Source organism: Eumetopias jubatus, unplaced genomic scaffold (genome assembly GCF_037043125.1).
Source record: "Eumetopias jubatus isolate StellerSeaLion01/CBP00866 unplaced genomic scaffold, mEumJub1_p1.0 scaffold_4, whole genome shotgun sequence".
In the NCBI taxonomy this organism is placed as follows: Eukaryota; Metazoa; Chordata; class Mammalia; order Carnivora; family Otariidae; genus Eumetopias; species Eumetopias jubatus.
This window is the reverse complement of record NW_028274810.1, coordinates 11,048,928-11,121,016: the sequence shown is the minus strand read 5'-3', so window position 1 is coordinate 11,121,016 and position 72,089 is coordinate 11,048,928. Positions and strand designations below refer to the sequence as shown.

Genomic DNA, 72,089 nt, shown 5'->3' with positions numbered 1-72,089 from the left:
TATGATAATTAGATTTGAATATTAAAAAGCCTGGGATAGGGGCACCCAGGTGGCTCAGTGGGTTAAGCATCTGCCTCTTGATTTTGGCTCAGGTCATGATCTCAGGGTCCTGAGATCGAGCCCCACGTCAGGCTCTGTGCTGATCGTGGAGCCTGCTGAAGATTCTCTCTCTACCTCTCCCTCTCCCCCTCCCCCCCAAAAATGCCTGGGATAGTGTATACCAAAATATTAATAACAATATTTTAATCATGATCGTGATTTTTTATTTCCTTCTTTGCAATTATCTTTATTTCTTACTTTTTCTATAATTTACATTTATTATTTTTTCAATCAGAATATAGAAATGAAGGCACTATAAAAACAAAGGAGCTCAGTTTCAAGGCTCTCAGAAACAGCTTCAGACCTCACATTCTGACTATTCTTTCCATAGACTTCAGAATACCAAGGCAAGAATTACAATTTTTCTACCGTAGTTTGGCCATGGGAAATTCCTGTCCAAGTTTAGGTCCAAATTTTAGTCGTTCTCTCCTGTTTCCCTCACACAGTACAGGAGAATGTAATTATTAGGCCCATTTAACAGATAAGGAGATAGAGGCCCAGGTGGGGCTGAACTCAGGTGGTCTCACACTGTAGTCCTCATTCATGCCAATACACTGCTCCAGGGAAGCCTGGAGGCAGGGCTTAGACTTAGCCTTCCCAACATCCACCCTCTTTTGGTGCTTGGATTTTTTATCTTTTGGAAGCTGCCATATTCTGGGGATTTAGCAATAGACAAGACCAACAGAGTCCTTTCTCCATGGAACTTAAATTCTAACAAAAGAGATAGACATTAAGCAATACAACAATTAAATTCTTCATTATAATTGTACAGAATGCTACAAGAGAGAAGTATAGGCTTCAAGAATGCGTATGACGGGGAGCAGGCTTGGGTTGGTGGATCCAGGCTTCTCTGGAGCAGTGATATTTAAGCTGAAATCAGGTCATTATCACCACCTGTGCTAGACCCAGAAAGTCTTGCATGCTAAGCAGTTTCGAATAACACCACTTGAGATCTCATGGCGCAGAAGAGGAAGGAGAAGTGCTTGTTTGGGTCTCAGTTTTAGCACTGGCTAGCATCCATGACCATGGACAAGGTATTTGCATCTCCGAATCCCTGTTTTTTCATCAGTAAAAAGAAGTTATATTAGCCAATGACTTGGAATCTTTTGTTTTGTTTTGTTTTGTTTTGTTTTGTTTTTTTAAGTAGGCTCAACGCCCAGCGTGGGACCCAAAGTAGGGCTTGAACTCACCACCCTGAGATCAAGACCTGAGCTGAGATCGAGAGTCGGATGCTTAACCAACTGAGCACCCAGGCGTGCCCCCACCCCCTTTTTTTAAATGCAGAATCTGAAACACATAGCTGGGCTGTTATAAAGCCTCGTGTGCTTGCTCTGCCCCTCCCCCATCTCCCTCCTTGATCACTGTAGCAGTCCCTAATGTCCCACCAGGAACCCCAAGGATCTGCAAACCAGAGCTTGAAAACTTCTGCTCTAGGTGAGTCCTGAGATCCCTTGCAGATGTAGATTTGGATGATATCAACTTGGAGTATAAGGACCTCACACCCTTTTTCTATCACACATGTGTATGGAGGGCAGTAGAATTAAGAAAATGCCGTTGGCAGTAACAATACCATTCAGCAACCACTCCAACCTCCTTGTAAGGTGCCTTCCTGAACCAAAGAGGCTGAAAAGGTAAAAACTACATTTTGCAGATTCTTTGCAGCTAGTGTTCCACATGTGACCTAGGTCCACCAAGCCAGGACATCCACAGGAGACCTGGAAGGCAAAGGGGGCATTATGGGTCAGTCATCATGATCTGGGAGGTTGGATCTTCCAGTGAGGGTGGGGGCAGAGGGATTTGGCTTTTCTGGAGCAGCAGGGATGATGGTTCCTGTCCCTAGCATCAAAGGTTCTGGGTGGCCAGCAAGGGCAGCAGTAGGTTTCTGAGAGCAGTCCAGAGTTCTGTTTGGTTATTTCCCCTGGCAGCAGGATTTATAAATTTTGTAGCATCTAAGCATGACATGAGCCCCTTCTGGGAATTCTACAAGCTAAGTAATACCCTGTAGCCCACCCCTTTCTGCTTAAACTAGCGAAGGTAGAGTGGGCTGCCCAAATACAGTGGCCAAGAAACACCAGAGCAGACTCTAAGACGGCCCTTATCAACGTGCCTGGCCCTTATCCTTCTTGGCTGCCTCCCCTCCCCACTGCCTCTGTACACTTCACCTTCAAAGCCTCCAGATGGGACTCCCAGAGTCTCACTACACCCGTCACACTAGTTAACACCTTTGCAGGCACAGACTACAGACTCAGATGCTCTGGATTGCCCTGAGTTTAATTTCAGCTCTGCCACTTAGGACAGTACAAACTTAGGCAAATTCCTTCATCTTTTCATTGCAGGTTCAATATTTGCAAAGTGAAGATAATGATACTACCAACCACAGACAGTTGTAGCGATAATCAGGTGAGACAATGCAAGCAAGAGAAGCTCCTGGTTAAGTGCTGGCGCACGAGAGGGACTCGATCACTGTAGCTGATGTTATTATTATCTTTAGCCTCAGCAACCCTCCTGGGGCTCACTCATTCAATTACGGTCGGAGGCATCTGTCTGTAATTTTACACATGACACAGAACAGGAATAAGAGCTGTCTTGGTTCCAAGTGACCAGGCTGAAAGACTAGGCCTCACCTCTGTACCAGTCAAATTCTTGGTTACAAGTCACAGAGATCTTTCGATCTCGGTTGAGAAGGACATTTACTGGAAAGATACAGGAGGCTTTAGGAAGCCAATGGTGATTAGAGAACTGGGCTTTAAAAATGAGAAGAAATTAAGCTCATCCAGACAGCCAAGACAAGCATCCTTTATCAGCCACTCTCTGCTGCTACTGGAAGTGAGCTTTAGCTGCCCCTTCCTCTTAAGATTCAAGGTGCCACATTCTGCGTGGAGCACTGGGTGTTATGAACAAACAATGAATCATGGAACACTACACCAAAACAAATGATGTAATATATGGTGATTAACATAACAATAAAAAATTAAAAAAAAAAGATTCAAGGTGCCAGGCAGTGGCATCTGATGGGGCCGAGGCAGGTCCTATGCCTGTACTTGCAGCCAAGGTGTGGGGAGAGACACCACCAGACCCTTGGTTTTCTGTAGCAGAAAATGGGGCATTGCTTCCCACCAAGACGATACTCACTGGGTATGATGGTTAATTTTATGTGTCAACCTGGTTGGATCACAAGATGCCCAGATATTTGGCTAAACATTATTTCTGGGTGTGTCTCTGAGGATGTTTCCAGATGAAATTAATATTAAAATCAGTGGACACAGTTAAGCAATTTGCCCTCCCCAGTGTGGGTGGGCATCACTGAGGGCCTGAATAGGATAAAAAAAGGGAGGAAGGAAGATTTCAGCCTCTCCTGCCTGATTGCTTGAGGTAGGACCTCAGTCTTCTGCTCTCGGTCCTCCTGGCTCTCACTCAGGCCTTCAGACCTGGACTGGAATCTACACCATCAGCAGCCCTGGTTTAGCCTTCAGAGTCAGACTGAATTACACCATCAGCTCTCCCAGGTCTCCAGCTTGCAGACAGCAGATCTTGGGACTTCTCAACCCCTGTAACTGCGGAAGCCAATTCCTCATAATAAATCTCTTCCTGTATATATATATATATTATATATATATATTATATATATAATATATATATATATACTATTGGTTCTGTTTCTCTGAAAGACTCTGACTACTACACTGGAAGCTCCCAAAACCAGAGAGGAGACCTGGATGATGGATGGTGTATCAGTTGCAGTTCTTCAGAGAAGCAGAACCAACAGCATGTGTATGTACATATATGTAGAGAAAGAGATTCACTATAAGGAACTGGCTCATGCAATTAGGGAGGCTGGGAAGTTCCAAGACCTACGGAGTGAGTCGGCGAGTTGGCAATCTAGGAAAGCCAATAGTGTAAGTTCCAATCTGAAGGCCACAGGCTCAAGACCCGGGAAGAGGGGACGTTTCCATTCGAGGCCAAAGGCAAGAAAAAGTTAATATCCCACTTTGAAGACAGTCAGGCAGGAAGAATTCTTTCTTGCTCAACAGAGGGTCAGGCATTAGGTCTATGCAGTCCTTCCGCTGACTGGGTGAGGTCCACCAACTTTAGGGAGGACAATCTGCTTTATTCATTCTACCAATTCAGATGTTAACCTTATCCAAAACCACCCCGACAGACACACCTAGAATAATGTCTGACCAAACATCTGTGGCTCAGTCAAGTTGACACTCAAAATTAATCAACACAGACAGTAATCCCAATGTCTGTTAAGATTCTTCAAGAGAACAGAAGTGTCTCATCGAAGCTACTGACAGGTCTGGGGCTCCTTGCGTGGGACACCAACCAGGCATTCTAGGCAACACAGAGCCCAGAGTCCTTGATGTCTGCAGTGACCTCATGGCTGAGGGGAGGCTGAGTCATGGGAGAAGCTTTGGTCTACACAGCAGACCCCAGACTGACAAAATTTTGAGAATTTTGGCTTATGAGAAAAACGTACAAATTCTTTTCCACAGCAAACTCCTCCTTGGGCCAGCTTCCCTTCCTCAGTATGATGTGGAAAGGACTAGAAACATTTTCTGTCCTCACCAGTCTGACATCCTGATCAGGATTTGTAATAACCCTATTTATTGTGGAGTGCCTGTCCCAGACTATTTATATTATTAACACCCATTTGTCCCCATTAGGATGCATTTCTGCTTGGGAGTCTTGCCATCAGAAGACCAATCTCTTTATATGATATGCTGAGCCTTGTCATTCTCCAGACAATTGGTGTTGATGTCGCCTGAAAATACCAATGTGTTAACACACCTCCTCCCTCTCACAATAAACCTTGGATACAGTGCACCAAAAAGGTCTTCAAAATTCTGTATTTCCCATCTCATCAAGCTTTTCAAGGGTGAACCAGCCTCAATTTGGAGCAATTTCTGGAAGAACATACCACCTGAACCTCCTCAAATTAACCAATTACTGCAAACAATGCATTCTCTCTGGCGGATATTGTCGTATATACTTCCCTGTTTTTAGTTAACAAAAATTAAAAATGACAACTTCCAGAGGAAAATTTGCCAAATTGCGTAAGACCTGTTCAATCATTTGGTCAAATTAAGTAGAAAAATCTTATCCTCTAACTGGGACTGTAACAGCCAGTTTCATGGATTAAACTGTTTTCAGCAAAAGAAGTTTTCTCCCTGGAGAATGAATAAACTCAGTTGGGTGTGAGGTTTTTAAAGACTCCTTGAAATTTTAAAGAGAGTTATTTTTGCTACATATATGCAATTTTATTTTTTTTAAAGATTTTATTTATTTATTTGACAGAGAGAGACACAGCGAGAGAGGGAACACAAGCAGGGGGAGTGGGAGAGGGAGAAGCGGGCTTCCCGCGGAGCAGGGAGCCCGATGCGGGACTCGATCCCAGGACCCTGGGATCAAGACCTGAGCTGAAGGCAGACACTTAAATGACTGAGCCACCCGGGCAACCCCATATATGCAATTTTAATTCTCTAAAATGAAACGTATAATTTTTAAAAATTTGAACTACCAAACCATGCCTTCTTTCTTAAATACCATGGCAGGACCCTCGTTGAAGTGCACCATGGTTTTCAAAACAAAGATTTTGAATAACTGTTCCAAAGGGCTACTCCTGATCTAGTGAGTAGACTGACTAGGTTTAACACTTATTCAAACTCTTTCTACCAGTGAAGCTCAGCTCTTTTGGATCACAGCCATATCTATAGTTTTCTATAATGATGTCATTTGTGGGCATATGTCCCCCTCACAGGCACCTGAACACAAGGAAATGGGTAACAATAAATGAAAGTAATTGGTGATGAAATAATCTTCCGACTCACCGAAGCCCAGGAGCTCTCCCTCCCCCTCTCCACACAGGGTCCCATGCCACATTTTGCCTATCTCCGGGTTGGCCCCCTACATTGGTGGCAATTCTTGTCATTCCTAGTGGGCGCAGCCTGGTCACCCCTGCGCATCATCAAAGTCCACATCCAGGGCTACCTGGATGACTCAGTCGGTTAAGCGTCCAACTCTTGGTTTCTGCTCAGGTCATGGTCTAAGGGTCGTGGGGTCAAGCCCCACGTCGGGCTCTGAGCTAAGTGTGGAGCCTGCTTGAGAGGCTCTCTCCCTCTGTCTCTGCCCCTCCCACCACCCCACTCACGCATGTGTATGTGCTCTCTCTCTCGCTCTCTCAAAAAAAGAAAAAAAAAATTCCACATCCATCCTCTGTACCCTGGCCACATCTCCAGGCTCATTGTCACTACACCGAGGTGGGGGGAGGTTTCTCCCTCTAAACCAGGGCCACGATTCTAATTTTTTTAGACCCCATCTTAGGAGATCCCACACTCTAATATTCTTACAACACCCCACTGTTTTCAACCTTTTTGTGTGATTTGCACTTCCAAAGTAATAAGGTTGAAAATATTGATAATCATCATCAGCATGTAATAAACCCTTTTAAGAAGCCCAGACGCTTAAACACTTTACATGGATTATCTCATTTGGGCCTTAGGATGGCTTGCTACATTCTTGCCTGCTAAAGTTGTGGCTAGGAACAGGCACTTTAGAATCAAGCTCTGTGGTTTCCAATTCCAGCCCTAAGACCTTAGAGGAGTTACAAAGCCTCTCTAAGCCTTTCTTTCCCGGACCATAAACCCAGGATAATAGCCTCTGCCTTGAAGTGCTGCCATCAAATGAAATGCTGTGTGTGAAGCACCTAGCAGAATGCTCTGGCACACAGTAGGTGTTCAACAAATGGTAACTGACTCAGATCTCCCCCAGGGGTATCCCCACCTGTGTGATCTACAGATCCTCCAGACTCAGCAGTCTCCTGGTCTAGGGACCACTGTGGCCCTCAGTCTTCTCCCCTGCCCTCCCACCAACACTCCTCCAATTCCCAGGCCTGAGCTGTAACACTTTAAGTTCCTCCAACTTCAGAATGAATGTCCTTCTTACCTGTAAAGATAGAAAAGCAGTCTTTGCCTCGCTGCTCTGCTTCCCTCTAGATTCACTGGCTGATGAATCCCCTGGTGATAATCCTGCCAAGATCAAAGCCCTGGGCCAGACTGGCAGAATATGACCCTCTTCTTCTGTGGTCTGAAATTACCCAAAGTCCTTATGAGATTCTTTTCAAAATAAGGTACTTGACTTCACTTGCTACCTTCTTTCTTCTTGGTGGAATGGAATTATTTCTTTGCATTCTTGGTTTGGAAAGAGCCAACTCACCCTGTGCAGGGCCCTGTTCTCAACCTGGAAGCTGCCAGCCCTGGGAGGCCTCAGGGTTATGGACCATTTGAGCACCAAGCTGCCTAGAGACTGAAACTATGGATATACTATGCATTTTGGATGCTGTTGTGATTAACACAATGCAATGTACTTTATAAGTGTTATTGAATTCCCGGTAGACCTTTATCATTACCGCATATACATTTTGTAATCAGTAGATACTAAAAGCACAGCTTTGATCATGTGAGAATGTTCAACATATTTGACATTAAAAATGGAGCCTTTTTACTTTAGAAACCTGGAAACTCCTCGTGTCGTGGAAAGAATGCTGTGACAATGTGATCTTGCACAAATCACGTTCCTCCTTCCGCCCCTCCCAGACCCCAGGATCCTCATCTGTAACCTGACGGAGGTTGGAAGAGATGGCCTCTAAGCCCCGGCACTAAAATTTTATGAGTTTAAAATCACTCTTCTCTAGCTACATGAAGATGAATATTTATAGGAATGGCTGATACTTTTAAAGGAAGGAAACTATACAGATGTGCTCGATACTCACATAAAACAAATGGCAGGTTGGGGTCTATCACCTTTATTTTTGCTACTTGTATCCTGCCTCTGAGATCTTCACTTTTCCCATCATCACTGGCTGTTCTGAGAGAGTCCCCTCCTTCATCTTCAGCATCTCCTCGCTGTCTTTCACCATTTATTAATGTGGGTATTTTCTCAGCGATTATAAGGTGGCTTTATTGCCTCTCTCCATTTATTTATCCATTTCACTTGCTTGGTTTTATTTTTGTGTTCCATGCCCTCCAAGACCTCCCCTGGAGCAGATTGCTTTCTATCACCAGAGTCTCCACATTCTGTTCTGAGTCAATGTCCTCTGTCACCCTCTTACCATCTTCAATTCATCAGTGGAAGTTGGAATTGCAAACACTCCAACTGTTGCTTGAATATTTGCCCCTTTCCTACAACAATTTATTTCAAAAAGAATGAGATTCTCACAGCTGAGTAATCTGTTTATTTTTTTTTTAAGATTTTATTTATTTGAAAGAAAGAGACACAGCGAGAGAGGGAACACAAGCAGGGGGGTGGGAGAGGGAGAAGCAGACTCTCCGCCAAGCAGGGAGCCCAAGGCAGGGCTCGATCCCAGGACCCCGGGATCATGACCTGAGCCGAAGGCAGACACTTAACGACTGAGCCACCCAGGCGCCCCGAGTAATGTGTTTATGTGTTGGCCACGGGGCTGTGCCTCTGTGCAGTCATCTGGGAAGAGGAAGGTTTCCTCACCTCTGCATCTTGCGCCCCGGCCCCCTTCCCTGCGCCATCCACTTCTGCACTGACCAGCCCGAATGGCTCTTTCTGTCTGGACAACCAATCAGAATATGTCCTCATTTCAAGCATTTACTAAGCTCTTGGTGGGGGGTGGGTGGGCAGGAAGCCCCTCTCATAAAAGAAAACACGGAAGCTTCAAGATTTCAGCTCAGGAAAAGGACTCTGTGGGCGGGGAGCCCTGTGTACCGTGAATTTTATCTTCTCTTTGGTGAAGGCAGAGAGCAAAATCTTAAGCCCTCCAAGGTGATAGAGCATTTACAATTCTTCTGTTTGGAAAAGATTATTGCTGTCATCACTGGGAGGAACATGGCTACCCATTTAATACTCCAGCTCAATCATGGATCCAAGCTGTTTCTCATGGAATCCTTTAGAACGGCTAGGGCAGGTTGGAATTTTCCATTAGACTGTGTTAAATACTAAGGGATAATAGAAAGGAAATGCACAAAGAAAATACCAGAAAATTTTTTTCAAATCGAGAGTGCAAAAAAAAAAAAAAAAAAGAATGCTTATCCTTTTGTTGCTGTTCTAAAGCGCCTGGCCCATTCCCTATTCTCTCTGAAGTGGTTATTCTCCAACTCCCAGAGAAGACCAACGCTAAATGCCCCTTGTGTGAATGTCTTGCTTCCCACCTTCCACACTGCCTCACCTCTTCTAGACAAGGCAGCCTCAGGAAGGTAGCAGCGTCTTAACCTGCTAGCTCACAACCATCACTCATTCAGCACACACTTCCGCCCCCTCATTTCTGTGCTTGCACAGAGATGTAAGTGCAGCGTGACACCACTCCTACCCTCCAGGTTTGTATTCACCAGTGGGGGAGGCACACCAGCACACCACCATCTCCACTGCAGGATTGTAGTCATGTAGCACAGAGAAGTGCCATCTACGTCAGCCTCAGAGGTCCAGGAAGAATGTCTGGAGTCCCTTGGGCTTGAGAGGAGATGTGAAAGATGAGTATGAGTCGCCGGATTTTGCAAAGAGAGAGGAAGAAGGTCGTGACACATACAGAGGCAAGGAGGTGTACAAGAGCCAAGTGCCCCTGCTTCGTTGGAGGGTATGAGGAAGAATCTCAGGAAAAGAGGCTGGAAAGGGGAGTTGGACAGCAGGATCAGGAAAGGATTTGTGTACTAAGTGAAAGAGTATAAACATTATCCCTTCAGGTCTAGGGAGCCACTGAAGAATTTTAAGCAGGAGGCTGACATGGTCAGCTTTGTGATTTCAAAATCCCAGCAGCAATGTTCGGAAAAAGAAAAAAACAAGGGGGAAAGGACAGGATTCAGTGTGGAGCCTGGAACCATCATCCAAGTGAGGAATGAGGAGGGGTTAAGCTAAGAGGGATCCTATAGAGTTCTGTGACTACTGAAATATGGGAGTGGGAGGAAAAAAGGGAAGGGTCTAGAACACCTCCTAGTTTTGTGGCTGAAAGGATCAGCTAAATAATAACAGCTAACTTAACTGAGTACCTACTACACCATGTTAAATGTTTTGCATACTTGTATTCTTTCATTTTACACTTTTTTCAAGAGCCGACAATGGGCGAGGCACAATTTTTGAACACTGGGGATACAGCAGTGGAAGGGGGGAAAGGACAAAAATCTCTGCCCATCGACACTGTGTAGGAGAATGATAAGTAACGGGAAAGAAACATGAATCAGGGAAAGGTGAAGGGAACATCGGGAGTGGAGAAAGTTTGGAGTTTTAGGTAAGGTGGCCAGGGAATGCCTCACTGAGAAAGTGACTGAGAAGTACTAAGAAGCGAGGCACACGGCCATCTGGAGGACAAGCATGCGGAGCAGAAGAGGCCCTGAGGTGGAGGAAACCCAGCATGTTCATCACCCCTGAAACAATGCAGCTGAGTGCCGTGATGAGGGGGTGTGTAGAAAAAGATGATGTCAGAGAGGTGGAAGGGGATAAAGATCATCTGGGGTCATGCAGGCCCTCGTACCGACTCTAGCTTTTACCCTAAAGGAAATGGGAAGTCATTGCAAGGTTTTAAGCAAAGTAATCATGTGATCTGACTTGCATTTTGACAGGATCACCGTGGCGCCGTGTTGGAGACAGACTGAAGGGGAGCAAACCTAGAAGCACAAAACCAGCCAGGAGGCGACTCCAACAGCACAGGGGACAGATGAGGAAGTCTTAGACCAGGATGATGGCAGTGGACACTGCAAGAAGTCGTCAATTCTGGATATATTTTTGAAGGGTTGGCTAATGTTTTAGATGTGGGTGTAAGGAAGAGAAGAGATAAGGATGACACCAGGAATTTTAGCCATGGAGGAACAGGTTAGGGGAGAGAAACTAGAAGGGCTCATTTGCGACAAGTTAACTTTGAGATGCCTTGTTAGGCACCCAAGCAGAAGTTTGAAAGAAGCAATGAATATATGAGTCTGGAGTTCAGGAGGGAGGCCTGAACTGAAGCTATAAATCTGCATCATCGGCATGGAGATGACACTTCAAGCCATGAGCTTGCATGAGGTCATTAGTAACTGTAGATAGGACAGAGAAAGGATCTATGGTAGGAGTGGGTCCTAAGAGAAATCAACAGCCCCTTGCAAGTCCTCATGTTGGGAGAGACAAGGGGAGACCAAACTCCTCTGAGGGGGGAGAAAGGAGTGCTTCTGCTGACGGAAGAGGCTTGGCAGAATTTAGAGTTGGAAGTCCTCATCAGTAATTGCCCATATGTCCCCATTCCAATGTTCAGGATCCCTCTTCTTCCCAGTCATGCCCTAAATTTAGCATGAAACTCTGTAAAAGTTGCAATTTATTTTTGGGGGGGAACCCACATACTGTAAAATTCATCCATTTAAAATATACAATTCGATGGTTTTTAGTACATTTACAGATATAAATTCTGTTTGCATTGTAATTCAGCCATCTGCAAGATTAGACTTTGGGTTTGGACTCCAGAAATCTTGGCTCCCCACCTACAGAAGATAGGGGTTTCTTTCAGGGAGGTCATGGAAGCTTTCTGGTTGTTCACTTGGACCTTGATCTGGCCATGTAGAACACCGAGTTCACCATTTTTGTTTTTTTACTGAATCTCTCCAGAGTACTCAGAACCGGTCAAGTCCTTTGTGATTTTTATTTGTACTAAAATCTTACATGGCAGTAACCACTTGGTACTCTATGCCTTGCTTTCTCTAAGAGCATGACTGCAGATGACTGACTACAGGTGGTCATTTAAGTAAGTTTGTACTTTACTTAAATGCCATAGATGACCGGTGTCCAATTTACCATTAGCAACAGTCTTTAATGCCTTTAAACCTGGTCAGATAAACGAACCAATTCCATATTCCCATCCTTAAGGTTCTGTTCCCCTGGAACCGCTCTTGTTAGCAATAACTGTATCGGTCACCCAATTTCAACAGGGGAGCGGTTACCATAGGTGTTATGGGATGAGAGACTTATAGGAGTAAGACCTGTCACAACTGTGGGAGGGGCTGGGGAAGTAAAGGTCTAGAAGTGGTACTGGATGATCAGAGGAGGAGTCCCTCAATCAGTCTGTGAAGCCAGACACATCCACCCACCTATGAAGGGAGAAACTAGTGGATATGTCTATGGGAAGCTTTGGCCTTGGTGCAGCTAGTACTTCTATGGTCCAGTCAAATGTCTGATGGTGGGCCTGGAGCCACTATTGGTCAGCAGGGCTAGCAGCTGGGGAGAAGAGCTGGACCTGGAGGGGAGGAGGGCAAGGGCACGCAGGAAACTGCTGGGCACCTATGCACCTGTACTTTTTACTCTGGACTACAGTGATCTCTACAGTAATAGCTGCTCGTGCATTTCCACCTTGATAAACATCTGAATTGGTTCAAGGTTTTAGCTATTATGAATCGTGCTGTTACGAATAATCATGTATGTATCTTAGGGTAGATGGATGTTTTTGTTTTTCTTGGGCAGAATCCCAAAAGCATAATTTCTGGGGTCTGTGGGGTAAGTTTGTGTTTAACTTTTACAAAACTGCCAAACTATATCCAAGGTGGCTACACCATTTTTATATTCCCACCAGCACCAAACTTGGTATCATCAATTGTTTTGATTATAGCTATTCTAGAGGGTAGTTAGTGGTATCTCATTGTAGCTTAATTTGCATTTTCCTGACGACTAATGGTGTTGAGCATGTGTTTGTGTACTTATTGGCCATTCATATATCTCCTTTAATGAAATTCATGTTCAAATCTTTTGTCTATTTTAAAATTGGATTGTTTATCCTTTTCTTATTGAGTTTTGAGTTTTATATGTTCTGCATATATGTCCTTTATCAGATATATTATTTGCAAATATTTTCTCCTAGCCTGTGGCTCCTCTTTTCATTTTCTTAATCATGTTTTTGAAGTGTAAAAAGTTTTTAATATTGATGGATTCCAGTTTATCTATTTTTTTCTTTTATGGATCATGATGTTTGTTTGTTTGTCTGTCTGTCATATATAAGAACTCTTTGCCCATCCCAAGGCTTTAAGATTTTCTCCTGTATGTTCTTCTTAGAAGTGTTATAAACTTAGGTTTTCACGGTTATATCTATAATCTATTTTAGTTAATTTTTATGTGCTTCTCAAACCTTAATGTACAAATCACCTAGAGATCTTGTTAAATCCATATTCTTAAAAAAATGCACATTCTGGTTCAGTAGGTCTACTGTCATACCTCACAGTGTAAATTTTTAAAACCTCCATTTCCGGGTGCCTGGGTGGCTCAGTCGGTTAAGCGACTGCCTTCAGCTCAGGTCACGATCCTGGAGTCCCGGGATCGAGTCCCACATCGGGCTCCCTGCTCAGCAAGGAGCCCGCTTCTCCCTCTGACCCTCCCCCCTCTCATGTACTCTCTCTCTCTCTCATTCTCACTCTCTCAAAATAAATAAATAAATCTTAAAAAAAAAATAAAACCTCCATTTCCCCCCCAACAACTACCCCTGAGGTACTTACAGAAATCCCACTCAGGCAAGGTCTCTTCCCTCTCATCTTTGGTAGCTCTTTATCATGTAGATCCACTCAGCTATTCTGATTTCTCTCTATCTTCTTCTTGCTTCATTGCTCTGCTTCATTGCTCCTATTCTGCACGGCATGGAAGAGAAGAAAAATCCTTCCCCTATAAAAAGGGGGAAGAAAGGCTAAGATGGTGGTGATATAATTTCTCATTAGAGGGTGAATTAAGGGAAGAGTCTGTGGATATTCCCTTGTTAGTATTTCTGCTCCTGTCCCATAGTACAGTAATTGGGGATAAGAATAGGTAATGGGGTGACAGGAATTTTGAGTGGGGGGATTTGAGCACACTTACATACTGAAGGAGCAGGGCCAATGGAGTGGAACAGCATGAGATGCAATGAAGAAATCTGGGATGATTGATGGAACGAGGTCACTGAAATGATGGGCGGTATGGGAGGGTGACGTCTATGGCAGAGGTGTGGGGTGGGTCCATCTCATAGGTAGGAGAAATTTAAGAAGGACAAAAAGCTCCATCTTCCCCTGAGAAGGTAAGGAAGAGGGAAAAGTATGGTACAGGCTGAAATCTCTGGGCAGAGAAGGGGCCCAAGGAAGCCGCTGAATGAAATCCTCAGTTCCCCCTACAGAACCAGGGAGGCAAGGAGGGAACAGAGAAAGGGTGGAAGGGTAGATTTAAGGAGAGAGGGGGAAATATGAACTAGTTGCTAAGGGGATAGAAAAAGGACTAGGACACATGGAAGGATTTCTGGCAGCACCGACCCTGCGTGGTTGGAAAGCATGAATTTGCATGGTTATGAGATTTTCTTTAGTGGCACTCATCGGCCTGAGTGCAAGTGGCTGAATTGATCCATGGGTGGAGTGTTTTGGAGTGGATGGACAGAGAGGCAGTGGGTAAGACGGCCAAGGGAAATGGCGAGAGAACAAGAGAAGTGATAGACCATGGTAGGCAAAGAAGTCAGGCCAAAGAAAGCAAAAAGTTGGGGGCTGAATGAGCAGTTTTGAATGGGATGTTGCTATCAGAAAGAAATCTGGATGTTGAGCTTCGGAATTGGAGCAGTCGTAGATGTTAGGTCCAGGCCATGGAAATGAAGGAGAGCAAAGGTGAGAGTCATAAAATAATGGGGGAACATTGGAGGGGTTTGTTCTATTACAGCATCTGTCTGCCTTTTGTGCTTTATACTACACACTGGGTTAGAAAGCTGTGGTCACTGTCCTAAAGGAACAATCACAAACCCAAGGGGAAGACAAAGGAAAGGTAGATCTCTGGGTAAGGAAACTCTTAGGCAGGTACATCTAAGGGTGTGGCGTGTAGCTGGCTGGAGAGTTAAGTAAAGGACAGTCATGGAATTTTCACATTTGCATGGGGTTGGTCCGGGAGGAATGAATTTTCTGCCCACTGGCACTTACTCATCATGAAAAAGGTGGGATGGCAAAAGGCGAAGGAAGGAACCCACATTTCCTGAGGGTCTGATATGTGCCCAGCACTGCGCAAAGTGCTCTGTATACGAATCCATTTTCTCATTTCTCTTCAAATGATTCAACTTACAGATGAGGGACTTGACTAAGTGACAGGATAAGAACTTACCCAAGGACATACAACCCTGATACCAGGCAACCCAAATCCTGGTCTTTTGCATTTTTCCATTTTGACAAAGAGCAGAAGCAGTGGGTCTGAGTTGCTCAGAGAGATCCAGATCCAGATCCAGACACGGCCTTTGCAAAGTGTTCTGTCCTACATTAAGTCACGGGGCCATGTCTCAGAGGGAGCTTGGAATCAGAGAAATGGTCTGGCAGCTAAGAAGAAATTCCTGAAACTACTCAAGCCCTTGACTTGCATTTCTCAAGCATCACAAAGGGAATTTACGGCTCTGGACACACTTCCTAAAAATCCTTCTTTCCTCTCTTATCTGTCCTCCCAACTTCTTGAAAAAAATGGCCTCCTCAACTTCTTCCCCAGGTCAGACCCTTGCTTTCCTTCCTGCAGAGGAAGAAATTTGGGCTACACCACCTCTTTACTGGGCAGAGGAAGAGGAGAGTCTGAACATATGCATGCATTAATAGTTGATGCCTTGTCACAAGAACTATTCTCCCTGCTTTCTGGAAGAAACTGAGGCATACCACAGGTAACCTGCCCACGATCATGCAGCTGGTTTGAGGGAAATCATCACTGAATCCCACCTTGAACTTCTAGAGCACTGCCCTGAACTTCTGAAACTGACACCATGTAATTCACTCTTTCAGTTCGGTCTGCCCTGTGTTATTCTTGTTTTGTTCTTGACTTTTGTGTTCAGTTGGAGTAGCTGTCCTTAGCCTTGGGTTTCTAGTGTAGTTACTCCACTACCATCTCCTTAATTATGTGGCTGTTTTCCTTCAACTTTTGTTTTCATAAATCTGTATCATTTATTCTGAGCTTCTTCCCATCATTTTGGGGAAAGAAATGAAATCTAAAATGTAAGTAAATGAAAGATCAGTTTCACTTGTATTAACGTGACATCCGCAACCAGATTATGAGTACCTTGAAGACACAATTGTGTTTTAGACTTCCCTCCATCACAGCCCCCAATACCTAGAAAGGTACCTGGGAGATGTTCCACAGACCTTTATTTCACAAATACTTCTAATTGATTAAGGAGGGTGAGAATATGTATTCCCTGTCAAATACTCTACAAATAGTATCACATTTCATCCACACCAGAAATGAGTTGTTATTGTTCCGTTTTAGTAGGGTGACCAACTCACCCTGGTTCGCTTGGGACCTTCTTGGTTTTAACACTAAAAGTCCTGTATCCCAGGCACACCCAGGGCGGTAACCCTATACTCTGGGGATGAGGCTGCTGAGTCTTGGGGAGATTAGTTACCTACACCAGCCTGTCTTACAGATTCAAATTCAGGCCTGTCTAGGGCATGGAACTAGTGTATTAAGAGGGCAGACTACAGCATGGGAAAAAAGGGAAGTGGGGTTGTCCAGGGCACCCTGGTAAAGGCTCTGACATACCCCCAGTAAGTGGCGGCCGGTACAATTACCAGGGCATGAGAAATAGCTGTAAAGTCCTACGCAGGCTGGGAGCTGGGTTGAGGGGTAGCTACAGGGGAGGACAGTGCTGAAGGGCAAGAGGGCAGCCTCAGCTGGATTCTTCTCACGCCAAACAGGCCGCCTTGAACATTTTGTGGCTTGTCGGAGAGGGTCTGTCCCCTGCTGACCGGTGTCAGACCCGATTCTAGCTGACTGCATCCGCCGACACTACATTTGCCACTTAGAGAGTAACAAATGAGTAGTTCGGACCTGATCATTATACCCTGCTTGCTACTCACGTGCCAAATATTTATAGAAGCGAATAGAGCACTTAGTTTACAGCTGATAATAGGGAGCCCATTAGCTCCCTCTAGCCGTCCTTCTTCCCTCCGGCAGGCGAAGGATCGCTCAACCTTGAAGGAGACAAGCTCAAGACTTTTCCCGCTGTGTGTGACAAGGCTCGGGATCGCTTTTCTTTCCGGCAGCGAAGTAGCCCTCTAGGGATCTTTCCTGGGTTCTACAGTTTTGTCAATTTAGGCTCTCCGCTTCCAGATCTTTACTTCACTTCAAGTCCCCCCAAAAGGAGGCCCTGGTGGTAGTAAAGATCCCAAACCTGCAAATTCCACAACTGTCCCTAGCACGGTTTCTGCTATTTCCTGGCTAATGGGATGGCCCAATCAATTGCTTCCCTCAGGCTCAGAGAGGAGCAAGGGCGGCTGAACGTGGTGGGTCCCCTAATTTGTGTGAACTCGCCTTTTCAGAGCCCCTCCTCTGCTCCCCGCACAGAGCCCAGGGCTGGGTGCACAAGGTGGAAAGGCATGGTCCTGTCCCCAAGGAGCTCACGGGTTATTAAGGTATTCACAGCCTTGGGACATTTGTAAAGAAAAAGAAAATATGTCATCACGGTTTATGTTACTGATGTGATTAAAAAGCAATGTTAATGGGTTAGCCTGGTGATGGGTATCAAAGAGGGCACATTCTGCGTGGAGCACTGGGTGTTATGCACAAACAATGAATCATGGAACGCTACATCAAAAACTAATGATGTAATGTATGGTGATTAACATAACAATAAAAAATTATTTTAAAAAAGCAATGTTATGTCCTTTGAAAGGTTCAGAGTGATAATAAAATGCAGCAACGCAAGGACATGATAACCAGCCATCAATTCGGAAAAATAAACTCAGAACAGCGGAATGGTAGAAAACATTTATTACAGCCTTGTGTGGATGACACCAGTGAATTCAACCCCTTACCCTGGCTTGAATTTTTTCAGATGCCTTTTTTAATTTATATACAACTTTATCCAAACAAAACAAATTTAAAGTTATATGATTTATATACTCTAAGACTTATTAGCTGGATAATCCTATGATTTTTCCATCTCAAGTTATATCTGCCACTAATTCTTAGGGTCTATGATTTCTCTGACAGATTTTCATAAATCAGAGTTATATATAGTCATATAATTCAGATTACATTTATACTCCCACTGTAAGTAAAATTAATATCGAGTGAAAGCTTTCAATTTTTAAAGCACTGGGCTCACCTGATTCAGGAAAAATGAACTCTCATTCCAGATTGGTTTTATTTGCAACTCCTTCAGCAATCAGAACTCTAAAAGTCAATTTATGGGTCTGCATTTGAGAGTGTGTTACCTTTAATTAGGCATATAAATCCCTCTACTTCATTTTCTGTTACAGCTACATGTGTGTCCAACCTTGCTCTATTGAACAACATAGTTTATTACGTATTTGACTAGTAGTAAATCTGCCCTTGGAGACTTAGCAAATGGCCATGATCTATCAAGGCTGGTCAAGAGCAGCATTTCAAACACTCTTTAATGTGGATAAAAGAAACTTGGCTAATAATTTCTTCATTTTAAGTTAGATTTGCTTTGGGAAACATGGCACAATAATGGGCTTCTAAAAAGGTTTTTTTTTATTATTATTATTTTAAATGCCCTGGAGAGAGAGAAAAGTACACCTAAGAAAAGATACTAAGGATAGTAGAGGGGTAAAAAGAAGAAGATAGCATTATTCCTTAGCCTACAAACCAGCTCTGAGTTCTCCCCGGCCTCTCTAAACATGGTGTCTTTGGTTTGCTTCATTGAGGCCAGAAAATGATGTTTAAAGTTTTAGTCTCTGAGGACAACATCTTCAAGAAGTTAGGGGTCACCAGGACCATGTAGGACTTTTACAAAATAAGCCGTTGACCTGCTACATGAACTTCTACAAGGACATCGGACTACACGACGATATTTGCAGCAGTCCCACGCTGAAATACAACGTACACAAAAGACAAGCTTCCTTCTGAGAAAACTGATGGGTTTTGTGCTTACGGAAAAGAAAAAAGTCACAAGAACTTTACCCTCCTAACTAATCTTGTGTTTGCTCCCTGGAATTCAGCGGGGAGTGGGGAGAGCGGAAGACAGTTTGATCCTTACTCATTCCCATCCTCTCAAACAGCCTGCCATCTCTCCCCAGGTGGCCACACCTCTTTCAAGGTTATGAGAAGTTCCCAGCGCAAGAAGCAATTCCTAGGAACTGAGCCTCAGCAACTCTGAGGTTTAGAGGGACAGTTAATAGTCGTGTAAAATGCACAGGTAATGTATTTTACACGACTATGTGCAATGCCTGGCACAGTGCCTGGAATATAGTAGGTCTCTTTTTTTTTTTAAGATTTTGTTTATTTATTTATTTATTTGACAGAGACAGATAATGAGACCAACTTTAGACCAATAGTACGTGATTCTCAACCTGTCTGTCTTGCTCATGGCTGAATCCCCAGAGCCTAGCACAGGGCCTCACGTGGAGTAGGTGCTCAATAATTCTTGAAGGAACGCACATTTTAAGCCCATTCCCCTTCACAAAAACAAAACTCCACATTTTGGTATGTGATTTTGAAATAGTTAAATATCGTAATAAAACAGTTAATACAATGGAAATTTTGAATAAGGTTTTTCAATTACACATACCTTACTCGTTGGCATCCTCCCTAAGGGGACACGCCTCACTGGCAGAAAATTACTGCCTTGAAGTAGCCAAGTCTGTTTTAAAAATGAGAGGAAGATCATAAAATAATCATAGAGGTATACAATATATGTACAGATCCATCCATTGTGAGGTATTTATGCAGCCAAAAATTAGAAACAATGACTGGAGATTACTATAACAAATTATGTGATATTTGTACAATAGAATATTCTACAACCACTAAAATCAAGATCTTAAGGATCTTTAATGACATGGGAAAATTCTACATAATTTTAAGAAAAAAGCAAGATGCAAAACTGTGTTTTTTCACTGTTCTAACGCATATACATTAACACAGGAAAACTCTGGATGGAAATATACCAAAATGTTAGTTGTGATTATTTCTGGGTGGTAAAATTATTAGTGATGTTTAATTTTTCTTCAGACCTGTCAGTATTTTCCATTATTTTTGTAATACATGTGCATTACTTGCAGAATTTTTAAAGAAAGGAATTTGATAATAGAACCACAGAGATAAAAAATATGGAGTTGATTTTTCCATGGTGCCACAATCTGTTCTAGGGAAATGGCAGAAGAAGTTTTTTGTTTTGTTTTGTTTTGTTCTTAAAGATTTTATTTATTTATTTGACAGAGAGAGACACAGCGAGAGAGGGAACACAAGCAGGGGGGGCGGGAGAGGGAGAAGCAGGCTTCCTGCAGAGCAGGGAGCCCGAGGTGGGGCTCGATCCCAGGACCTGAGCCGAAGGCAGAAGCTTAACAACTGAGCCACCCAGGCGCCCCTAGAAGAAGTTTTTATACCAAAGAGAATAATTCCTTTTGCTAAAAAGTATTTTAGGGATGCTCCCCTTAATTAGGTCTATGGTCAGCATAGTCAGCCACTTTGCTGATTTGACTCCCTAATTTTTTTCTTTATGGTTTCCCATATTAGCCCTGGCAGCAACTGCTCTGAATCTTATCTCTGCATTCTGTAGGAAAGGCTTCAACAGTTAGTAAAACACTTCTGTAAATAGAGGTCTTTTTTTTTAAGATTTTATTTGTTTATTTATTTATTTATTTATTTGAAAGGGTGGGGGTGGAAGCAGAGGGGGAGGGACAGGAACAAGCAGACTCAGCACGGAGCCTGGAGCCCGACATGGGGCATGATCTCAAGACCCGTTCGAGCACGATCTGAGCAGAAACCAAGAGTCAGGCGCTTACCGGCTGAGCTGTCCAGGTGCCCCAGTAAATAGAGGTCTTTATATCACTTTGTAACTGGGGACCTGAAAGGATAGCTATTTACTTCTTCACAGGTGCCTCCACAATTTGGGGTGTGCCAGTAGAACCGCAATCAAAAAGGAAGGCTCCACAGCAAAAAAAAAAAAAAAAAAAAATAGAGATCCTGCCCCTTGGGACAACATGGATGGACCTCAAGGGCGTTATGCTAAATGAAGTAAGCCGGACAGAGAGAGACAAATACTGTATGGTCTTATTTATATGTAAGAGTCAAAAAAAGCCAAGCTCCCAGGAAAAGAGAGGAGACTGGTGATTGCCGGGGGCAGGAGGGTCGGGGAACTGGGAGAGGTTGGTAAAAGGGTACAAACTTCTGGTTACAAGATGAAATAAGTTCTTGGGCTCTAATACATAGCGATTATAGTCAACAATACCATACTACATACTTGAAAGTTGCTAAGAAAGTAGATGCTAAATGTTCTCACCACACACACACACACACACACACACACACACACACACACACACACGGTGGGGGGGATGGAGACATTAACCTCACTGCGGTAATCATTTCTCAGTATGTGTGTGTATCAAATCATCCATTGTATGCCTTAAACTTACACAGTGTGGTGTGTCAATTATATCTCAATAAAGCTGGGAAAGAATGTGTTTAGAAAAGAGGACTCAGCTCAGGTAAGAATTAATTGGATGAAAAGCGCTGTCTGGCCCATTGGGCAGCTGGGGTCTGCCTGGTGGGCTCTCTCCCTGTGCCAGGACCCACTCAGCTCAAAGGGTCCTGGGCCAGAAAATACCAGACAGAGTCCACAAGTCACCAAAACCTTCCAAGCCCGATGGGCAGATTCTTTGTAGAGAGGAGCCATGAAAAGGAGGAGGGAAAGAACTCAGTGTTGAATCTGAAGGAAAATATTTTAAAATTGTCCAACTTCTGCCAGAATGACATCAACCATGACAATAATAGGATGGCACTAATAAGTAAGCAAAGGCAGCTACAGAGAACCATGGGCAGACCTGCCTCCATCACTTCCACCGGGACCTCTCTTAGCCTCAGAAACCTTGTCTCAAAGTGGCGATAATACTACTCTTCCTGCAAGGTTGCTTCGAAAATCAGAAACAGTATGTGTAGCATGCAGGACCCAATCCCTGACAAATATTAGGCATTCGGTCGTGCCAGATGTAAATAAAGGTCGTCTTATCCTGCACCGCTTCCTACTTTTAGAGTTACCTGTGTTTGTAGAGCAAAGACTTTCTTTAAACGGGCAACAAAACAGCCAGCTGGTAGCCAGGAAGGTGGGAAGGAGGGCAAAACCAGGATCTGTTGGGAGGGGCCGGGGAGGGCCCAGAACTACGGCCTTGAACCTCAAATGAGTGCTCGCACTCCCCCTTCAGGCCAAGTTTGGTGCGTGCCGGTGGAGCTGCGGACCTGAGCCTCACAGACCCAGTAAAAACCCTTGTGTGCTTCTCCACCTGGTTTATGTTTTTCTATTAAAAAAAAAAAGTATTACTTATTCAACCAGCTTTGCACAACGTTTGCTGCAATGACTATATTTAATATTAATATATATTACTGTATTTAATTAGAGGATACATGACTTAGAGCAAGTGCTGTTTTTGTTTTTGTTTTTTTTAATGCCAACACCCTTATCTAAATAGGTAGCTTTCTCATTAAGCTGGGCTATTAATCAGTGCTTAAATAGAACCAACTGCCCCCGAATCTTTCTTGGCTTATCAGAACTCAATTTGCCATCCCTCACAACCCCCAGCATCCTTTCTTTCTTTTCTTTCTTTTAATTTTTTTTAAAGATTTTATTTATTCATTTGCGAGAGAGACAGAGAGAGCACAAGCAGGGGGAGAGGCAGAGGGAGAGGGAGAAGCAGACTCCCTGCTGAGCAAGGAGCCCGATGCCGGACTCGATCCCAGGACCCTGGGATCATGACCTGAGCCGAAGGCAGAAGCTTAACCATCCGAGTCACCCAGGCGCCCCCCCCCAGCATCCTTCCTATGTCCCAAGTTTGCCCCAGCATTTACTGACCATCAACTCTGGATTAAAACACGATGCTAAAAAAGCTCAGGAGAATGTGAGAAATATAAAACACGGGTCCCTGCTCTCTCGGATTTTCTGCTCTAGTTGTGAAGACAAATCCATACATGAAATGGTTAAGTCAAAGCAAGAAAACAAGTGTAAGCTTATCTACACCGGGGCTTATATTGCATTCGACTCACAGCCCCATTCCCAATCCCTAGTGAGTGAGGTTTATTGCATGATGTAGGAGCCCAACAGATGTGTAGTGAATTAAACTGAATAGCATGATGATGGAGAGAATAAATGCTGAGTGACTATAAATGAAACCCCCCTTTCCTGCCTTATTTTTCTCTTTATAACACTTGCCACCTTCTACCATGTTATCATTCGTTTTATCTATCACTTATCCGCCCCCTCTAAATGAGAGCTTTCTGAGAACAGAGATTTTGTCTGTTTCATTCTCTGCATACCCACAGAGCATAGGCTGTGCCTGGTACACCGTGGTCACCCAACAGATACACGTTGGATGGTTGAATGAATGCCTAGCCATAATTTATCAAGGGCATATATTTATTTATCAAAAATATAGGTGAGACTGAGGTTCCTGGAGTCTTGAGGAATTTCAAACTCAGGGTTAAGGACCGCAGGATAAGATGCTAACCAGAAAGGTACCAGGGAGTTTGTTGCAGTTTTGTTTATAATCACAGCAAATTGGAAGTCATTTAAAAGAAAGGAATGACTAAACAAATTATGATAAGTCTCTATAATGCAACATCGTAAATCCATTAAAAGAGCAACATAGCTCTATATCTTTTGGAATGGTATGGCATATTAGAAGTGATAAAGTAAAATCATAAGATACAGTCCCACTCTTAAAACAGCTGAAGGAGGTGGCTAGAAGTACATGAACAGAAAAATGTCCGGAAGGATTCACGGAATGTTATTACCAGGTGGCAGGATTAAGGGTAGAATTTTAATGTTCTTCTTTCAACCTTTTCATGGTGTCTCATTTTAAAACAATAATAATAACATGTATGCATTATTTTTCAATCAAAAGGAGAAAAAACATTTTCCTTCTCTGGAAGAAGCCCTCTGGGGATTCCATCCTGCAATGGCCCTGGGAGTGTGGAGATAATCTGCCCAGGTTCTGACATGTTTCTGTGCTCACCACCTTCCTACTCCCTGCTTCTCTGTACCTTCCAGTGGCTCTTGTGTGACATAAATTATAGTTGACTATAACCGATCCAGCCAGTCTGGGATTAACTTGAGGGGGTATTGATTTCAGATGGTGGTCAAATTTAATACCCATTGGTCATTACAGAGGTTTCTCTCTCCATCTTTCTTCTTGACAAAGTCTGCCCTAAATTGCCATTTGAACATTCATCAATGAAATCCCTCAGAACCGGTGCCTCGGGTCCTGACAGCAAGATTCTGTGCCCCAAGAGAGAACTGGCCCCGAACTCCACCCCTTAAGGATCAAACACACAGGGCTGTCCCTGGTGTGGTAATAAGAGAGCTAGATAGAAGCTTTAACTGAGGGCATAAGCCATGGAAGTCACAGGAACTGAGGTTTGGGGAAACCGAGGCATATTCTCCTGACCCAACGTGTCCAGAGCTGTGCTGGTGACACAGAGGGTGCCTCCAGGCTTGGTGTAAGATTCCAGACAACCACCTCATCCTACTGGTTCTGGTTTAATTACCAATGCCTGTAACTAGAGGGGAAATCAGCTGTTTTCCTTTAGAAATACACTAAGACATCTGGGATGGTGCAGGGTAGCCAGAAGCAGAAAGAACGTGGACTTCACAATCAAGTTGACTTGGGACAACGTCTTCAACTCTCTGAGCTTCAGTGTTCTCACTCATAAAGTTGCGCTATCATACAGAGTTCACATAGTTTTAAAGAATGCATGAGATTACAAAATGCCTAACCAGTGCATGGCACGTAGTAGGGATGCGAAAGCTGTTGATTCTTCTTTTGATGCCTATGGATGTCTCCACTGGACTGGGCCTTCCCACATAGGTGAATGAGAACTGTTTCTCTACTCACCACACTGCTGAGGATTTTCCACACCAAGGAATCCTTCAGTTCTCTACAAACACTAACTGGATGCCCTGCAATTTAATATCGTTCTGACACTAAGCACCCAGAGTTAGTGCAAACCCACAGGTTAAGGACGCAGTCCCACAAGACTGACCCCACGCCAGACACCGGTCATAAGTAGTGGGTCACCTAGGTCACCCACACTTCTGTCCAACTTGACTACAAATCAAGGGTCCCCGTGGCTCCCTCCTCAGGTCCAAAAATTTGTTACAGTGGCTTGCAGAACTCAGGGAAACACTTTACCAGAGACAAAAATCAAATATATATTTCTTATTATAGCACGATATGCCTCAAGACCCTGAAAAGTAAAGTTATCCTAGTTTCTCATGGCCTAAATATTTATTACTTGATTTATTCAGTGGTTATTTAGAAAGGGGGGGGACCATATATTGAGATCTCACTAAGTGCCACTCATCTGAAAGCTATGCTTACATCATATTCTCACAACTCAATATTACTGTGTGAAAAGCCCATTGTACAGATGAGGCCCACAGAGGCTAAGTGACATGCCCAAGACCTTGTAAGTGGCAGAGCTGATGTTTGCATCCAAGGCTACCTTCTGCCCAAGCCTGTTTCTGCAAACTACGTTTAGGTTGTTTTAAGTGGGAGAAATAATATGAGATCCTGTTATTTTGGGCGGTAGAGGACATTCATCCCTCTAATAGGTATGATCAAAGTCCAGTTTTACTTCAGACACAAAGTTGCCCAGTTATCCAGCTGGGAACTGAGCCCGGCTGTGCAATACACGATAATAATAACAGTGACTTTTGGTTTTTGAGAACTTACTACATATTGGGTTGAGGGCATTATATAGATTCTCATTTCATCCTCACACATCCGTGAAGTAGGCAACCTTATCCCCATTTAACAGGTAAGAAAACTGACACACAATGAGGTCAAGTAACACACCCAGACAGCAGAGCCTGATCTGAGTGACTCGCCACCGAACAACCCGCTTCCCATGGAAAGAAGCATCTTGAGCAGACTGGTAACAAAGAGCTGCGTCCTGGTTGGGAGCCCATAGGCCAGAATTCCACAGCCGAAAACACGGACACAGACCAGCCCACAGAGCAGTGTTTCCCCCCAGCTCTGAGAACTGAGCGCACCAGCTTCACAAGATCCAGGGATGGCTCAAAGGGTGGCCTTTGGCCACGTCCCCAGGTTTCTGTTCTGGGTTCTCACCCCACAGAACCTGGAGACCTCTGAGAAAGCCCCAATCCTGTGAGGAGGCACCTGCCTGGCCTCTTGGCTTGGCCTTCGAGCAAGAACAGGGCCAGGCCAGTGGGAACCCCTGAGCTTAGGGTGTCAAAGAAGGTCACAGAAAAAAAAAAAAAATTGGCTGAGGCAGAGATTTATTCACATGCTCTAAAGGAACTTTCTGTGACCATGAGTCACCAAGCAACACTGTTTTACATGTGAAGCAGTTATGCAAATTACCTTCCCCAAAAAGAAAAATCATTGTCAGACTAAGAAAAGACACAAACAAAAATAATACATAGAGGAGACAGGAGACTTTAAAAATATAAATTAAATTTCATGAGATGAAGAAAAAATTATATAAGACTATACTTCAGTATTTCTTATTACTGTGCAGTATAAAATGGTTATCTGTTGTAAACTATGGAATTTTTTTTCTCCAAAGGCCCACAGCACACAGGAAGTTTCTTCAGGAAACACCAGCTTGCAGATGGCGTTATTTAAGAAACGCAGCTTGTAAATGAACAAACAACAAGTCTTTGATCTCAGGTCTGCACAGAGTAGCCATCTGGTTCTGCCCAAATGGTGGAAAATGTTATCTCAAAGGGCCAGGATTTATTAAATCAGGTCTAGTTCCCTGATCCAGTGGCCTTCGATTTTTTTCAATCACACAACCCTAGCAGGAATAATTTTTGGACATGTACCCAAGATAAGTATATTTATTTATCTATGAATTATAGATACATGTACCTCTATCATCAGCTAATATCTCAAGGCTTAATATACACATAGGGTGAGGTTTATCATAATGCCCATGGAGATAAAGACACCGTCCCCTTGATAATTTCTAAATTTGTTTTCACCAACATCCTTCTGATCTGATGAGATGGCCACGGTTTCTATCCTCACAGTATGTCTGACAATGAGCATGCATCGGATTAAGGATGGTGCCATTTTCTTGTTTACTTGCATTTGCGTTATTGGTGTTATCTTCAACACAATTTTTCTTTCTTTGCAGGGTTCTTCTTAAGCCACTCCTCCATTTTGTAAGAATTCATTTAGTGAAAATGAAATAATACAGAGGCGCCTGGGTGGCTCGGTCGTTAAGCGTCTGCCTTCGGCTCAGGTCATGATCCCGGGGTCCTGAGATCGAGCCCCACATCGGGCTCCCCGCTCCGCGGGAAGCCTGCTTCTCCCTCTCCCACTCCCCCTGCTTGTGTTCCCTCTCTCTCTCTCTCTCTCTCTGTCAAATAAATAAATCTTTAAAGAAAAAAAAAAGAGGGCGCCTGGGTGGCTCAGTTGGTTAAGCGACTGACTTCGGCTCAGGTCATGATCCTGGAGTCCCGGGATCGAGTCCCGCATCCGGCTCCCTGCTCGGCAGGGAGTCTGCTTCTCCCTCGGACCCTACCCCCTTCTCATGCTCTCTCTATCTCATTCTCTCTCTCAAATAAATAAAAAATAAAAAGGCTATCTTTCTAAAAAAAATAAAAAATAAAGAAAAAAAAAGAAAATGAACTAATACAGCCTGTACATCCTCTCAAGTAGTACAAATGAGCTGTCATACTCTGAAAGCAGGTGAGTGAAGGAAGGTACAATTGCCAACCTGTGGGGTGTGTGTGTGTGTGTGTGTGTGTGTGTGTGTGTGTGTGTGTGTGTGTGTGTGACACTCTGTGCCTCAGGACACCCCTTAAGGTCTGATTGTGCCATGGGACCCACAGATATACAGACCAAACAAGCAGGAATGGATCCATCCGTATGGTAAATTTAAGTGAAGCTTGACTTCTTTCCTATTTTTAGAGAGGATATTAGCAGACGTTCCAATATTTTCTTCCTATAGCCCCAATATATCATTTTGCAGTCCCTGAACTTCCCTCTCTCCACTTCAGGAGCTAGGACCTCATAGACTCAGGTGCTCTTGGGGGCCACGTCTATGGATAGATAAGCAGAATTTTGATCCCACTCTGAGTCAGGTCACCTACAAATAGACCTCAGACCTCACATCACAGCAACAAAGCCTCCTTTGGAAAGCCTCTAGAAGGGAAAGAGGAGGTGATGCGCAAAACTTTCCATCACTTCCCTTTAACCTGCTCCACGACACCCTCTAACCTAATTTCCTGGTCATTGTGAATACAAAGAGTGGTTGTAGATGAAATGACTTCCCCGGAAAAGTCCATTCTTTGGATGAAAGAGGAAATTAACAAAGAGCCACATTTCACTGAGGAAGGGGTAATGTGATTTTTTTAAGCTGCTGTTTCTTTTTCCCTCAGGTCTTGTGATGTAGTTGGGCCTTGTCCTGCACAACACATATCACCAGGGGCAGCAACTGTTGATGTCTTTGTGTTTGTCTCCTTCACTACAATGTAAGCGCCCTGAAGCAGGTGCCAATACAGTCTAGCAACCTGATGCCTAGCATGGTAACTGGCATAGTAGGTGCTCAATAAGTGTTGTTAAATGAATACACTCTTGGGGACAATAATAATAATAGCCTGTGAGGATCAAAGAAGATACTGTTAGGAAAGCATTTAGCACAGGCTAATTGTTCAATAAATATACATACTATTGCATAGGATAGTTGCTTGACCAGTGAGCAATTTTATTATGATAATTTTCAACAGTACTTTGTAAACTGCAAGACAGAACATTCATTTATGGCTTTAAACTCCCGGTTTCTTTTTTTTTTTTTTTAAGATTTTATTTATTTATTTGGGAGAGAGAGTACATGAGAGGGGGGAGGGCCAGAGGGAGAAGCAGACTTCCTGCCGAGCAGGGAGCCCGATGCGGGGCTCAATCCAGGGATTCCTGGAATGAAGATCATGACCTGAGCCGAAGGCAGTCGCTTAACTAACTGAGCCACCCAGGCGCCCTAAACTCCCGGTTTCTATCATAGAAACTAATCTCGCAAGACAGAACATTCATTTATGCCTTTAAACTCCCAGTTTCTATCATAGAAACTAATCTCCTGAGAAATATCAAGAGTCCCAAGCAAACATGGGTCCCATTGCCACCCTGTGGGGTGGGGAAGACCCTGGGCCCGGGGCTTTGGCTCTGTCCCTAAAAAGCCATTTTTAATTAGAATGCACATTACCTAGGTAGGGTGTAAGATGTATAATTTTATTCCTTTTACTCTTGCACCCGCAATCAGGCATCAACTTTACAGCATCCTTCTTAGCTCATTCGGTGCTGTTACATCTGCTATTATTCTGTAGAAATAGTCTAACTAGTGGCCCCTTACTCACTGATATTCCTTTTGAAGGGCTCCACACCCCTTTAACAGTCCCTTTTGGAGCATCCACTAAGCACTCTTCTCTCAGAACTTCTATCCGTCATGGAGTAGAGATACAAATCCCTTTCCATCCACCCACCCATCCATCCAATAAGTAATGTGTTTTTTCTTGTTCTTGCTGTCCCCCTGGCATTATCATAGGTGCCAGGTATTCATCAGTGAACAAAACAGACAAACTCCTGCCCTCATGGAGCTTACATTCTAAATAAAATGACTAAGTAAAATATATAGTGTCAGACAGTGATAAGTACCGAGAAAAAAAAAGTAAAGCAGACAAGGGGAACAGGGAGTTTGCGGGTGGGGGGACGGGTTACACATATTAAGAAAGTGGTCAGCTGTACGCTGAAAACTATAGAACACTGATGAAAGAAACCGAAAACGACACAAGAAAATGGAAAGATATTCCATGCTCAGGACTTAAAAGAACAAATACTAGGTTTTGTTGTTGTTGCTCTTGTTGCTGTCATTGTTTTAAAGTTTATCTATTTATTTTTAAGTAATCTATCCACCCAACAAGGGCCTCGAATCCACCACCCTGAGATCAAGAGTCCCATACTCTACCAACTAAGCCTGCCAGGCACCTCAAAAGAACAAATATTGTTAAAATGTAATCCACAGATTTAATGCAGTCACTGTCAAAATACCAGCAGCATTTTTCACAGAACCAGAACGAATAACCTTAAAATTTGCACCACAAATTGGAACCACAAAAGACCCTGAGTAGCCAAAGCGATCTTGAAAAAGAAGAACAAAACTGAAGGTATCACGATCCCAGATTCGAAGAGATACTACAAAGCTGTACAAACACAAAAACAGACCTAGATCAATAGAATAAAGAGCCCAGAAATAAACCCCTGATTACATGGTCAATTAACCTTTGACAAAGGCAAGAATATGCAATGGGAAAAAGTCTCTCTAACAAATAGTGTTGGAAAAACTGGACAGCAATATGCAAAAGAATGAAATGACCATTTTCTCACACCATACACAAAAATAAACTCAAAATGGATGAAAGATCTAAATGTGAGACCTGAAACCATAAAAATTCTAGAAAAGAACACAGGCAGTAATTTCTCTGACATCAGCTATGGCAACTTTTTTCTAGATATGTCTCCTGAGGCAAGGGAAACAAAAGCAAAAACAAACTATTGGGACTACATCAAAATAAAAAACTTCTGTACAGCAAAGGACATAATCAACAAAACTAGAAAACAACCTACTGAATGGGAGAAGATATTTGCAAACGGCATGTCCAGTGAAAGGTTAGTATCCAAAATATATAAAGAACTTATACAACCCAAAAAATAAATAATCCAACTTAAAAATGGGCACTCGACATGGATAGACATTTCCCCAAAGAAGACTTCCAAATGGCCAACAGGCACAAGAAAAGATGCTCAACATCACTCATCATCAGGGACACATAAATCAAAACCACAGTGAGATACCACCTCACACCTGTCAGGTTGGCAAAAATTAAAAAACACAAGAAACAAGAGGTGTTGACGGGGATGTGGAAAAAAAAAAAGAACCCTCGTACACTGTTGGTGGGAATGCAAACCGGTGTAACCACTCTGGAAAACAGTATGGATATTCCTCAGAAAATTAAAAATAGAACTACTTTGGGGCCTCTGGGTGGTGCAGTCAGTTAAGCTTCCAACTCTTGGTTTCAGCTCAGGTCATGATATCGGGGTCATGAGACCAAGCCCCGAGTTGGGTTCCAAGCTCAGCAAGGAACCTGCTAAAGTTTCTCTCTCCATCTACCTCTGCCCCTCCCCACACTCTCCCTCTCTCTCTCTAAAATAAATAAATAAGTCTTTTAAAAATAGAACTATGTTATGATTCAGCAACCACACTACTGAGTATTTACCCCCAAAAAGACAAGAACACTAATTCAAAGGAATACATGCACCCCTATGTTTATTGCAGCATTATTTACATTAACCAAGATATGGAGGCCGCCCAAGTGTCCATCAGTAGATGAATGTATAAAGAAGATGTGATGGAATATTACTCAGCCATCAAAAAGAATGAAATCTTGCCATTTGCAATGACATGGATGGACCTAGAGTATATAATGCTAAGTGAAAGCAGTCAGACAAAGAAAAACAAATACCATATGATTTCACTCATATGTGGAATTTAAGAAACAAAACAAACAAACAAAGAAAAAAGAGACCAAAAAAGGAAAAAAACAGACTCTTAACTATCGAGAACAAACTGGTGGTCGCCAAAGGGGAGGGGGAAGGGGGATGGGTGAAATAGGTGATGGGGATTAAGAGCACACTTTTCACGATGAGCACTGAGTAACGTATAGAATGGTTGAGTCATTATATTGCACACCTGAAATTCATATAACACTGAATGTTAACTCTACTGGAATTAAAATTTTTTAGATCAATAATATTTTAAAAATAAAATAAAACAGTGGTCAGGTGAGGTGTCGCTGAGAAGGTGACATGTGCACAAAGACTTGCAGGAGAGGATTCAGCCAAGAGGATCCTGGAGAAAGAGCTTGCTGGTGGCAGGGAATAAAACACGCAGAGACCTGAGGCGGAAGGTTACCCGAGCTGGGAGAAGGGATTGGGGTGCGGGGGGGAGTAGGGCGGAGCCACCATCAGAGCTGGGCGGGGTGGGGGCTGTAGGCTCTGAATTTATCTGGCTTCCAGTCTGAGTGAGATGAGAAGCCAGTGAAGGCATGAACTCACTTATGTCCTCACCCGTATGGTGCTGGCTGCCATGTCAGTAACAGACTGGGTGGTGGGGGGGAAGCAGGCAGACGAGGTGGGGCGTGTCACAGTCACCCACGTGAGAAATGATGGGGCATGGACCGTGTGCTAATGGAGGAGCATGTAAGAAGTAGCCACATTCTGGATATATTTTTAAGGTAGAATATGCAGGATTTGCTGACGGATTAAATGTGGGGGAGAGAGAAAGTAGCACCCAGAAATGGAGGCCTTACATGAGACACTACCCCTTAGCCTCTCCTGGAGTTATGAAATGTGTTCCTGCAGCTTGTGCCCCAAACCAAAGCCAATTTTCTAAATTTAGCCTTTCTTTTTTAACCATTGCTCAAGGCACGCATTTCTTGAAAAGTAAGTGTATTTGAAGTTTCCAAATAGTCTAACAGTACATAAAATATATGATGTGTGCTGATTCTCCGCAATGACTATCAATCTCTGAAATTCCTTGCTTCCCACAGAAATTCTATCAGCAAAATTAGAATTGCAATTTCATTCTTCCTCAGTAGTCTGATTAAGGTTTCATTTAAGCCTGGGGCTTATTTTTGAAAGCCCTATAAACATTTTATACACCTACTCATATATTACCAAAGTCATTCCAAATTCAGCCTACAGTAAAATTAATTACCATGTCATGAGTCTGTCACATTTCAGGAGAAATCATAAATATTTACTCAGACCTGATTCAATGTCACTTTGAAATGAAGAAAACATTGGCAGCAAATTTCTTTGTGTTACAGTACATTCTTCAGTCAGAAGAGTTCCATGTACGTATATCCATAAAATTTTTAGAAGACCACTTTCAACGTGCAGAGAAGATAATAAATCAACACTCATATCTCTTCAAAAATCCATAGGCCCATAAAATCCACATGCTTTTCCAAGTCCTCCTGGGACTGTACCAGGAGGCTGGCCTCGGTAGAAACAGAAGCCAAGCCCGGGAGTGAGAGAAACAGCTCACCTTTCACGGACACGGTGCGGAGCCGCCAGGGTAGCCGGAAGGGAATTCCACACAGGTGCAGCAGGTGCAGACCTGACAGGCTGGAGCCACGGACGCCAGGATTTGAGTGCCGCCTGTGCCCTGAAAGCAGATCCAGAGTCACCAACATGGCAGGCCAGCAGGCAGGCAGCATGGTGTCATGAAAAGCTCTCTAGAGGGAGCAGGTTCGAATCCCAGCTCTGCCCCTTGCGCCAAGGGACTCCCAAGACAAGGGAGTCGCTCTGTACCTGTTTCCTCATCTGTTAAAAAGTACTGGCTTCAGGGAGTTGTGGTGAGGACGCAAGGTAAAGAGCTTAAAACAAGGCCTAATGCACTATTGGTACTTGGTAGTATATATGTAGCTAGAGAGATATGTATCTAAACAGAGAGATATGTAGACCCGTGTACACATATGTGTGCACCTACGTAGTATACATACTACATATATACACACTTACATAGAATATGGTATATACACATGCAGTAGAGCACATGTAATTTAAGTCAAAAAGACTGACTTTGAGTCCCCAGCTCTGTCAGCGATTATCTTAGCTCTCTCCCTCAGTTTCCCTGGGGATATTAGTGGCAATCTTGCCTGGAGCTTGTGAGGGTGAAGTAAGAAAATGTGAAAGAATTCTGCAGAGGGTCAAAAAGTATGGACGTGGGGCGCCTGGGTGGCTCAGTCGTTCAGCGTCTGCCTTCGGCTCAGGTCATGATCCCGGGGTCCTGGGATCGAGCCCCACGTCGGGCTCCCTGCTCGGCGGGAAGCCTGCTTCTCCCTCTCCCACTCCCCCTGCTTGTGTTCCCTCTCTCGCTGTGTCTCTCTCTGTCAAATAAACAAATAAAATCTTTTAAAAAAAAAAGGAAGTAATGACACATGAGGGCTATTACCATGAGGACATTTGCTATTCTACTCTTTCTTTATCACCATTCCCCTCTCCCTCCCAGTGGGTCTGACTCTTTCTTGGTGGTCTGGGGTGCACGGACCCGGGTCCTTGACCCTGCCGCCCAGCCACCCACAGCAGCAACCGGTCAGCAGAACGCTCGCCTCAGGCCTACAGTTCGCTTAGAAAGCTCAAAGGAAATGGGACAACAAACAGGTATTAAGTTCTGATCCGGCAGGTGGGGGCAGAAACTGAGGCAACAGAAGGTGTAAGACTGGAGCAGTGATTGGCCACCAACACTCTCCCCAGCGGGATTTGTCTCCACTTAGGACATGAGGTAAGCCTATTACTGCTGGCCCTCCACCTCGTGTCCTTCTTCACAGCTGCCCCTTCAAAACCATCTCACAAGGAAGCACAAGGTCTTTAAGACACTGGAGCTCAAGTGTGTAGTTTGAACTTGCTCACACTGATAATTTAGGTCTTCGTGCTCTGTGCTTGGATGACTAAAGTAACAGCTAAAAGAGGAGATGAAGAGGTTACGTGTGGGGGAGTCAACTCAGGGCCAACCTTGTTCCTCTCACATCACCGTTGTGCTTCTCCTGCCTTCAGCACAAGGAGGATTCTGTACCGCTTCCTCCTCTCCAAGGGCAAGAAGACAGAGCAGTTAAATGAAGAGGAGAAAGATCTTAAGCCTGATGCATACCTAAAATCTAGATTAACAGAGAGCTGTGGAACCCCCCTATTCTTTTCCAACCATTTCCTAAGTTGGAAAAAGAGTTTTTCTGTAATTATTCTTTGGTCTGGCTTCTTCTTTTTTTTTTCTTTTACACTTAGCAGCTTCGTTGAGGTATCATTTGGATACCGTACAATTCCCCATTATGAGTGTGTGTAGTTTCATGATTTCCAGTTACTTTAGTTGTTCAACCATCACTGCAACCCAGTTTTAGAGCAGTTCCGTTACTCCAGATGGAAACGCTATGCCCATGTGAAGGCAGCGCCCACCGTCACCCAGCCCCAGGCAACCACTCATCTGCTCGCTGACTCCGTCAGCTGGGCCTTTGTAGAAATTTCATATAAATGGAATCATACACTATGTGGTCTTTTGTTTCTGGCTCCTTCCACTCAGGATAATGTCAGAGATTCATCCATGTTGTTGTGTGTGACAGTGGTTATTCCTTCTTATTGCTAAGTAGTGTCCCATTATATGGATATATTACATTTTGTTTATCCATCCACCAGCTGAGGGACATTTAGATTGGTTTTCTAAATGTTCCAAGTAAAGGACGTTGATCGTATTTCTTTGAAGACAGTCTTTGCTCATCTTTACCAGAAATTCTCCTTTGCAATAAGAGCAGGATCCCTTGAAACACATGTTGCGGGGTCCCTGGAAAATACAGCCTTTCCGCCATAACCTCAAAGAATCCGTTACGACCCTATGCAAGGGCACACCTCACTAGAGGTAAACCCAAATGCTAGAGTAGGGAAATCACTTCTTTTCCCGTACCTAATGCCTTGAAATAAAGGAATGATCTGACTAGTGTAGATACATAGGGCTGGAGTAGATACATTTGGGCGTAGGATGTTTACAGGTCACAGTCCATCACTTCTGATCATAGAAAGGACCATAACAAGGACCGAGGGACCTGGGACCATCTCATCACACCAGCAGCAAAGGAGCAGGCCACGTTCCAAGGGAGGAAGATCCAAAAAGAGACCCAAGAGTGTGGACCCCAGTCTCCTTTCCTTCCTCCAGAAGTGCACCCCCAATGCAGAGGCTAACTGTGTCTTGATATTCTATTTTGTTCTTGACTCACACCCAAGCTCCTTCTCCTGGCAGGGGATTGAGAGAGGTGTTTCCAAGTTGACTATAAAGGTTACAATATGGAACAAGAAGGGAGATTGATAGAAACCCATCACCATCGCTGGCAAAAGGACACACAAGCTGTGCTGATAAAGGACCTTTCACTGAGTCGGTCAACAAATATGCATTGAGTGCCACCACGTGCGAGTCAGGCACTGGGGTAGAGGGAAAGCAAGAGTGTCTGGTCTCGATAAGCTTACTGTCCAACAGGAGAGAGTAATTGATAAGCAAGTGAATACAATCCTGTAGACAAGGGTATCCCAGAGCTCCATAAAAAAGTACCCTGAGAACACGGAGATGAGGACTAGAGAAAGTGCTACAGAATAGCTGGCATTTCATCTGAGCCTTAAAAAATGGGAAGCTTGGGGCACCTGGGTGGCTCAGTCAGTTGAGCGTCTAACTCTTGATTTTGGCTCAAGTCATGATCGCAGGGTCTTGGGATCGAGCCCCACATGGGAGTCTGCTTGTCCCTCTCCCTCTGCTCCTCCTGCCCCCCTCTCCCTAAAATAAATGAATAAAATCTTTTTTAAAATGGGAAGCTTGCCAAACAACAAGGGGAAAGGAGAGAGTAGTATTTAGACAGCCATTCAAGATGCCTTTACACTATCATAGATAGAACTGTGCTTGACCGAGCTAAAACCTGGATTTCCCCTGTGACTAAAGCAACACACAGGTTCTGAGACCTACCAAGGAGTCCTAGATCCGTGACTGCTGACCATTCATAGCAGACCAGTCACTCCAGCTGTTTACGCACATATTTGGGAAGCAAAGCCAGCTAGCAAAGGAATAATGCGGGAAGGGATTTACTTTACATCCAACTTGGCCAAGTGAATCCTATTCCACGAAGGAGGCTCTCTCTACCTGGTGCTTAAAATCTGGCTTCTTGGAACTCTCCGGGGAGAGAGCCACAAAGAGCATTGCTAAAAGATAAGCAATACAACAAATTGCATGTGTACTGTGAAACGAAGCCTTGTTGGCTAGCCTGGGGATAAGATGGGCTCAAGTTCTACAACAAGAGGCATTTTCCCCATCAGCCTCTTCCAAACCCAGACGTTAAGAGCGGCTGCTTTGGAGAACTTGGTTAAAACATGGCAACTAGTACATGAGCTTTCTTCTCTGTTTCCCACCAAAAAACCACTAAGATGATAATATTTTAAAAGTATTTTTATAACCTACAAAAACTAAAAGAATAAGGGAGGAAATTCAGAGATAATAAATGTGTATAAAATTTCAGAAGCTGAGAAGCAGATGAACCAGAGGTAACTGGGAACAAAGCCAGCAGGAGGGAGGAAGTCAGGAAGAAGCAAGCTTATCTGTGCTACAAGTCCTAGAAAGGCTCAGGAATTGGAGACACCAGGTGTCCGGGCTGGGAAAAGGACAAGTAATGAAAAGACTGAAAGAAGCACTTAGACCCACCCATCCTGTCTCCTACCTTGCCAGCCAGACAATTGATTTACTCCTTACCCACTCCAGCAGGAAGATGAACTCCGAAAAGATGAACCACTCAGGCTCCAAACTTGGGGATACCGGATGATGACTATTAACCTCTCTACTGAAAATGGGGATTGTGTGGAAGCCAGCATATTATAGACCCCTGTCCCCTTCTCCTACTCTGCTCCAGAATGCCAGAAGCAGGCTTATAGTTCTCAGGTAAGACTTCCTCTCCAGGGAAGCTGACCTGCTCAGGAGAAAATGACTACAGATACTGACTTTGGGAGACCTCCAACAAAGCAGGCTGGTCCCCATCTATCACCACTGCACAGTAATCCCTACTGGACAATGAGACCCTAGTATGTACGCAGAGCTTTGTATCAGCATTTTAGAGCCTTAAAACACTGACAATGCCTTCGTATCTTAAAAAATGAACACTCAAGGATTACCTAACATATGGAGAATTCCTATAATGTGAAAGAGATCAAGACAAGCCAATAGATAAAAAAAAAAAAAAAAAAACTTGGAGGAAGAAGAGAGAGTAAAGAGAACAGAAGAAAACATTCTAAAATCTGTAAATATTAGCCTCAAAGTACAGTAAGTAGTTGCATCCATGAATTGGGAGAATAAGAGACTCTAAAAAAATCAATATTTGAAAATTAATAAAGAGCTCTTGGAAGTTAAAAATATGATTTTAAAACATTTAAACTCATTGAGATGATTAGAAGATAAAATTGAGCAAATCTTCCAGAAAGCAGAATCAAAAAAAAAAAAAATGGAAAAGGAAAGATGAGAAATGAGAGAACCCATCAGAGGATCAACCTGTGAATAATAGCCACCTAGGTGGTTCAGTCAGTTAAGCATCTGCCTTCGGGTCAAGTCCTGATCTCAGGGTCCTGGGATCGATCCCTGCATCAGGCTCTCTGCTTAGCGGGGAGTCTGCTTCTCCCTCTCCCTCTGCCTGTCCCCCGAACTTGTGCTCACTCTCTCTCTCTCTTTCTCTCTCTCTCTCTGAAATAAATAAATAAAATATTTTTAAAAAGAACATTTGATATTAAGGAGGGCACATGTGGTGATGAGCACTGGGTCTTATATGCAACTAATGAATCATTGAACACTACATCAAAAACTAATAATGTACTATATGTTGGCTAATTGAACATAATAAAAAAAATTTTGAATAATAGCCATTCCAGAGAGATAAAGCAAAGGCAATAAAAGGGAAGAAATTACTAAAGACATAATATAAGAAAATTTCACAAAACAGAAGAACATAGGCTTCCAGACTGAAAGGGTCCCTCAAGTGTTCCTAATGAATGAAAACAAAGTCCATACCAATGTCCAGGATCATAAAATTTCAGTACGCCAAGGATAAAGAAAAGATTCTAAACCTTTCAGAAGAGGGAAATTAGAGAAGAGATGACATACAAATTTCTGAAGCTGATCAGGAATCTAAATGGCAATAACCCCCTCAATAGCAATACTGGGAGCTGGAAGACAAAGGGACATGAATTTCAAAATTCTGAAAGAAAATTATTTTCAATGTAGATTCTATGCCTATCCAAGTTATCAATGAAGTGTGAGGGTGGAAGAAAGACATTTTCAGACGTGCAAGGTCTCAAAAAATGTACTTCCATGTACCCTTCTCAGGAAGCTACTGGAAAATGTCCTCCACCAAAATAAAGATTTCAAGAAATAAGAAATCATGGGATCCAGGAACTGGGGGATGAACACACAGAAAGAAGAAAAAGGGAAATCCCAGGATATGATGCTGGGAATTTTCAGGGCCACGGCTATGCAGACCTAGTTTAAAAAAACAAAAACAAAAACAGGGGCACCTGGGTGGCTCAGTCGGTTAAGCCACTACCTTCAGCTCAGGTCATGATCCCAGGGTCCTGGGGTCAAGCCCCACGTCAGGCTCTCTGCTCAGCAGAAAGCCTGCTTCTCCCTCTCCCTCTGCCTGCCACTCTGCCTATTTGTGTTCTCTATCTCTCTGTCAAATAAATAAATAAAATCTTTAAAAATAAAAAACACCACAATCTAGAGATGAGCAGCACACAGGGCTCAGTAGGAAGGAAGGAAGAAAAGGAGGGGAAAGAAGAATGGATAGAATAATCCTCAACGTTGGTTAGGTTAGTTAGAGATTTCTCAGTTCTTTTTTTGTTCTTTTTTTTTTTTTTTTTTAGGGGAGGATGGGCAGAGGGAGAGGGAGGGAGAGAATCTCAAGTAGGCTCCACAACTCAGGGCTCAATATCACGATCCTGAGATCATGAGCTGAGCTGAAATCAAGAGTCAAAAGCTTAACCAACGGAGCCACCCAGGTGCCCCGAGATTTCTCAGTTCTGACAGAGAGTGTGGAGATTAATTAGCGATAGGTACTGAGCAGTAAACTAAGTCAACTAAACATGAGGTGATTTTTAGCTCCAGAAAAGAACAATTTTAACTCCAGAGAAAGGAAATGTAATTGGAGTACACCATGTGATTCAGCTGCGACTAACAGTCATAGTAATGTAAATTCTGAATATGGATTTGAAGGGTAGTTTAATTGTGTTGAGAAGATGATGCAGGGACAGGACTTGTGGGGAAGATCATGAGAGCGCTAAATCTATAGGTGCCATAGCAAAAAGCCAACAGGTAATATTTAAAGCAGAAAAATAGAAAATTAAAAAAAATAATAAGCATGTTTTAAGACATATGGATGTAAGTACCAGATGAAGCACCTAATAGAATTGAAAGTGGGTGTGATAGTTCATTTAAAATGTCAACTTGGGGCACCTGGGTGGCTCAGTTGTTAAGCGTTTGCCTTTGGCTCAGGTCATGATCCCAGGGTCCTGGGATCGAGCCCCACATCGGGCTCCCTGCTCAGCGGGAAGCCTGCTTCTCCCTCTCCCACTCCCCCTGCTTGTGTTCCCGCTCTCACTGTGTCTCTCTCTGTCAAATAAATAGATAAAATCTTAAAAAAAAACCCTAAAAATTAAAAATTAAAAAAAAGTCAACTTGACTAAGCCATGGTGTCCAGATATCTAGTCAAAGATGATTTCTGTGAGGGTATTTTGGATAAGATTAACGTTTAAATTGGTGGACTTTGAGGGGCACCTGGGTGGCTCAGTGGGTTAAGCATCCACATCTTGATTACAGCTCAGGTCATGATCTCCAGAGTCCTGAGATCAAGCCCAGCATCGGGCTCCATGCTCAGTGTGGAGTCTGCTTGAGACTCTTTCTCCCTCTCCCTCTGCCCCTCCTCTCAATCTCTAAAAAAAAAAAAAAAAAAAATTCTTTAAATCAGTGGACTTTGAGTAATGTAGATTGCCCTCCATAATGTGGGTGGGCCCCATCCCATCAGTTGAAGGTCCTAATAGAACAAAGACTGACCTCCCCCAAGCCAAGAATTCTGCCATTAGGCATCTTCAAACTTGAAATGCATCATCTGCTCTTCCCTGAGTCTCCAGACTGCCAGCCCACCCTCCAGATTTTGGACATAGCAACCTTCCTAATCACATGAGCTGATTCCTTGAAATAAATCTCTTTTTCTATAGACACATCCTATTTGTCCTGTCTTTCTGGAGAACCCTGAGTAATCCAGTGGGAGTCACCTGGAGTGGGAACGGAGATGAAGCACTGGGTAAAAGATTGCTGGTTTTCTGTTATGTACCTGGTTGACATTTTGATCTTTTAGACTAGATTTATTCTTACCTTGGAGGAAAAGGATTAAACTTTTAAATAGTTAAAAAGAAAAAGATGATACGCTTTATAATCAGGGGGCCCTGGTTTAATTCCACTGGTGCCACTTACTGGCTGTGTGACCTTGGACAAATCTCTCTGTGCCTCAGTCTCCCCATGTGTAAGGTCCTGGTAGGGTCACCAGGGGGTTAAATAAACCAACGAATCTAGAATACAACTGGTGATAGTTGGTGCTGAATAAGGGTATTTGTTGTTAGGACAAAGATGCCTCTGCTTTCATCAACTTCCCTGGCAGGAGCTCGGGCTGTTACTTTGATTTCATCAGGATTATTGTTCTAATAAAATACACTGGCAGAAAAACTCAAAAAGAGTATTTGCCCTTTTAATATTTTATCCCTGATGTGCTTTCTAAGACGAATACACTTCAGTGTTGTAATTAAAACTCCTGCCAGTGCAACGCTTCAGTCCATGAAGGGAGGTCAGTTCTGCCCGGCTCTCCTGGATCGATCAGTACAGGGCTGCTGCAGCTGGCTCAGCAAATTCCTGCCCATCGCTTGCCATGCACAAATGAAAGCACTTCAAATGACCGAACGTGCGTTCCTGCCACTCGGGAAACCGAATCGGGAGGCAAAGGAACGGCAGTGAGGGGGGGCCAGGAGAATGAGTCCAGGAAAATATGATATTGGAAGGGCATCTGCCACCTAGGGAAGGTGGTGCTCTGTCGGAGAAACACACCTGCCTTCCCTGGAGGATGGTTCTTGGCTTGCATGTGAAGTTATCAGAGGGGTGGTCTTAATCAGGGAGGGGGGTGGTCCCAGGGATGGGCTTCAGAGGGGTCTGCAAACTCCCTGAAATTATCTGCAGGCTTTGGTGTGAGTGTGTGTCTCGGGGAGCAGTATGTGACTTCCCTCGCTGTTCAGAATGTCCCTCAAAATGTGGCATTGCCTGAATATGACCTGAATAAACAGGTACTTGGACACTGAGATGTCAGGGCTTGGAATGGCCATGGGTCTTGGTGGAAGCCCAAAGTAGAAGATGTCAGCCAGCCTCCTTTCTAGTTCCCTGGACCCCCCACTGCAGACCCAGGTCTGGACCCAGCCTGACCATCGGGACATGCCTGCCACGAGCCTGGCCCTTAGCAGGGGCAGCCAGGACCCCATGCTACCAGGGCAGGCCCCCTGCCTACCAGGGAAGGGAAGCGAGGGGGAGGGAAGGCACACTTTGGGGTTAGGCACACTGCAGCACCCATTTACTTCCTACAATGCCTGCTACTGTGCACATTATTGTCCCCATTTTCTAAAGGATGAAACGAAGTTTCAGAGAAATTCACTTGCCCAAGGGACTCAGCTGTTGGGTCAGGTGGGACCTCTGGGCTGTCCCCAGAACCCTGGCTTTTCATGCTCCCGTGACACACAAGATCCTTTGGGATCCACAATCTACCTGCTGGCTATTTGGAACTGTCTGCAGTCTTCCCCCAGCAGTACATTTTCTCGTGCCTCTAAGCATTCGCATGTCCTGTTCCCACTGCCTGGAAGTTCTCCCTCATGCACTGTTGACTTGAGAAAAATCTACTCACCTTCCCCACTCAGTTCAAGCCTCCTCTGTGCCCTGGAACCCTTCCCACCCGCCTCCCCATCTCTCGTTCCCCCACCAGTACCCCTCCCCCAGTACCCCTACCCCCAATTTAACTCAGTCCTTCCTTCTTCTCAGCTCCTAAACCACCCACGCACATGTTTTCACTAAAGAACACATAGCACATTGGCTGTTTTCTTCTCTGTCCTTTTCATTAGAATGGGAACTCCATGAGGAAAAAATGTTTTTGTCTCTCTCATCTTTGGAAACAATGTAAAATCATATGTAGCCTTCGCTGCCACTATTTAGAACTACTTATAATTCCGCAAACACAGTAAGCTCCGCTCACCTCCTTGCTCTCTCCCACACTGTGGTCCCGCACCCAATACCATACCTGGTACGTAAAATGCGCTCAATTAAAGTGTCTGGGATGTTGGTGGTTGAAAGGATGGGTTTTTTTCTTCTTTCCCAAACTACACAAAACCCCCTCCTAATCATGTTTCCTTGTCACGCTTCTCAAAAATGTTCTGAATGAGGCACAACGTTTCAAAAGAGGGCATATTAGCTTCTGAAGTAATCCGTCATTCACTGAAGGAGGGGAAGGTGGAAAGATGACAGAGCCAGACCTCTCCAGCCCTCTTGCGGCAGTGGAAAGAAGCAAGAATGCAAACAGGAGAGTAAGCCTCTCCAGGGAAATGTCCTCTAAAAGAAATGGCAACCAAATCAGACAAAGATAGATCCCTGGACATTTTTATTTCTTGACGCAATTGGACAAAGCAGCGGGTTTCCATTCTCATGGCGCTCACTGAGCTGGGCCTTGATTTATCACCTGTTCCATGGTCATGTTCCTCCCTCCTCAAGAAGAGAATTGCTGGAGGCTGGCGCCTCTCCCAGTAAGGTCATGAGAGGGCTGCTGAATGTGGGGGAATAGTGACTTCAGCAAAATCTCAAGGAAGATTTAGGGAAAATGAACTCTGTGTTGTGCCTGTTGGTAAGAAGCAGAGCTAACAAGACCACACGTGGGGAGCCTGGGGCTGCATTGCAAAGACAAGGGCAGGCTGGACCAGGCCTGGGAGACCAAGTCCTGTCGGGCACAGAACAGCTTCCCCAGGAGCTCCAGCAAGTGCAAGAGGCCTTCGAGAAGGAGAGTCCATCACAGTCATCCCTACAACCAGCAATCCATCTACAGCTGGAGCCCAGACATTCCTGGTTGCCACTAATTTGCAGAAATTACCAGCAAAACCCAGTGATTCGTTCAATGACGGGTGACAGAAGAGGAACAGAGGCAGTTTTTGTTTTTGTTTTTTTGAGAGAGAGAGAGCATGAGCGGGGTGAGGGGCAGGGAGAGAAGGAGGCTCCTCAGTGAGCAGGGAGCCCGATGCGGGACTCGATCCTGGGACTCCGGGATCATGACCTGAACTGAAGGTAGACGCTTAACCCACTGAGCCACCCAGGCACCCCAGAACAGTGGCAGTTTGTAACATGGAGCCTGATCTAAAATACACTCTGCCCTGCTTAGGCAATGCCCCTGAAATATACTTCGCCTTGGTCTAGATCGACAGCAGGGCCTGGCCAGACTTCCCACCGCAGTGCCTTCTGTTTTCAAAGGGACTTTTTATTTTTTGCAGTAATTTTTTTTTAATTTTATTATGTTATGTTATTCACCACACATCACATCATTAGTTTTTGATATAGTGTTCCATGATTCATTGTTTGCGTATAACACCCAGTGCTCCATTCAATAGGTGCCCTCGTTGATACCCATCATCAGGCTAATCCATCCCCCCACCCCCTCCCCTCTAAAACCCTCAGTTTGTTTCTCAGAGTCCATAGTCTCTCATGGTTCGTCCCCCACTCCAATTTCCCCCTCCTACTATCTTCCTTTTTTTTTTTAACATATAATGTATTATTTGTTTCAGAGGTACAGGTCTGTGATTCATCAGTCTTACACAATTCACAGCGCTCACCATAGCACATACCCTCCCCAATGTCTATCACCCAGCCACCCCATCCCTCCCACCCCCCACCACTCCAGCAACCCTCAGTTTGTTTCCTGAGATTAAGAATCCCTCATATCAGTGAGATCATATGATGCTTGTCTTTCTCTGACTGACTTATTTCTCTTAGCATAATACCCTCTAGTTCCATCCACGTCATTGCAAATGGCAAGATATCATTCCTTTTGATGGCTGCATAATATTCCATTGTATATACCACATCTTCTTTATCCATTCATCTGTTGATGGACATCTTGGCTCTTTCCATAGTTTGGCTATTGTAGACATTGCTGCTATAAGCCTTGGGGTGCACATACCCCTTCGGATCACTACATTTGTATCTTTAGGGTAAATACCCAGTAGTGCAATTGCTGGGTCATATGGTAGCTCTATTTTCAACTGTTTGAGGAACCTCCATACTGTTTTCCAGAGGGGTTGCACCAGCTTGCATTCCCACCAACAGTGCAGGAGGGTTCCCCTTTCTCCGCATCCCCACCAACATCTGTCGTTTCCTGACTTGTTAATTTTAGCCATTCTGACTGGTGTGAGGTGATATCTCATTGAGGTTTTGATTTGGATTTCCCTGATGCCGAGTGATGTTGAGCACTTTTTCATGTGTCTGTTGGCCATTTGGATGTCTTTGCAGAAATGTCTGTTCATGTCTTCTGCCCATTTCTTGATTGGATTATTTGTTCTTTGGGTGTTGAGTTTGATAAGTTCTTTATAGATTTTGGATACTAGCCCTTTATCTGATATGTCATTTGCAAATATCTTCTCCCATTCTGTCAGTTGTCTTTTGGTTTTGTTGACTCTTTCCTTTGCTGTGCAAAAGCTTTTTATCTTGATGAAGTCCCAATAGTTCATTTTTGCCCTTGCTTCCCTTGCCTTTGGCGATGTTTCTAGGAAGAAGTTGCTGAGGCTGAGGTCAAAGAGGTTGCTGCTTGTGTTCTCCTCTAGGATTTTGATGGATTCCTGTCTCACATTTAGGTTCAAAGGGACTTTTTAAAAAGTTTTTCTGTGTGTCACAGAGGTCTTCAGGCCACAGGTGGACCACTGCTCTGGACGGTTCATCCAGAAGAGGACCTTAAAATTGAAAGCATCTGGAGAAACCTTCCCCAGTTTTTGCTAAGGTGCCCAGAAATCAAGCTGGCAACGGAATCCTTCCTATGTCCTGTCTCAAAAACGTTTATGGCTCCGCGTGTTACATCCAAATGCCTGGATTCATAGTAGATAAAATCCAAGCCAATTCACTCCTTCACATTTTGGAAAAGGATGTGACACATAACTCTATAAAGTTAGGCTACCCCCACACGCCTTGAAAGTTAGATGTGTGAGCCTGAACAAGTCACTTTCTGGACTTCATTTTCTCCTCCCATACAATAAAGAAGTGGCACTTGATGGTCCACAGGGACACCTTTAACTCACTGCTCTATCATGAGAAATATGTAGTGACAAATGGTCACAACATTCTTGTCACTCCTCCCACTGAGAGATGGAGTCTCTTCCTCCATGGCTTTGAATCTGAGTTGGGTCTGTAACTGCTTTGACCAATAGAATACCATGGAAGTGATGCTGTTCCAATTCTGAGACTAGCCTTTAAGAGAAGTAACCGTTTCTCTCCCTTCCTCTTGGAATCTAGACACTATGCTGTAAAGAAGCCCAAGCAGCTCCACAGAAAGGCCAACAAGAAGGGAAATTGAGGCTAACAACCACAGCTGAGTTCCCAGCCAATAGAGAGCATGAACTTTGCCAGCCCTGTGAGTGACCCATCTTGGAAGGGACTCCTCCAGCCCCAGGTGCCACCAGGCATAGGAGAGATGAACTGCTCCTACTCTGAGCTCCCTCTCTCTAAAATAAATAAATAAATCTTTAAAAAATATAAAAATCTTAAAAAAACTCAATTTAGCATTAGTGTATCTTCAACACCTTTCCAAATGTATGTATCCTTCCTTTTTAACAGTGAGGTCAAGTTTCAGCACCTTTAGCAAGCAACAATGTAGAGCTAGAATTTAGTCATATTAATATACTTTCATTATATCTATTTTATTCTATTTCTGAAGAGTTATATTAGTTTTCCACCTACTGTGGTGCTATGAAGTCTCCTTTTAAAATAAATTTCTTAGGTAAAAAAGTGATTTAAAGAAAATATTAAGTATACTTTATAGAACAGATGGTACTTGAATATGGCACAATTAAGTCTGTGATACATGAAACTTGGCCTCTAGAGAAAACTTTTCTTTATCCTATTAAAGAATCGGGACTCTTAACTCTTTGAGAAAAAAAAAAAAGTTAAAAATTTCTTCCATGGCTGTACTCCACCCAACGGGAGTATCCTCTCCCCTGTGATGGGGAGTCCTGGAGGCTGTGCTTCAATGTCAGCCCCAAATTGTTCATTCCCCACTTAAGCCACCTATCTACCCAACATCTCTTGCCACCCCCACCTAGTGAGAAGCCAGATGACGAAAAGGGAAGGTATCCGTGAGGTCAGCCTGGTGTCAATACCAGGAAAGGAAATTTACCTCGAGTGTTCCTTTGCTCTTTGGCCTGGTTTCCTGATTCCCACCCCAGTCCCAGCATTTTGTCTTATTTCTTTTCTTTTTTGCCTTCAAGAAAGCTAGGTTCGGGGCGCCTGGGTGGCTCAGCCATTAAGTGTCTGCCTTCGGCTCAGGTCATGATCCCAGGGTCCTGGGACTGAGCCCCGCATCAGGCTCCCTGTTCAGCTGGAAGCCTGCTTCTCCCTCTCCCACTCCCCCTGCTGTGTTCTTGCTCTCGCTAACTCTCTCTCTCTGTCAAATAAATAAATTAAATCTTTAAAAAAAAAAAAGAAAGCTAGGTTCCTATCTGTTGTGGGGATGACTAGTTTTGTGTGGTTGTGATTGTCCCAACTCCTCTCTTCGTTGTTCCCTTAGGCTGGGGACTGTCCTCCACCCACTCTTTCTGGATGCTTCCCTGCTTCTCCTCTTCACTCCCTCAGACCACATCTCTCCAGACTGAGAGGCGATTAGACAACTTTCAGAGTCGTTTTGACTCCTACTCTTTCCATAGTGACAATTCCGGCTGATTGGGACAGAGCCCCATTGAGCTGCACCAGAATCTTCCATTTCTTTCTTTGACCATCTAATTTGCAAGTTTGTGGCATGAATTTGTAACCCTATCATTATTTAGGTGGTGTTGGTGAGTTTTTTTGTTACTACGGTTTCCACCGGTTTTTACATTTAATTTTTGCAAAGGAAGAGTCTGTGATCCTGCTTTTCTTCTCTCTCCTTTTTTTGGCGAGAGTTTTATGACCATTTGAGCTACATTGGGTCTAACCGAAGTGTTGGCCAAGATTTGGGGGCACAGTCAAAATAAAAAGCCCCTGAGTCTCCCACAAGGTTTTGCAAGGCAGTGTGGTTAGTGAGAGGCTGTAGACTGGATTTTGAAGCCCAGCCCTGTCTCTTCTGGCTGTGTGACTTAGGGCAGGGCACTGAACTCATTCAGCCTCCACTTCTTTCCCTACAAAGTAGCTAACATGGTGCCTGTCCAATAACAAGGACTCGGGAGATATTAATCCCATTCCTGCTTCCTTCTTTTCTTCTAAACTTTCTCAGTGTCAGGACTGGCCAGACACAGGGGTAGTGAAAGCCAGCTCTGCTGTTTGTTTGTTCTGGGGACAGGGGACGCAGGGGTGAGTGTAAGGACTGATGTGAATCCAGATTAATCGCTGGGCAAAGAACCAGCCCCCAGTTTCCAGCCTCATAAAGAGTCTTGAGAGTCACGCATCCTAGAGTGAGCACATTCCACTCTCCTGCCGTGAAAATGAGGCGATTGAGTCAAAGGCATGTGAAAGATAAGGAAAAGCCTTAACTGGGGTGATTCCAAAAGGAGTGCTGAGGAAGCCAGCTGTGACCAGTCAGCTCTCTGGCTTATTCAAATTCTCCAGGCACCTTCTCTCTTTCTGTCACTCAGTCATACATGCATCCACACGCACACATGTTTACACATCGACACACGGTCACACCCAAATGTACACACATATACAGGCTCTCACACACAGACACATACATGTTCACACTCACTTTCATATACATGCAGACACACTCATGCACACACATGCACGCACACCCTCACTCACTCAAACACACGTTCCTATTAAACTCTTTGCCGTATTAAAAGAAAAAAGAGGGGCGCCTGGGTGGCTCAGTCATTAAGCGTCTGCCTTCGGCTCAGGTCATGATCCCAGGGTCCTGGGATCGAGCCCCACGTCGGGCTCCCTGCTCAGCACGGAGCCTGCTTCTCCCTCTCCTACTCCCCCTGCTTGTGTTCCCTCTCTCGCTGTGTCTCTCTGTCAAATAAATCAATCAAATAAATCAATAAAATCTTTAAAAAAGAAAAGAAAAGAAAAAAGAAATCACTCTTGCTCTTCAGACCTCAGGAAACAATATGTCCTCAGTCACAGAACTACTCTGAAATGTTATCCTATCTGTTAGCACAGTGGCCTGGGAAATGGCCAACTCAATTAAAATGCAGGGACAGGGGTACTACGGCTCAGTTGGTTAAGCGGCTGACTCAATCTCAGCTCACGTCATGATCTCAGGGTCGTGGGATGGAGCCAAGCACTGCCTTGGGCTCTGCACCCAGTGGGGAGTCTGCTTGCCCCTCTCCCTCTGCTCCTCCCTCCACTCTCTTTCTCTCTCAAACAAAGACAAAAACAGACACAGCAAGAGAGGGAACACAAGCAGGGGGAGTGGGAGAGGGAGAAGCAGGCTTCCAGCTGAGCAGAGCCTGATGCAGGGCTCGATCCCAGGACCCTGGGATCATGACCTGAGCTGAAGCCAGATGCTTAACGACTGAGCCACCCAGGCGCCCCCATAAATAAAATCTTTAAAAAAATAAATAAAATGCAGGGACAGCCAACTCCAGGAGTAAAAAAAAAAAAAAACCAACCTGGGTCAGAACAAAAGAGTAACTGATTGCACTTATCCTTTCTTACCAATGACTGAATTCACAGTCCACTGAAAATACTTGAATCCTACAAAACCAAACCCCGAATTTTCTAGTTGAGTTTTGTAAAGCTCAAATATGATCATATTTATCTCAGGTAGTAGAAGACAAGTTCATTAAAATTACTTGTTAACCTAATTAGGTGACTGAGCTTAGCACCCATTTAGGTTGGAGGATGGGTGAGTGAGCAGGCCAGTGGCTTCACTTCCTGTTGCGCAGATGATTTATTTGAGAAAGCTGCATCTTCAATTAGTGTGACTAGCATAGCATCTGATTTATCGCATGTGCCTAAGATGCTGTAACCAAAGTATCATTACGCCCAGAGAGCCTTAAGGTTCCCATGAACCACATCAGCAATAAGTCTGTGTCACTGGGCAGACACAAAAGACATTGCCTTCTTACCCTGTAATGTCTTCCACTTCATTTAGATGCTTTTTTTTTTTTGGCAGTGTCAGCCTTTTGGAGTGTGCTCTGGGAATCTCAGCAAGAATGCTGCTAACTCTAATCTATACGTAAATGTAATATATATGTGGTAGCCCTGGCTGAGCCAACCCAGGTTGCTATCACAACCTGTGGTGTCTCTTTGCCCAAGCTAGTGGTGGGAGGCATTTGGGGGCCAGGAGTGCTAGTAGTCACGGCAGAGGTGCCAAGAAAAGGAAGGGAAAGGGCAGTCTCTGTCCCTGCCACAATCTCCTCACATCAGCTGGCTCCTGCCAACAGTGTTGGCTAACAGACTCGACTGGATCTCCTGTAGAAAGAGGGGTTAGGACAGAAAGCCAGAGGAGCAGGTTTCATGAAAGTTCTGGCAAAATTCTGGGCACAGCTGAGGTGGAGGCACGCAAGCACAGCCAAGCGGGGGTATTGGGGTCACCACCCCCATTTCCACCACACCATGGCAGCGGGGTCTGGCAGGTGCTGTAAAGCTGCACAAACAGTGTGGTGACCACTCCTGTCACGAGGGCAGAAGACTTGGCCTCTTGAGGGCCACCAGCAACAGTAGAGACTGGTAGCCTCTCTTGAGGGCTTGTGTACCGGGGGCTTCCATGAGAGGATCAAGCAAAAGAACTTGAGGAGACTCTTCCCGAGTATTTATGGGTTATCCCTGGAGACTCACAGAAACACTGGGGACACTGGAAGTCTGGTGGATTGAAATCCTCCCTTCTTCCAGAGAAGTGCCAACTTCACATCTTTTGTTCCCTCCACCAAGCAAAACCTTGGACATTCAGGTACCCTACACATTCCACAATCAGTACCTAAATGCCCAAACCTGTATGAGGAAACTGGCTGGCTCCTGGGAACACAGCGAGACTGCACGTCCCAGCCTCCTCTGCGGTCAAGTGTCTCCAAGTGACCACACCCTGGCAAATGGAATATAAGCGGGAAAAACATGGCCGCTTCCAGGCCTGGCCCATAATAATCTCCCACCTGTTGTGACCTGTCTCTTTTCCCATCTCTTAGCTGAACTGGAGAGAACTCCCAGGACCTAGATAGAGGCGGGCACACAGTATGGCTCACAGGATGGAAGGAGCCCAGTCCCTGAGTTTTTCCACAGAGAAAGGCACCTGACCACAAATACTCACATTGGTGGGACATAAGCAGAACAATAAACTTCTACTGTGCTAAGCCACGGAGATGTGGGGATTGTTTCTTATAAAAGCCAATGTTGCTTCCCTTACCTATTATACCACAAAAGTACTATTAGCCCCATCTACATAGGAGGACACTGAAATTCACAGGAGTTAAGTCAGTGGTTCTTAACAGTGATTTTGACCCCCAGGGGACAGGTAGCAATGCCTAAAGACATTTTGGCTGTCACAACTGGGGGAGGGGGTTGTGTGTGCTCCTGGCACCCAGGCTGAGGAGGCAGGGGTGGTGCTGCACATCCTACAGCACCCTGGACGGCTCCACAACAGAGAATTATCTGACCCCAAAGGTTGACTGTGCTGAGGTTGAAAAATCCTAGGATAAGTGACTTGTCCAAGATCACTGAACTAGGAGTAGGTGGCTCCTAACCTTAATGAGTTTGAAGGAAGACTAACCCTGATATTTCCTTCCCAATCAACAGTGACCAGAAAAACAAGTGCCTGAAAATAAGTGAACATGTTTGCAGTCGTAACCAGATGCCAAGCCTCAGGAACTGCAGATAGGTCTTTCCCTTTCACTGCTGGGTCCTTACAGCCTTCTGCATTATTGAACAAACAACCAATTTTTTTCTGCTTCCAAAAGTAATATATATTTTTGAAGACATTACTAAACAATAAAAAGTTTCCTCTATTCCATCAGCTTGAGGAAGTCATGATAGGTAATTCCATTCATTTCTATTCCATCTTTCTATGTGAGGACACTTCCAGATGAGATTAGCATTTGAATCCACGGACTCAGTAAATTGTCCTTCTAATGTGGGTGGGCACCATCCAATCCACTGAGGGCCTGAATAGAGGAAAAGGTAGAAGCAGCAGGAATTTGCCTCCTTTTTTTTTTTTTTCTGCCCCACTATTGAGCTGGGACATCCCATTTCATCTTTTCCTGCCCCCAGACTAGCATTTACACCATCTTGAGCTCCCTTGGTTCTCCAGGCTTCAGCCTCGGACAGAATTACATCACAGGATTTCCTTGGTCTCCAGCTTACAGATGGCAGATCGTGGGGCTTCTCACCTTCATAGCTGCGTGAGTCAATTCCTCATAAGAAATTATATATGTATATATATTTTTTGTTTTTGTTTTTTATGGAATGCTTCATGAATTTGCAAGTCATCCTTATGCAGGGGCTATGCTAATCTTCTCTGTATTGTTCCAATTTTAGTATATGTGCTGCCAAAGGGAGCACAAGCCCCTGTTTGTTCTGTTTCTCTGGAGAACCTTGACTAACACAGCCAACATTTCCATATATTTAAGGAAGATAAGACACATGAACACATACATACATACATGCATAAACACATGTATTAGAGACAGCTAGAATAAAATTTGTGTTCTCTCTTCCTCCTGAGAGCACATGGAGAATACATTTCCCAGCATGCTTTACAGGTCGATGTGGTCATCTGACTAAGGCTAGCCAATGTGAACAAGAATATACTTCCACTGTGTACATATGGGGCCTGTCGGTTATACGGGCTAACATACTGCCCTGCAACTTGCTTCTTTGACTTAAAAATATATCTCGAACATGTTTCCATGCCGGTACATACACCATATTTTTTATAAGACATACTTTATTCCCCACAATTTAACTTTTCTGAAATTGGGAGAATATCTCATATTTGAGAAGTACAGTTCCCCAACAAGTTTCCATTAATTGATTAGGGGAGTCTTAGAATCAAGGGAAAATCTTACTTTTTAAGGCTTTAAAAAAATATTACAAATGTCTTGTTGCTGTTAAAAGTCAAAATAGTAGCACAAGATTTTAAAGGGAAGGAAAAGTCTCCAGTATAGCAGAAATGTTCAGACAGAATAGCTCTGCACTTGAAGTTCAGTTGAAATAGTTTTGCTAATGAAGAACCAGAATACCCACAATCAGATCCCCAATGCGAATAAGTAGGGAAAGTCTTGATTTTAAGTAGCTCAGTCCTATCCAGTTTTAATCTTGGAACTACTCGGGATATAAGCAATAATTGCAATGAAGTGTTTTTGTTTTTGTTTTTGTTTTTTTAAGATTTTATCCATTTGACAGAGGGAGACACAGCGAGAGAGGGAACACAAGCAGAGGGAGTGGGAGAGGGAGAAGCAGGCTCCCCGCGGAGCAAGGAGCCGGACAGGGGGCTTGATTCCTGGACTCTGGGATCATGACGTGAGCAGAAAGCAAACGCTTAACAACTGAGCTACCCAGGCAGCAAGCAATGAAGTTTTTTTAATAGCCCATCAAGGGGGACTATCCAAACCAACCAAACTTGAAAAATATCAGCATTTCAATGAAGGATTTAAGTGGCATGGCATGAGACAGAGATACCAAATCAACAAATTGAGTGTGCCATCTCCAAAAAAGATTGCAAATCCCTAGTTTTAAGACTATATCTCATTTATGTTTAAGAAGAGCTACACAAATTCTAAACTTCTTTAAATTACAAAGCACATTTGGTATCGTATGAGAAATGGAATGTTGGCCCTAGATTTGTGAGACAGAAGACTACTCTCTCCTTAAAGGCTTTTGAAATCTGCACATAAGAAAGACTTTTTTTGCAGGACTCGCTCCATAAAACATTAAACATGAAAAAAAAATAAGCAAGATGCACAGAGGTAAAACTTGACATATTAAAATTAATTTTCATTACCAAATGCATTTGCTATTTTCTCTCCAAGGCAATGAGGGGCTTTGTGGTCACTATACAACTCTGTTTTGCTTCTTTTCATGGTTTCTGAGGTCCCTGGAATCCCTAAATTATTCTCTCTGAAATATGTTTCCTTTGGTAAAGCAGATTTTTTTTCCTCACAGAAAGAATTGGTGGTTCAAAAATGCCTTTTTTGGGTGCAGAATAAAATATTCATCAAACCTTGCCTCCCCGTCTCCCAACATCTCTATATTAAAACTTGTCATCAAAAGTCTTAGGGTGTCAAACAAAGTTCCCAGGTGAAAGTGAAAATAACGGAAATAACTGATTTACATGATGATTTTTATATTCCCAGTCCAGTTTTTCAACATTCCATAAATCTTTATATTTGTACAGAACATGACCCCTGGAGTTTTCTTCCCTCTCAATCTCTAGTTACGCCGTAAACATACAACAGTCAAGAACCGAGGAGTCTTGGGCTAGAATTTACTGAGGAAGATATGTAGGACGCAGCTTACAAGATTTTATAAGGTAAATTCCAGAAGCTCCCCACCCAATGTCAATTCAGACAAATGGAAAAAAAAATGTAACTTCTTTGGAAGATGTGGTTTGTAAAGCTGGCTGAGCCAACATCTTCAAAATAAGAGAGCCGGGCGGCAACTCACTATTAATAGGCAATATTTATACCCTTGAATCATGTGGTTACTCTGGCGGTGAGTAATGAAAACCATTTGATTTTTCTGTCCAAGTAATAGCCAGTCTTGTTCAAGGAAACTCATTTTATTTGAAGCTTTGGGATTGTTGGGAGTTTTTTCCTTGGTTGAAAAAAATATATAAACTCAGAATCGAATGATTCTTACTTCTTTCTTTACTCTAGTAAGGAGAAAACCGCCTATTCTCTCAGCATCCCCTGTGGAATTTGTATTCACCGGAGACTAGATGACTTGCTTTATTTCATCCATGTAACAAACATTTTTATATAGCATTCATTTTGTGCTAAGTACTGTTCCAAGCACTTCACATGTATTAATGCCACTAATTCTGACATTCATATAGGATTTTCCTGATAATTTCTTTTTTCCCAAAAACTTAAGAAAACAGTGAGTTATTGCTGTGGATAGGACTAATATTTCAATGTAAGTCTTCTTGTCTTTGGGATTATCCCAAGCAGATAGAAATGAAAAAAAATAGAAAGTTAACCTCCAAAATATGACGTGGGGATCATTATCAGTAGAGAAATGACAAACAGAAGAGTGTCCATAAAGGTGAATATTTAACTCTGATTGAGCTTACAGTTTAGGGCATTTGTGTAAAAACAGGTTAACTTCCGACCATATAAGCTAACTAGTCTGTATTTATTGTGTTCAAAAAATCAGAAATTTTGTCACAAATATACCATAAAATGCACTTAGCGAAAATAGGCTAGAATGCCATCATGTGATTGAATGCTATCCTTCCTGCGTAATGGAAGACCAAGGTCCTAGTTTGGTCTTTCCAGTTTTGTATGTATCTTGAGTTGCGTCAATGTATGTGTTATAACACCTCCCTTAATGAAAGCTGAAGATTGGCCAGATGACTTCCTGAAGTCCCCACAATTTGAGTTCATTTCAACCATCAGTGTATCCTCCTCTAGCACACCGGTCTTCAAACTGGGATTCACGGAACACTAGATTGACACAAAAATAAATCCTTCCCAAAAAGTATGTTTCAGAAATGCTTCGTATTATGTGGCCCTCCTGGAGATGTCCACTATACCAAAGACTCTGAGGAATCCTGCAGGAAAGGAATTTAACCCAAACTTAGTGTTGCAGGTACATAGCTAGAACCACTGGCTTACCTGGTGAGCTCTGGACAATCTGCTTCAAAGCATCAGGACAAGCACATTGCAGAGAATGGAGTTAGGACCTGCTTTGGGGGGTTTCTTTGGTGGTGGTGTTCTCTTTGGGTTCTTGGGTGCAGAAGTTTGACTTAATCATACTTCTCAGTTCATGACCTGTGATACTGTGGTTTATAAGAAGAAATATGTATTTGGTCTTTGTCCCCCTCCTCTGGCACTGAGCTCCTAAAACCCTTGGAATTTCCCAAGTGATAAGGTGTCTCTTGTTATTCATAATAAGCCCCTTTCAACCATACCAGAGTTTATGTTAATAGGGTGACTTTCAGAAAGTCCCAAAGGAAGGGGGCTGGTTGCCAGGGAGACCAACCACGTGATTAGGGGGTTGGTACTTTCAGCTCCAACCCCCAACCTCCAGGAAAGGTACAGGGATTGGAGGTTGAGTTAACCCCTAATGTCAATGATTTGAGCAATCACGCCTCTGCAATGAAGTGTCCATAAAAACCCAAAAGGACCGAGCTCAGAGAGCTTCCCAGTTGGTGAACACGTGGAGGTGCTGGGAGAGTGGGGCCCAGGGAGGGCCTGGAAGCCTGCACCCCCTTCCCTCATACCTTGTCGCAGGCATCTCTTCCAACTGGCCGTTCCTGACTTACATCCTTTTATAATAAACTGGTAATCTAGTAAGTAACATGTTTTCCTGAGTTCTAGGAGCTGCTCTAGCAAATTAATGGAAACTGAGGAGGAGATTGTGGGAACTTCCCATTCACAGCAAATCAGTCAGAAGCATAAGCTACAACCTGGACTTACAATTGGTGTCTGAAGTGAGGGAGGGGGCAGGGGACAGTCTTGTGGGACTGAGCCATAACCTGTGTGATCCGACACTATCTCCAGGTCGACAGTGTCAGAGCTGAACTGAATTATCGGACACCCATCTGTTGTCTGGAGAACCTGAGAATTGCTTGATGTGGGAAAAACACAAAAACTGTCACTCTACAATGCAGAGTGCAGTCTTGAGGTAATGTGAGGGGACAGGAGATCCAAGAAGCTTTCCTTTACATGACTCATTTTCACAATGGTCCAAGCAAGACCCCTCTCTGCTCTTCGTTTTATTTATCCCTGTTTTAAAATTTACCTGAGGTTTATTTAATCAGATATGGTAGGATACACAGACATGGAAATGACTATCATGAAGGAAAAAGTTTTGTACTCACAGATCCTTAAAAACAGGAGGCACGCCATGCCATGCAGGGCCAAACAGGAAGGCACGGGCGTTGGTCAGGAGGCAGAGGGAGCAGAGGGACAACGTAAGCAAGAGTCTTCGTTGTGGTTTTCATGGGAAAGCAAGGCAAGCTGGGTCAGCAGGCACAGGACCGACTAGTTTGAAGAATTGCAAGAGGCCCTGGGGAGTAGGGAAGGTCGCTAGCTGTCCGGGAGCTAACCCCTGTGTGACCAGAGGTCTGGATTAGTTGATTTGCATATGAAAGGTACACTCCCTGGTGAGTTGTTTCCTCTCGCTAGCAATTAAATAGCTAGCCCTGGGGTCAGCAAGGCCCCATTGTCAAAACATCAGAATAAAAAGACAAGTTTACTACAATCTCTGATTTCTGCTCTCACTCCCTCCTCCCCAAAACAAACCCATTCTACAGTATTTGCTATATGTCCTTGGAAATATAAATATGCTTGTAAAATATGCAGTGAGCTTCATGTATATGACTTTTATTTTATTTTATTTCTTTATTTGACAGAGGAAGGCACAGCGAGAGAGGGAACACAAGCAGGGGGAGGGGGAGAGGGAGAAGCAGGCTCCCCACCGAGCAGGGAGCCCGATGCGGGGCTCCATCCCAGGACCCCGGGTTCCTGACCTGAGCTGAAGGCAGACACTTGACCCACTGAGCCACCCAGGCACCCCTCATGTATATGATTTTAAGCTGCATATAGTGTTGTGCTAGAAGCTCATTCTCTTTCTTTTTTCATTCAACCCTGTGATTTGAAGATGCATCCATGTTGCATTATAATCATCTCATTTTAGCATGTAGCATCTAGCAGCAGGCTTGTATTTCTTAGGCTGCACTTGACTTACCCACCGCTTAATGGAGGATGCTTGGTTGCTTCCAGCTCCTCACCAGGAACAATGCTTCAGTATTTCCTTACATGAGAATTTCTCTGGAAAGCAGCTACTGTGTTGAAGGGTAGATGAACACTTAATTTCACCAAGTACAACAACTTTGCTCTCCAGGATGGTTGTGCCAGTTTATACCAAAGCCACAGGGCGTGGGGTCCTCATTTCCTCACACGCGCTGACATAGCTAAGACACGTATCACTGTAGAGCATCCGTGTGGTTTCAGCTTTAAATTGTTGCACCAGGCATACACAAACAAGTACAAGATCAGCTGCCCTGCATTTGGGTCTCTTATAGACCGTTTCAAATTGCCCTCGGTGCCAAAAGACTAGATTGTGAAAGTACCAAACTTAACTTCTGTGGCATTGCCACAGGCTCAGGAGGCTCCATGTGGTCCCGAGTTAGCTCTGATTTGTTGACATAAACCCCAAGTATGGCTTGGAGATTCAGAGACCCAAACTGTGGCTTCACCCATTGTAGAGTGACAGTTTATTACTGAAAGAACCAAGATGAATGAAGAATCTTACTTTAAAGACAATATAGCATCTTCTTGTGTTAGAAAAATAGTTCAATGAAATTATTTCAAAATCAAAGAATAAGAAGGTAATATAAAAATCGTGTTATGAAATCTTCTGACTGTAGGGATCAGATTTCCTCAAGAAATCAAGGAAGAAGTAAAGTAATTTGAAAAACATGCCTCATTCTTATACTCAGGACATGAATAGAGGAGTGATTAAAACAAAAATAAAGGCCAAGTAAACTATAGAAAGAGACAGATTTCCTTTGAAGGAAAGTTGAGATCTCAGAAGATCGGATAGGTTAACATAAAGAAAATGATGGAAATGGAGAAATGTGTTTTACATGTTACTAGATCAGAAAGAGTGAATTGCCCCCAGTGAAACCTAACATAAAAAGTGAGGTAAGATCAGAGAAAGAGGTTGGAAGCCTTCCCCAGAAGTGGTGGGGATCTGGGAAACTCTTGAGTGGTGTCCTCTCAAACCTGCATCTAAAAGGTCTAGTGAGAACAGTTGGGGGAACCCCCCCCCCTTGTAGACTGGGACCGCTGGACCAAGGAGCTAGGAATGTCTGGATCAATGTCAGGGAGGACCATGTAGAATTAGTGTAAATTACTGAGTTTCAGGATGATGCAGTCATTATGGGAGGAGAAGGGACAGGGCTTGTGTCCTGCAGGAATACACATATCAGTCTGTGGACTTATTATTTATGGGACACGAAGGGAAGGTGCAGACAGACAAGACCAACTACAGGAAAGTGAGACAGGCCAGTCCCAGCCAGAAAACAGGTCTGCAGTGGGTGCCAGCCTGGCAAGAGACCATCTCCTGGGTGGGATAATCTGAGGCAGGAAGGTAAGGATGGTCATGATGTGTGTCATCAGTGAATGTTTTTGGGCACACTGAGACCTCATTAATTTCCTATCTTTCTCTCTGGGAGATCTCAAAGACAAAATGAAGACTAATATATATTTTTAATGTCTGTGACAGAAAGCAAATAGGAGAAACAAGGAGGACAGCATTTAATGCCAGCAAGCAGTGCAAATGTTCATTAACTCCGCCACCAGCAGGGAGACCCAAGAGCTAGCTCCCCTTGACATTCACAGGCTCCCCAGCACAGTGCCAGCAGGGTGGATCCCACCAAGCCACCATCCTTCCCGGCCTTGACCACACAGAGCCAAGACCCCAGACCACCCCCTAAGAACCCAGATTCCCATCCTCCTGTAGGTGATACATTCCCTTTTTTCACACTCCCATCCTCAATTCTTCCCCTGTGTCCACTGGGACTCAGCTGCCCTCAGCCATCAACCGTAGATCCTCACCTCTTCTCTGAACAGCTGGTTCACCTTCCTGCAGTGGTGGATACCTGGCTCTACCTGAGAACAGGACCTCCTCTGAAGCTTTCCCTCTGGGCCTTGGAGAGGGGAAGAGTCTTCCCCACATCTCATTATCATTTCCAGGCATTGTTCCCCACGCCTTCCCTAAGATCCCCACTCCTTGCCCAGCTCCTTTGACTCTCATGCCAGAATATACTTCCCAGGGTTTCCTCTCACACCGGGCTCACTGTCTTCTTCCCCACTACACCTCCCATTATTATTCTCAGATTTCCTTCCAACACTCTGGCCTCTCAGCAACTTGACCTCCTCTTCTGAAATGACTTTGTCTTCAACCACACCTCAGCCACCCACTCACGTGGCTGTATTCCTTGTTGTTACCCATAACTGCACCCCCCCATGCTTACAATTGCAAGCATTCTCATCCTGTGTCTGCCACTTCCTACTTCCTATCTTCCCACATCATTCACTCTAATAATCCAACTCCAGAGGGAGAGAGAATTACCAATATCGTGAAAGATGAAAGAGGTGATATCACTATAGATCCTAAAGACATTTAAAAAATAACAAAGGGATATTACAAACACCTATGTGCCAATTAATTTGACTACTTAGTTGAAAGGGAAAAAAATTTTGAGAGCTATACGTTATGAAAATGACACAAGAAAAATAGAAAATATGAAAATATCTACATCAAAGAAAAGTAATTTATAACTAAAATCTTCCCATAATGAAAACTCCAAGTCAAATGGTGAATTCTTTCAAACATTTAGGAAAGAAATAATGTCAGGATGGCTGGGTGACTCAGTCGTTTATGCATCTGCCTTGGGTTCAGGTCATGATCCCAGGGTCCTGGGATCGAGTTTTGCATCAGGCTCCTTGCTCGACAGGGAGCCTGCTTCTCCCTCTACCTGCTTCTCCCCTTGCTTGTGCTCTCTTTCTCTGACAAATAAATAAATAAAATCAAAAGAAAGAAGAAAGAAAGAAAGAAAGAAAGAAAGAAAGAAAGAAAGAAAGAAAGAAAGAAAGAAAGAGAGAGAGAGAGAGAAAGAAAGAAGAAAGAAAGAGAGAAAGAAAAAGAAAGAAAGAAAGAAAGAAAGAGAGAAAGAAGAAAAGCCAATCCTATACAAACTCTTTCAGGAAAAAAAAATGGAGGAAAAATATCAATTCCCATCTCATTTTATGAGGCCAACATCACCTTGATATCAAAAACAGAAAAAGATAGAAAGTTAAACTGTAGACCAATATCCCTCATGAACATAAATGTAAAAATTCTTTTTTTTTTTTAAAGTAATCTCTATGCCCAAACTCATGACCACAATATCAAGAACCACATGCTCTACCCATTGAGCCAGCCAGGTACCCCAAGGTAAAAATTCTTAATAAAATATTAGCAAATTTAATTCAATAACAATTTAAAATTAATACACTATGACCAGTGGGGCTCATCCTAGGAATGCGAAATTGGTTTAACATTCAAAAATCAAACTGTAATTTAGCATGTTAACATAATTAAAGAAAAAACTATATGATCATCTCAATAGATACAGAAGAAACATCTAACAAAATTTAACACCCATACATGATTTTAAAAAATAACAAAGTAGGAATAGAGGAAAACTTCCTCAACCTGATAAAGTGCATCTATGAAAAACCTACAGCTAACAACATACTCAAATATCAGAAACAAAACAAAGATGTCCACTCTCACTTCTTCTATTCACCATTATGCTAGAATTCCAAACTAGTGCAATCAAGAAAGAAAAATAACGAAGAAGCATACAAATTAGAAAGGAAGAAATAAATTACCGTTATTCACAGATGACATGTTCATGCCTATGGAAAATCCTAAGAAATCTACCTTAAAAGTTTCCAGAGCTAATAAGTGACGTTAGCAATGTTGCAGGATATGAGATACATATTCAAAAATCAAATCTATTTCTTTTTTTTTTTTAAAGATTTTATTTATTTCTTTGTCAGAGAGAGAGAGAGAGCACAAGCAGGGGAAGTGGCAGGCAGAGGGAGAGGGAGAAGCAGGCTCCCCAAAGAGCAGGGGGAGTCCGATGTGGGACTCGATCCCGGGACCCCGGGATCATGACCTGAGCCGAAGGCAGTCACTTAACCAACTGAGCCACCCAGGCGCCCCAAAAATCAAATCTATTTCTATAAATAGCAATGAATAACTGAGAATTGTAATTTTAAAATACCACTTAACCATAGTATCAAGAGTTTAAGATACCAATGGATAAAGTTAACAAAATATGTGTAAGTCCTGTACACTGAAAACTATGAAACATTGCAGAAAGAAATGAAAGATCTAGGGTGCCTGGGTGGCTCAGTCGGTTAAGCATCTACCTTAGGCTCAGGTCATGATCTCAGGGTCCTGAGATCCAGTCCCGCATCAGGCTCCCTGCTCAGCAGGGAGTCTGCCTCTCATTCTACCCCTCCCCTCTGCTTGTGCTCTTTCTCTTTCCCTCTCTCTCATGCTCACTCACTCTCTCAAATACATAAATAAATAAAATCTTTAAAAAAAGAAATGAAAGATCTAAATAAATCATGGATCAAAAGACTCAACATTGTTGAGATGTCATGTCTTCCCAAATTGATCCTAGATTCAATGCAATCTGGATTTTTTAAAAAGCACACTTTTTTGGTAGAAATCGACAAGTTCATTCCAAAGTTTATATAGAAATGCAAAAGACCTGTAAGAGCCAAAGACATTTGGAAGAAGATGAACAAAGTTTAAAACTTCTATTCCTCAACATTCTTCATTAAGAAAATAAAAAGACAAGTGCTGTCGTGAGTGGGAAGATTCCAAAGCTGTTTACTAAGGCCATCGAGTCAGGAAGCTTTCCCATACAAAGGAAGAAGATTCTAGATGGCAGCTTTCTGGTTTGTTTGTCCTCAAATTTGTTCAATTTGGATTTTACAGAAGATTAGCCATCATCTCTCTACAAAGATATAGTGGCATTTAGCAGCGGCTATCTGATTCCTGCCCACTCCCCAGATTGGAATTTACAAACCTGGGTAATGAAGCCAAGTGAGGGTGATCCCTGAGCTCACTGTCCTTATCACAGAAATCAGGGAAATGGAGCCCTCGACCTAGGTATGGGTCTGTGGATATGTGTACGTTCACTTTTGTGGGGGGGGGGTTCTTATTTTATAAAAAGAGTGTATGTTCATGACTTGATAATCAAAGATGCAAAATAATTATCTAGAGCCAATTGGTTGCAGGTGACAGAAACTCAATTCAAATAGCTTAATCTAAAGATTGTTGGGCCACCTAACCAGCTCCTCCTAAAGCACCAGGACTATAAGAACAGCTGGTTCCAAAGTTCAGGTGCCATCTCTCTCCACTACCAGCTCTCCATTCCTCGTTTTGTGGGTTAGCTACATTCTTACCTACTACCCACACTGCTTTCTCCAGGTAACCAGCGGGCACAGCCACCCAGAAGTCACATCTTTTCATTTGGCAATTCAAGAGTGAAGAGGCGAGCACCTTTCCCAAAGTTTGCATCTCAAGCCAGGAAAAACTTATGATTGATCCTGTCTGAGTCAAGTGTCTTGACCCCTGCCTGCTGCCAGGAATGTGAAAAAAGACCCGTGTGATCTCCTTCATGTTAATTGAAGAGAATTTGTCCGCTTATTGCCTCTCCCCTGCTTAGAGAGTGCGGCATGGTGCTGTCACAGCCTAAACCAGTCTCCATCTAGTCATTTGTTCTTGCATTCATTTGCTCCCCAAGCCGCCTGCACTGTGCCTGCTCTGCATTAGGTGCTGAGGATGCAAGATTAGACACAGATGCTGCCATCCGCTGCTGAACTAGAGCATCCTTATACAGTTAAAGAACTTCTACCATTCGGGGCTCTTCCATCAGGAGCACCAGCGTGGAGATGAGTCTCAGAGAAAAAAATATTCACTTCTACAAATTCCTCCAAGAACCTGAAAATACACTCACTTTTCTGCTGGCTCACAATTATAGGGGTACACCCAGATTCTCTAAAGCCCAAATTAACTGGTGTCTACCTCCACACCGTCGTATGAACTTGGATATTTACTTACTGTAAGGTAGTATTACCACCCAAAGTTACACTCAATATCATTTGAAAAACTAGTTCTAGGAAAAGTCACTTAACTAATACGGACATGTGGGGAGGAATGGTCATTTCGGTCCAACAGAGCAGGAATTAGGGTCACTCCAAGCATCCTGGATAATTTCTATTGTATAATCTTAAACTTGTCTTTTCCATAATGAGATTTTGTTCAGGAAGAGCAACAAAGTCCCCTATTTCTCCAATTAATGAGTATTTTTTTGAGGTTTTATCTATTTAAGTAACCTCTACACCCAATGTGAGGCTCAAACTCATGACCCTGAGATCAAGAGTCACATGCTCTTCTGACTGAGTCAGCCAGGCACCCCAATAAATATTTTTAACCTCCATGGGTACAAAGATATCAAAAAGCTGTATTTAAAATGCACTTCATCCCCACATGCTGTACAATTTTGCATTTCTGTCTTTTGTTGTGCGGATAATGTTGTATGGATAACAATAAAGAAGAAATCTTAGTGCCAGCTACCTTGTGTGTAGAACTCAACCTTTTCCCCTGTCTTTTCAATAGGCATGGAAACCTTAAAGCTAGTTGGAGCCAACGTTTTCCACATTTTCAAAAAGAGATATGATCCTCAACAGAAGACACAGACATACAAATATAAGTTTATGTGCTTTTATATACAATTTGTATAAAAGACAAATCGAGGGTCTTATTTTTACTTTGGCAAAAGGAATAGTCATTGCAGAATTCCTTAAAGTAACATTAAAGATTGCATTAATTTTGAACTAAATATTAGATTGAAAATAATGAAAGTTCAATTTACTTGCCACGTCTGGGGAATACATCTATGTGTAAAGACAGACACACTAGCAAAGATTTGACAATTACATGTGTATATGTGTGCGTATGTCTATGTTTCTTCCAAGAACAGTCCATTCAGAGGGCTATCTGAGCCCCAGTGTCCTTTCCAATTCTGGGATGAGCCCATACGTTTGCCAATTACCCTTCAGGTCTTGAATCCAAATTAACATTTGGTTGGTGGTAGTTGTAGGGGAAAACGTAGCACAGCAGATTGGAAATTTATGAACCTCCTGGAAAAGCTATCCGCTAAGCTGTGTCAGATCTGCCTGAGTAGGCTGTGGCAGCTGCAAAATCGAAGCGCCCAGAGTACAGATGGTGCTCCTGTCACATGGCCAAGGGTTGGCCGCATCCCTCCCATCACACAGTGCTTCAGCTGGCAGAGCTAGGCCCGCCTTGTAGGGCACCTGCACTCCACTCCAGCCCCCACCACTGCCGCACAGAGCTGCAGTTCTGCTCCTACATTCACCACAACACACGACGGCCCAGGCTTGGAAGAAGCATGCTGTCCCAGCAGCAGTTGGAATACTCAGGAAACCAGTTACTACCCAGAATAGATACCTCCCTCCGGCAATACAAATCCTTCCACGTCCCACTGAAAAGGTATCAACTGTCTAATCTGGCATCCTTGGCCCCTGCCAGTCTGGGGCCTTCTGCCTTCATAGGCTTGCACAGAACTTCACCTTCCAATGGGCTTTGCTGACCCCTCCACACAGCCCAGGTTATTCCCCCTAGGCTGTGGCTTGTCAGTACCTACAGGCTCCTGATTTATTCACTCACTCATCGATTCACTTATTCATTCCATAAATATTTATAGAGCATCTAATACGTTCTGGGTGCTGGGGAGACAACTGTGGGAAAGACCTAGATGAGTAAGGAAGATAAACAAGGTCCCGCGTTTAAGACTCCATTTGTCAGGAAGATCAGTAAACAAGCACAGAAGTAATAAGAGAAGTTGAGATGTCACAGGAGCACATAGGAAGATTCCTAGGCAGAATTTTGAGTAGGAGCGTTTTCATGGAAGACATGGTGTGCAAGCTGAAACCCGCTGAGCACACGCTAGGCAGGTCCAGGCTAAGGGAGCGAGGGTGGTACAGTAGGGAGCGTTCCAGGCAGAGAGGCCCAAGGGGCTCCAGACTCCATAGGCTAGAGAATTGAACAAGTGCCAGGGAGGAGGTGGGACTGTAATAATTTGTGCCTCTTTTTATTTTGCTTTGTATGTGCTTTTAAGTTGATGTCTGTGTTCTATCCTATTATTCTTGTTTAGCCTCTGTGAAATACCCAATTCTTAACAGAGCTTGGTAAGCACAAGCATTGCAATGGTCCATAAAGTGTTGTTGACCCTTAAATACACATTTTTAGAAAATTCTGTGTGTCAAGATTGGAAGTACCCAGAAAACACTTCTGCTGCATCCTAGAGCATGATGATTATCTGTAGGCAAAACTCATGTGTGGTTATTTGAGTTGCAAGCTGAACTAGCCACTCTTGTTTCATGCAACACCATTTTCACTTGAAAGAAGGACTGATTAGCAAGCCAGTTATTGAGAATTGGGTATTTGGAAGTCAAACTTTTGAAAATGAACAAGCAAGCCTGTCCTTTCAGTGACTACCATATTTGTAGCCAAGGACAAAATTTGAGCTTTAAGAAAAAAGTGAAAAATTTTGGAAAACTTTTTCCTTCATCTTGAGTTTGATAGCTTCCCAGTACTTAAGACTTTTCTAATGAAATTGGTGGTAATATTAACAAGTATGATTTTTTGATATTGTTAAAATGAAATGTGCCAACACTTGGAAAATCTACATAACTCAGTAAGCCAGTATTTTCCAAATGACCAATGCCTGATGTTATAAAATCACACATGAGTAAAAGATTTATTCAAAGAGCAAGATAGATCAATAGATTTCAATGTAACTGAGTATGAAAAGTTCATTGATATAGATTCAGTTTCATATTGCAACTAAACATTAATGAACTACTCCTTAGCAAATTCTAATATTGTTGAGCCACCCAGGTGTCCCCAGGAAATATGTTTTTTTAATAAAAATGTTATTTATGTTAACCTATAATGGATTTATTATTGTTAATTTTAATTAATAAATAAGTATATTTTTTAAATTTCTCAGTTTTAATTTCTAATTCAGTAAATATTTATAGATCTGGGGTTGCCAGATTTAGCAAATAAAAATACAAATATTGCAGGGGCGCCTGAGTGGCTCAGTTAGTTATGCATCAGCCTTTGACTCAGGTCATGATCTCAGGGTCCTGGGGTCGGGCCCCATGTCAGGGGATCCCTGCTCAGCAGGGAGTCTGCTTTTCCCTCTCCCTCTGCCCCCTCACTCCCACTCATGCTCTCTCTCTCTTGCTCTGCTCTCTCTCTCAAATAAATAAATAAAATCTTTTTAAAAATACAAATATTGCATGGGACATGTGTAGTTATGCTAAAACTGCTTATCTGAAATTCAAATTTAACTAGGCGTCCTGTATTTTATCTGGCAACCCTACTATAGATATAATTAATAAACAAAAGCTCTTAAGGATTCTCAATACTTTTTAAAAGTGTAAAGGGGTCTGAAGACCAAAAAGTTTGAAGGCTACTGCCTTACATTCTGTCCAAGTCCCCCACTTTCTGTTCACAGGTTTAACAAGTATCTACTACGATGGATCATGGGTGGTCCTCTGGATTAGTGGAGGGCCCACACTCTAGATAGCTTTGCGTTTTCACTCCCTGGTCCTTGTAAGATAAGACAAGAGCTTTCTTCTTCTAACTTGGTCCCTCCACCCCCACTTCTCCCATTCAAGCTGACTTTTCACCCCTGCTCACCCTTCCTCCAGCCCAGGTCGTAACTAGTCTCCGAGGCCAAAAACATGTCTCTGCAAGCACTTATCAGACTTTTCCATCTGGCTCTTAGCCTTGTTGCATCTCTGAATCTTTGTTTGTACTTAGGGTGGGCTAGAAGAAGAGACACCACCCCCCAGGGGACCCAAGGCAGAAGGATAGGGGAATGCACAGAACATAGATTACTATTTCACATAATTCTTAGCTACACTTGCAGTTCAAAACCCTGATCATTCTGATGGTTTATGGTCTCTCCTCTGAGCCCCTGACCCATATATCCAGCTACCAATTCCACACACAGCCCCTTCTACTTAGAACATCTTGTTCAAAACTGGAACTGCTTTTAACCCAAGTCCCACTGAGCTTAAATGTTGCTTTCTCACAGAGGCTTTCTTTTATGTTCCGATCTGAATTAGATTACCTCCTCCATAGTACCCTGTTCTTTTCCTTTCATAGCATTTATCATAACTTTAATTTTATATTTATCTGTGCTTGCTTATTTATCATCTTTCTTTCTCAGTAGACTGTGGCCACCAGGAGGGCAAGAAACATGTCTGTTTTGCTCAGTACTGTTCACCCAACAATTAAGTGCTCAATATAATTAAATTAAATAAATTAATGAGGATAGAACTACACCTATTGCTTTTTTTAGACCTTTTTTTTTTAATGTAATCATGGAAAGCTACAAATTTCCCTTTAAGCCCTGCTTTAGCTGCATCCCACAAATTTGGTTATGTGGCATTTTCATTATTTCAGTTTAAATATTTTCTAACTTCATTCTTGGTTTCTTCGGTGATGCATAGATTATTTAGAAAGACGTGGTTTAATTTCAAATATCATGAGTTTTCCTAAATAGCATATTGTTATTGATTTCTAATATGATTTGATTACACGGTGGTCAGAGAACATATTATTTCAATCCTTTGACATTTATGGAGCCTTGTTTTATGTCCACATACAGTCTATCTTGGTGAATGTAGAATGCACATTTGAAAAGAATTGTAAGGTGTGGTGTTCTGTAATATCAATCAGTCCAAGGTGGTTGACTGTGCAGTTCATTTGTATCATTTATATCTTTACCGAATTTTGGGGGGGTGGGGGGTCTAGTGGTTCTGTCACTTGTTGGAAGAGGGGCTTATACTTCATGTATTTTGAAGCTCTGTTATTTAGGCTCATGGATACTTACAATTGTTATGTTTTCCTGGCAAGTTGATCTTCTTATCATTATGAAATGTCCCTCCTTTATCTCTGGTAATACTTTTTGTCTTGAAGTCTGTTTCATCTGATAAGTTCCTCTCTCTTAAACTGAAGGAAAATAGCACCATTTAAATTCCAACTTTTTTTATTTCTCCCTCACGTGTTTACCTCTCTCTTATTCTCCAATCTCCGTGCCGAGCTGAACCCAATTATAGAAGGGGCATGAACCAAAAAGATGATTTCCTCCAGTGCAGAAAGGAGAAGGGTAGCTGAGGCCAGCCCATCCCCCACCTTCATCCCTGGGGCAGCAATGCAGCGTCTCCCTGCTCCCACACTTGGCTCCGAAAGTTTCCCCGTGAATCATGAAAAGCAGCTCTACCCATTTCTAACATTTTTATGCCGTTGACTTTATTAAACCTGGGGCTTTCAATAATGCATGAAAAGAAAATCATTTCATGGTTAATATAGCAGGGTTGGCAGACAAACTTTTTGACTAGAGCATCTAACTGTGAACACAATTGATGCAACTTTAACAAGCATTTCAGTCTAGGATAGATTCAGGGGAGAATTGCCTGGCACTCTGAGGAAATCAAGTGCAAGCTTAACTGTGATTTTTCTTCGTTTGAACTTTTCAGAACATCTCCTATTCCTGTTATGGGAAATAGCTGGCAATACAGATCTTTAGACCCTAGCACTGAGGGTTCACAGGTTTTCCCCTAAACATTCATGCTATTAAAAATTTTAGCGTTTTATTTTTTCAGTGAATTGCTATAGTCCAGTCGCTGGAGGAACCTATTACTCGTCTTAGATTGTTTTCAGTCTTCTTAGAAGCCTCCAGTGCCCATATCAGATCTTTAAGCTCATTAAAAATAAATCAAAGCTAGCTCATTTCCACATCCATGGGCTTCAAACATCATATTCTACTATTGTAGGAACCTCCGTGAATGTTTATGGCTGGCAGCAACTTAGGTGATGGGATCTGAGAGGGCCACAAAAACCCTATCACAGGAACAGATTGTCCACCATCAGTTACTCCTCTGAGTGAGATATTTTCTTCAGAAGGTTCAGGCTACAGCTCAGCTGCCACCTCTGCACAGGTAACGTTAAAATTTACGCTCCTCGGGGGGCTCAGTCAGTTAAGCATCTGACTCTTGGTTTCAGCTCAAGTCATGATCTCAGGGTCCTGAGATCGAGCCCGGGGTCGGAGTCCCTATTCAGTGGGGAGTCTGCTGGAGGAGTCTCTCTCCCCCACTCCCTCTGCCCCTCCCCCACTCAAATAAATAAATAAAAATAAATAAATAAATAAATAAATAAAAGACTTACTAACAGTTTGGAACCTATTTGTTCATCTGATCAGTTGGTGGTTCACTTCGCTCCCCCATCACACTGCAGAGAATTCTTGTTGGCAAAGCCCTCTCTTCAGAGCTTTGTTCTCTCTCTAGGTAACCCTAGAGGCTTCTTCCATTATTACCCCCAAAGAGACAAGGCCAAATATACATCTCCAGCCCTGACCTATTTCCCACCTCTAGTTCCTAGATGGTCATTTCTACTAGGCTCTGACTAGCTGAAACCCACCTTCCCAAATCAAAATTCATTATCGTACTTCCATTCAACATGCCCTAGGGCTCCTCTCATCCTTCCTCACTGAAGAAGTCACAAATCTTCATTCCTTCCTCTCTAGGTCTAGTGGCCTCAGAAAAATACTAATAATAGCACAGGCAGTCTGGGGGATAAGTGAGTAAATGTGAAGCAGTTCAGCTCAGATCAACATTTACTGAACATCTTCTATGAGCCAGATACCATCCCGAGCAGGAAGACCAAAACCAAAGGGCTTATGGCATGATGGGGAGAAAATGGCAAGTAAACCAACAAATATGTCTTGGGGTGACATTGTGGGACTGTCTTAGCTCAGGCTGCTATAACAAATTACCCTAGGCTGGGTGGCTTAAACAATAAACATTTATTTCTCACAGTTCTGGAGGCTGGAAGTCTGAGATCAGGGTACCAGCATGTTTGGGTCCTGGTGAGGGCCCTCTTCCAACCTTTAGGTTGCCAACTTCTTGCCGTGTCTTCACAGACCAGAGCTCTGGTCCCCTTATTGCCTTTTAAGAGCACTAGTTCCATCTGTGAGGGTTCCACCATCGTAACCTAATTACCCGATTAACAGTGCCACACCTCCAAATACCACCACATTGAGGGTTGGATTTCGACACATGAATTTTAGGGTAAGATAAATATTCAGCCCATAACAGGGGCTCAGAAGCAAAGGCTAGGGGTGATGCCTCCCCTAAAGGCTGATGGCAAGACGGCCATTAACCTGTTGAAAAGAGGCGGAGAGGCAAGAAGAAATGGTATGAGCAAAGGCATGAAGGGAAAACCATGGCAGCTTGGTATTTCCAAATCTTAAAGATGGAGTCAGGGAGTGGATGGTGATGTGGAGGTGGCAAGAAGTAAAACTGATGAGGCAGGCAGTGGCCAAATTATGAAGGACCTATTAATATATCCTTGTACTTTTCTTATAAAAACCAGCTTTAAACAGGAAAATTACAAAGTCAGATTGCCATCTGGATAGATTCCTCTGGAAGCAGTTTGAAAAATTAATCTGTGGGGGACAAGACTGGAGGCAGAGAATCCATTTGTAATAGATTCTTGGTCCCAATTCTTCATTCCACTTGGGTAGCATTACGCATCCATGCCTTTCATGGTGGATGCAGTACACTTTTTGACCTTGGACTTGATTTGGCAAATGGATGTTAGTAGACATAGCATGAGTAAAGATCTGATATATGCTGGCATGGTTGAGCTACCACACTTGTGCTCCCACCTTTCACCATGAGAAGAACATGCCCCTGCATTTTTCTGGTAGCCAACAGTTGCCAGAAGGATGACAGACAAATGAAATAGACCTAAACCCAACCTGCAGCTAAGGCAAGTCCAGCCAAGCCCATTCTAGATCACTGAACTGCAGCCAACTTACAGGCACGTGAATGAGAAATAAATACTGCGGCAAGCCACTGGGTTTTGGGGTAGTTTGCTACAAGAATTATTGCTTCAATAGCTAATTGATATACCAGTTAAGAAGCTATTAAAGGGACACCTGGGTGGCTCAGTCAGTTAAGCGTATGCCTTCAGCTTGGGTCATGATCCCAGGGTCTTGGGATAGAGTCTGAGTCGGGCTCCCTGCTCAGCGGGGAGCCTGCTTCTTCCTCTGCCAGCCGCTCCTCCTGCTTGTGCTAGCTCACTCACTCATGCTCTCTCTCTGACAAATAAATAAAATCTTTTTTTTTAAAAAAGAAGCTATTGAAATAATCCAATGAGGGGAAAATTAAGTCTTGAAATAGGGTAGTGGCAGTAAAGACAAGGAAGAGATGAATTCATGAAATCCCTAAAAGGCAGCATTTAAATGATGGGGTAATTGATTGGATGTGGGGATAAGAGAGAACCAAGGAAGCCTCATGGGTTTCTAGCTTAGATAACTGAACAGATGGAGAGAATGTTACCAACTGAGCTGGGGGATGCAGGATGAGTAT

The 72,089-nt window shown here is 43.4% G+C and overlaps 1 non-coding gene across 1 annotated transcript; it reads right to left on the bottom strand.

The window, feature by feature from the left end:
• Nucleotides 1–52,270: 52,270 nt before the first annotated feature.
• LOC114208132 (U6 spliceosomal RNA) lies at nucleotides 52,271–52,377 on the bottom strand. Its single transcript, XR_003608977.1, has one exon. It is a non-coding gene; the product is annotated as a U6 spliceosomal RNA (small nuclear RNA).
• Between the last annotated feature and the right edge of the window lie 19,712 nt (nucleotides 52,378–72,089).